Raw genomic sequence first — 72,089 nt, 5'->3', positions numbered from 1 at the left:
TTCTAACACCCCTAAAGCTGAAGAACTACTGCTCCACTTGGTGATCAAAGTGTTGTCCACAGACCAGCAGCATCTAATCACCTAGGAGTTGATTAGAAACATAGAATTTCCGGCCCCATCCCAGACCTACACAATCAGGACCTGAATTTTATCAAAATGATTCTCAAGTACCATAAAGTTCTAGAAGCACTGCACTATTACCAGGATAATCTTATGAAATGTCAATCTGACCATATCACTCTTGCACTTAAAAAGGAATCCTTCAGTGAGTCTCCATCAGTCTGAGGACAAAGCCTGAACTCCTTACCCTGGTACCCTAAGCCTTCAGAGTCTGTACACTGCCTACCTTTCTGGCTTCATCTCCTACTATTATCATGCCCAGTTCCCATACTCCAGCCAGGCCAGGATGCCCAGTGGCCCCAGATGGCTCTGTGATTTCCAACAGACATTTGTGAATACAAACTCTGTGCTGTATCACCCCATCAATTAGAGTCTCGTTAAGTCTGCACTGTATGTACTCTCCCGGAGCAAGCCCATCACTGCAAATACAGGTATTGTCCACACACACCGAGCTCGCTGCGCTCTGGGCCAATCCCCTGTCAGCAGGACTGAGCGCTGACAGAGCAACAGAAATGCTGGCTGTTTCTCTGGAGGTCTCGAGCTTCTAAGATGCAGTCCAGCTGAAAGAGATACTGCCACTGCTCAGGAAAACAAGATACCTAATTAGTGAGTTAATTAAATAAGAAAAGGCTGAATAATTGAAAATCTACTTGGAGCATCTATCTAACCTATACTCCCAAGTTGCAGGATGAAATCTGGTGTGTAGTCACATAGATGAACAACTTTTACCATTTAAAAATATTGGCAAAACCACCAAGAAACATACCTCAGCTAAAGTTGAACACTTTGAGTCATTGCTTGAGATCAGGCTAGGAAAAAAAAAAAAACCAAACAACAATGCTGGCAAAGTCTTTGGAAGATTATGTCACATGGAGAAGGGGGATTCTCCTCTGCCCTCCTGATATATTTTTTTAAACTGCTTCATTTTATTCCAGCTAAAGTTTCTCAAGTGCTTACTCTAAGCCAGGCAGAAAGGTCCACCCTTAACATGAATTACTGCATTTAAGCTTCACACAACCTCTAAGGCAGGAGTTACTATTAGTTCCCATGTGACAAATCAGGATTCAAGGCCAGGTCTTTCTGACTCCAAAGGGTGCACTCCCACCCACCCCCTCATTTAGCCTTATCAGGGCTCTAGTGGCCCAGAGCTCTGCCCACGACAACCTTGGGAAAGTCTGCAAATGCAGTTTGTGATTCCCTCCACCCTCTCTCTCAAAAGCAGGCTTCCCTCTGCAAAGCCTGTAGAACTCACCGCTCTGCAGGCATATGTTCAAGCAGTGATTCCTTTTTACTTATTCTCAAGTAGCATCTTTGATTTCTTTCTCTGCTTCTGAAAGCAGTTTACTTTGCTTTTCCTAAAAATGGAATGTAGTCAGATCATAGACTTCCGTGGGCATTCTACTAGTCAGGGTGTGGTACCTCTTCATCTAGCTCCTCTTATTTAAGGCTCTATTTGTTCTCTTTTGTTCCCTCTTTTGGAAGGGAGGATGAGATTGTCAGGTCCATTGTGAGGTTAAAAACCAGTTTTTGTTTTTTCACTGCTTCTTTAAAATGAAATCATGCATGCTTTGCATATATTTTACATATACTTACAGAGTAAGTTACATGTTGTGCTGCGCTGTGCTAAATCACTTCAGTTCTGTCTGCTTCTCTGCGATCCTATACCTTTCCAGGCTCCTCTGTCCTTGGGATTCTCCAGGCAAGAATACTGGAGTGGGTGGCCATGCTATCTGTGTAATATGTAATGATACATGACTTATACAAAGTGAACATCACCCTTTCAGGCAGATAATTCTGTGAGTTTTAACATATTAGTGTGGCTCCTACCCTTTCCAGAAGCCATGATATTAATCTAGTGAGGAGAAAAAGCACTGGACTTGTAATCAAAATCCTTTATTTGAATGCTGACAGTACATTATTCAACAGAAGCTCCGTGAGAGCCAGGAGCTTCTCTTATTACTAGAACAGTATCTGGTACTAGTAGCCTCTTGATAGATATTAGCTATATATTTGTTCATATAGCTTTATTCTACAGTTGTCTAACCTCTATGAACCTCAGTTTCCACATCTGTAAAATGGGAATAAAGCATTAGGTCTACCATGCAGAGTTTATGTAAATTTCAAATATTATAACATGTGTAAAAACACATGTAAAATGTAAAGTATCATATGAATATGGACAGAACTGAAGAAATATGAAACTGATGTCTTACAGCAAAAATAAGATATGCTTCAGGGGAAGTGTCACTCTACATACATCATTTGAATGTCACCTTCACAATTCTGGTCTTACCTGGCCATTTGTACTATTATTTACTTAGTATTTTCCTTTAAGGTATCTTGCTTAGTTTTATTTTTAAAATTTATCTTTGTTTGTGAATCAGCTATGACCTGAAATTCTCATCCTCCTTTCCAAAAGAGGGACCAAAATGAACAAATAGAGGAGCTGGGTGCAGAGGTGTCAGAACCTGACTAGTAGAATGCCCATGGAAGCCTATGTTCTGGCTATGCTCCATTTTTAGGAGAAAAAAATGGGTTATGGGTTTGATAGTGGTGACATTTTGACAGTGATAACATTTTTCTAGCATATTATAAAATACATAACCATCAAAAATTTTTAATATTTTGTATGATCCTTGTACTACCTAAATCATTCCCTATTTTTCCCCACTGGCCTCTGTTTCTTTCCTCTCTCAAGATTAACTTTTTAAAATAATTATTTATTTGGCTTCACTGGGTCTTAGTTGTGGCACATGGAATCTTTAGTTGCAGCATGTGGGATCTAGTTTCCTGACCAGGAATCAAACCCAGGCCCCCTGCACTGGGAGCGCAGAGTTTCATCAACTGGACCACCAGGGAAGTCCTGTCTCTCTCCAAATTCATTTTGAAGTATCAGTAGGATACACTTTCCTCTACTCTGCTCACCCAAAATCTATTTAGGTTTTAAACATTGTATTTTTCTTTTTTTTCAAGTCCAGCAGCCATAAAGAATCCAACAGGGATTTATCAAAGTGTAATAAGTATAAGACATCCAGCTCAGAAGTTCTCAAACTTTAATGCTTTGTATACAAAACTTTGTGTACAGTGCTTTGCTAGTGACTTAAGGGATTTTCAAGGATAATACTGAACACGTGACTTTTGCCTCACATGCTAATGGAAACATCATAACACCAAGAGTGTAGGGTGACTCAAGCTATTGTTAATGTTATGTTAGATTCCACCATTAGATTCCACAAGTCTCTTCTTGTTTCTAATTCCCTGCCTCTTGTCCACAGAAAATCCTTATTCTCAGTCTGAGTGATGTTTCTAATATTCTAGGCTCATTTGTAGAGCAGAGATGATTGACAGCTCCAGGCCTCAATGAATGAAGCCTTTCCCAGGTCTCAATATTCCCAGGTTATCAATATTTCCCACCTTCCAAGATTCTCTGATGGCTCACTTGTTCATTCCTTTATTTACTCATTCAACAAATATTTACTGAACTGGGTAGATCTGGTACTTACAATAGCACAGACAATGAACAAAAGAAAGTCCAATGAGAATATAACTAGAGACCTAGTAATCTGAGGAGTTGGACACTTTCTATGAGAAAGTGGCATTTAAGCTGAGATGGAAGTAGCTGAATGATGGGAGCAGGTGAGCACATGAGTGTGATGTCCAAGTGCTGGGACATCCAAAACTGTGATCAGTAACAGCATGTACAAAGGCCCTTGAGTGGGAAGGAGCCTGCCAGATTCTAGATACCAGTTACAGAAGAGAGATTCAGATGGAGAGTGACTGGAGATGGCTCTGGAGGCATAGTGAGAGAACAGGGCAGGCAGGGTCTTATAAATCATGTCAAATAAAGACTTTGAACTCTATCTTAAGATTCAATGGGAAGCCACTGAAAGGGCAGGTTAGTGAACTAACAGGTTTATATTTTCAATATTACTCTACTTGAACTGTGGTGAATGGGTGGGAGAGGAATGCAAAAGGATGTGGGGAGACAGGTTAGAAGTACACAGCAGTAGTGCAAGAGAGAGGTGGTATCCGGACCAGGAGAGAAGGGTGACAATGAGGAGGGAGAGAAAGAGCAAGATACAAGATATGCAGGCACCAGTTAGAGGAGAGATTCAGATAGAGAGTGACTGGAGATGGCTCTGGAGGCATGGTGAACAACTGGTGGTGAATTATACGCAGGGCATGGAGACAGTGAGGTGGCCAGGAGGTGCTGGGGCAAAGGTAGGACCATGTGCTAGGCTAGGGTAACAAGGAGAAGAGGCAGGTTTAAAACAGAAAAAGAAGATGGAGCTGACGTATCGCCAGGAGACAAAGAGGAAGAGTTCACTTTTATTAAAAAAAAAATGTATCATATTTCAGGAGACAGATTAGGGCTGGAGGCATAAATTAACTATAGTTTTCTGTCACTGCTATGTATATAAACAATGCTTGCAAGAATAACATTCAAGGGAAAAACAAGGTAGCCCCTCATTGAGACTGAAAGGAAACTCGTGAATCACAAGGCATGAATCCTCACATTGAAATGTTTGATTATCCTTTGTAAAAATATGCAATTTCAGACATTAAGGGCTTAAATAAAATATGCCATAAGATTTGATAAACAATGATCATTCAGAAAATATCCAGAAAGTTGTGGCTGATACTGCCATAGGGGAAAATCTGGACTTTGACCTAGGATGGTTTTCCAAACTTGAAAATGGTCACTAAGATTTTTTTTCTTAAAATCCACTTTCTCTGAATAAGGCTGTGTGTGATGCTCTGAAGTGCATTCTAAAAGGGTATTGGGTACTACTTAAATAAAAAGCAGAAGTAAAGACATATGTGTAAAATCCAACACCAAAAAAATAAATCTATTCCCCAAAAAATAGATGGTAAAATAAATGCCTGACCCTTTGAGCTCTCTAGTTCTGTAGGTCTGGGATGCAACCCAGGCTACTGTGTTTCTGAAAGTTTCCATAGTTAAGTCTGATATGAAGGCAGAGCTGATTGAGGGTTAGGAAAATGGAATGGTGTGTGCCTAGGACATAGTAGATGTTCAATAAGTAGCTCCAGGCAACACCATCTGTGCAATACTCTTGCCAAAACAATTTAACCTTAAGTTAATCACAAGGGAACAATCAGAGAAAGCCTAAATTTACAGTCATCCTACCAAATAATTGACCTTGTGTTCTTTCAAATGTCAGTGTTAGGAAAAAGGAAGGTAATGAAGAGGAGGAGGAAGAAAACATCCAGGAAGAGGAGGGGAAAAATCAGTAAGAGAGTGGGGAGGGGGGAGCAAGAGAGAAGGAGGAGAAAAAGGAGGAGGGGAAGAGATGGGGGGAGAAGAAAGGAGTGAGGAAAGGAAGGAAGGAGAGGAGAAGAAAGAAAAGGATGAGAGAATGTTCTTGAATTAAAGGAGACTAAGCGATAAGAAAATGCAACACTTAGTCCTAGATTTGATCCTGTACTTAAAAAATAAAATGCAAACAGTCAAACAAAAAATAGTTACAAAGAGCATTACTGGGATAAGCATGGATATTTGAATACAGACCATACATTAGAAAACAGCATTGTATCAATGTCATATATTCTATGCGTAATAATTGTATTGTGGTTATACAGGAAAATTGCCCATCTTCTTAGGGGATTTGTGGTGCTATATTTTGGGAGGAAGTGACTCTGCAACTAATTCTCAAGTGGCTCAGCTCAAGACAAGTTTGTGTGTGTATGTATACGCATATACATATTGTGACACAATGTTGATGAGCTGGAGTATACAAAAGTGTATTGTACATCTTGTGATTTTCAGAAGATTAAAAAGTTTTATAAATAGCAAGAAAAACATTGTTAATGCTTACAGAAACACCAGGTGAAATCCTTTATGTATATATGTGTGTGTGGGTGTGTGTAAAAACCTAAGCTTAAACAAATACATCATTGTCCAGGGTAAAAATAAATTAAACGGACTTTCAATTCTTTGTAGGAAATACACAGAATGCAGAATCTCTGGAACATCAAGCAAGGAATGACCACTGTCACAGGAAAATTGGCAAAATGGAAACATGGCTCCGTGAACAGGAGGCCCGGGGAGAGCTTCTCTGGGACAGCTCCAGCTCTGACTCAGATGAGTCGGGGAAAGTAGAGAAAAAAAAAAGAGCACTGGTGAGGACCAGGACAGAGAGAATCCAACATTTTGATGAGTTTTTTGATTAAGAATAATAATATTTAATACTATTCACCAATCCAGTTACTGAATGTATTGGAAGCTTTCTTTCCTTTAAAAATTCCTCAAGGTAGTATATGAATTATTCTGAGAACACCAATTCACTTTCTTTTCATTTGAAATCCTAAGGTTAAAGGTGTGAGATATATTAATATATTAGTACCATATAACCCATTGCCTCAAAACTAGGGACTTAACTAGCAGCCACTTACTGTCCCACTTTTCTGTGGGTTGCTGGGCTCGGTTGGGTGGTTCTTCTGTTGGTCTCTTTTGAAGCCTTTCATGCAATGGATGGCCGGTAGGACTGAGTCATCTGGAAACTCAATAAGGACACTGACACAGCTGAGGTTTGCCCCCACTCCGTATCATTCCAGAGCCTCCTTACATGGATTTCCCAAGTGCTCTCTCCTGAGGGTAGTGAATTTGCTTTTACATCAGCCCAGGGCTCCCAAAAGCAGACGTTCCCAGAGGAGGGAGAGAAAGCTGCCAATCTTAACTCTAATCCGATCACAGACGCCACACTCTGTTAGCTACTGCAAGTCATAGGCCAGGTCACAGGCAATGAAAAAGGGGCTATGCAGGGCAGTGATTCCAAAGTGTGGTCTATTGGGGTACACCTTTGAGACATGGCACCCCACCATATCTTTAAAAGCAAACCATATCTTCTAAAACAAACAGATGAGAGAGTAGATTTGATAGAAATAAAAATGACTTTCTAAAGAAAATCACAAGATGCTGCATTAGACACTAAGCTCACTTAAGTCACTTTCTTGTGAGTTATCAACTTTTTAATCTCATAACAAAGAGGCTATAAGAAAAATGTTATGAAATTAGATGCTTGCTCCTTGGACAGAAAAGCTATGACAAACTGAGACAGCATATTAAAAAGCAGAGACATCACTTTGCTGACAAAGGTCCATATAGTCAAAGCTATGGTTTTTTCCAGTAGTTATGTATGGATGTGAGAGCGGTACCATAAAAAAGGCTGTGTGCCAAAGAATTGATGCTTTCAAACTGTGGTGCTGGAGAAGACTCTTGAGAGTCCCTTGGACTGCAAGGAGATCAAACCAGTCAATCCTAAAGGAAGTCAACCCTGAATATTCAATGGAAGGACTGATGCTGAAACTCCAATACTTTGGCCACCTGATGCGAAGAGCTGACTCACTGGAAAAGGCCCTGATGCTGGGAAAGATTGAAGGCAAAAGGAGAAGGGAGTGGCAGAGGATGAGATGGTTGGATGGCATCATGGACTCAATGGACATGAATCTGAGCAAACTCCGGAGGTAGTGGAGGAAAGAGGAGCTTGGCATGCTGCAGTCCATGGGGTAGCAAAGAATTGGACACAACTTAGCAACTGAACAACAATAAAAAAAATGTTAAGTGTGGAAGGTCATTGTGAATTAAAGCTCAAAATTAAATGAAGATCTCTTAGATTATGATATAGACCATAGAACTTTACAAAAGGACACTTAGAAGTGTTCCATCCAAAAGTTATATTCTCAAAAATTAGATTTTTTTAACCTTTTAAACAATCTGCTCTATTCAGATTTTACCAGTTAATGCACTCATGTGTGTGTGTGTGTGTGTGTGTGTGTGTGTGTGTTTATTTCTGTGCAGTTTTATCACATGTATGGATTCATGTGAGCAACAGTATGATCAGACAAAGAGCAGTTCCATCACTAGAATCCCCTGTGCTATCTAAAGGCCCCCCCCAAAGTAGATTTTTAGGCAACTTCAAGAACTTCTTTTGTATAAAACTAGACTCTACTTTTAGCAAAACCTAAAAATATTTTAAGCATCCAGAAGCCTCTAAGAATTCAGTGAACTTTAAAACAAAGTAAAAGAAAAATTCTCTTTTAAGCTTTCTCTAGGAAACTTCCAAAACAAAAATAATAGAAACACCCCCTAACTTTGACATTCAGTACATTCAGATCAGTCACTAAGAAGATGAAAACTTCTGTGTCAGGGGACAAACACTCATGTTTCTTCCAGGGACAGAAGTCAATTAATTAGGTCATCTCTGGGCATTTTTACTCCCAGTTCTTTGCAAGTAGTATACTTTTTCTTTGGTAGGTAGAAAACATATTTTCTACAAAGGAATGCATAGATTGTTTGACCACTCAGCCTTTTTGGAAAAGTAAGATCCTTTTTTTTTTTTTAAATTGAAATACAGTTTAGTTAGTTTCAGGTGTAGAGTTTTTTTTTTTTTTTTTCCTAGATCTTAGAATTTATACAACTAAATGAATAGCATAAATTAGACATTGTCTTGAGATACGGGAACTAGACACAAATGTGTACTGGTGAGGATGCCATAGCTCAAAGTATTTCTTGAACTTCAGAGAATGTTAGCAGCAAAAGAAATAAATCATGATGCTTTCTCTGTTTATTTGCCTGCTCTGTGTGGAATTCTCACCACACAGAATCTTAAATTCAAGAATTTTAAATTACAATAACACAGTGATATTAATCATTGCTAAAGTGCACTGACTGTTTACAGTGGGTCAAGAACTCTCCAGATGCTTTCCATATATAATCCTCACAACAATTTTGTGGGTTACCCCTGTTTTATAGATGAGGAAACTGAGGCAATGAGAGGTTAACTAACCTGCCAGAGTCACCCAGCAGAACGGCGTATTTTTGAGCAGAATGTTGCTCACCAGAAGGGGCCTGATGTGAGTCAGGAGCACTTCCCTCCTCTCCCTAATTTTACCTCAGCTCACCAGTGACTTTCTGTAGCATTCCACATTTCTTTTCAGTTACATATTTTTTGGTGCTAGAGCAGAATACTACTGCACTAGAAAGGGTATGAGCTTTCTTTTAACAAGAATTGCCTCAGAGCCCAAGTGCTTAACTGTGGGCAGGATAAGAGCACTGAGAAATAAGTCAGGAGGGGAAGTTTGGAGTGAAGGGCACAGAGAGGCAGATGAGAGAGTAAAGGCAAACTTAACTGTCTTTACAACTTGGCCTGGGAGCAGGATCAGTGAGCGACCCCACCGGATGTCCCATCCAGGATGGAACTCAGGGGTGCACTGTGGCCTGGGCCAGAGAGAGGTGCTTCTCAGAGCCAGTGCTGGAATCACCTGGCGAGTGACCAAACACGTAGCAACAAGTAAGGATCCTTGGGCCCACCAGAGTTCTAGCATTAGGCCGGTGTTTCCCTTTTAAGCCCCTCCCCGTGAATCTAACATGCAGCTAAAGCCGAAAACCACAGCTTCACTGGTATAAACATGCTACTGCAGCAGATACACCAACTTCTATCTTTAAAAGCAGCAGCTTCTGAGGTAATTTTTAAAGGTAAGGACATGAGGCCTGGAGCTTCACGCTCAGTAAGAGGTTGTTCGTTTTGTTAGTAATTGTCTGAAAACAGAAATCCTTTACTTAATCTTGAATTTGTTCAGGGGCAGTTCACGGCCATCAGTAAACACAGCTGCCACTGCTGGTAAAAAGCTATAAAATTAAGCCTCAAGGCAAAGTTGTCAATTTTCTCCAACAGAAAATCTCCTCAGCTTTGAGGGGAGCTGGGGAAGCCTTGTCTATGGCCAAATACATGCTTTCTCTTAGGAAAATAACATTCTTTCTTGCTCTGAATTTTTCATGAGAAAGAGAAGTCTTTTGGGGATACTTTTGAAAATGTGTTTTTACTCAATTTTTTTTTTTTTTTTTTTGAGCAGAGGGTCATTCTTGTTCATCTATTTTGATAATTCTGAGTTACTGTACAGGGAGTTAATTGAAGATGACTGTTTGTGGAGTCACCTATGAAATAGTTTTGTAAACAAAAAAGATAATCTTTTCTGTTCACACATAGCCTTTAGAGACAGAAAAACACCAGTTCTTCATGCCTTCATAAAGATACCAGCTCTTTATTCCCTTCTTACCAGGAAAGCCTGCTGATCATCAAATCATAATTAAAGTCAACTGTTTCTTCCCTCAAATGAACAACAAGAGCCTATTTCCACATATTACTACAGAATCTCACTAATTTAGAATACTTTAGGGAGGGCTTGGGAGAAAATAGGCTAAGGGGTAGATTAGGGAAGGTGAGACCATTAAAAATGTGAATTACATCTCATTTTTAAAGGAATACTCTATGTACAAAATAAAAATATATTTGAAAACAAAGTCAAGAGTTAAGGTTTATTTTTAAATGTGTTCTTCCTAATAAGTCTGCAACTCATTTACTTCATCGAGCATTCAGCTAGTAGGTTTTAAGTGTCTACCAGATGCCAAGCACGGTTCCAGAGGCTGAAAATATAGCGATAAACAAGACGAAAATCCCTGAACCCATGGGTTACATTCCAATGGGGGAGACCTTGAGCAGAGAGTCAAATAACATGATACAATTTCAGGTTACATCAAGCATTATGAAGAAAGTAAAGCAGATCTGAGGATAGGCAATGGAACGGACTGTTTCAGCAGGATGCTCGGGGAGGGACTTGTTAGGGAAGCAGGTTTGTCCAAGTCAAGAACCTGAGACGACAAGGTCTGCAGCAAAGACAGGGTTTGTTCTCAAGGCAGCCGGAGGGGTGAGCAGGTTTAAATCTGCCTCCCTGAAGGCAAGGGGCTCTGGAATTTATGAGATAAAGATTAAAGTAGTGGGGTGGTCTGAGGAATGGGGAGCATGGGGAAGGTGACTAGAAAAAGTCGCTGTAATTGTTCAGTACAGGTGTGACTAAGCCGCAGGCCTTGGTACATTCAAGTATGCAAGCACTTGGCAGGATCTGAGAACGGAGTTTTCAGCCCTCCAATGGCTAAAGGACACTGGCACATGCCCATTTGGAGGATCACCGGTCCCATTTAGTTTTAACTGACTCGGCTTGATCTAGGCACAGCTGACCATAAGTTCTTGGAAAATGACTCAGGCTATGAGGAAAATAGGCAAGTCTTTTGTAGCAAAAGTGAGGATGACCTTGATTAGTAAAGACCGGTGAAATGGATTTGACCCACAGTTTTAGAATCTCTGAGGAAGAGACTTGAAAGAAGTGAGGGTAGATGCCATGGGAAAACCTACAAGGGCAAGTAAAAAAGCTCTGAGGTGAGATAAGCTTGTCATTTTCAAGGACAAACAAGAAGGCTGGAATGGCAAAGTCAGCAAAGTTGCCTGACAGGGAAAAATCTCAGAAAGCTTGTCAAGACACAGTTGGTGAGGAGCCCAGAAGATCATGGTGTGATGATGAGTATTAAGTGTAACAGAATTTAGAGACAGAAGGGGCTGGTCCCAGTCTAGACTGACATCTCTGATGTGATCATGCACAGAGGCAGACTGTGGCCAACACAAATGCCATGCAGCCACAGCTGACTTTCTGGGGCTCCCCCTTGGCCCAGCTGAGCCAGTCAGAGAGGGTCTCAGTTTCTGCTGATGCCAAGAACCTGAGTATATTCAGGAATGATGGATAGTAGTGTTCTGCTCTGTGGGCCAGAGATTCAGGAACACAGGTGCTGCAGTAGACAGAATCAGAGACAAGGGATCCACTGAGACCCAACAGCACATCCGTCCCTCATTCCCAGCCCTCCCCTAAGGCCCTGTTGCCTCTTGTCCTTCCTTCTGAGACTGTATCCTTAGAGTAAATTCACCTTCAGCTTGGGCCAGTTCCACCTGATTTCTGTTCCTTAAGACCAAAGAATCTTAGCCAAAAGAAACCTTCACAGCAGTCTCCCCCTTGCCTTATGATGCATTATGGAGGCTGTGGAGGGCTGGAGTTGCTGAGTGTGGTCAGTTCTGGTTCCCAGCAGGTATTATAAGGATCTCTTCTCAAACCCATATTCAGTGATACCACATCAACCTTGATAAGGAGTGGTTACACCACAAAAACTGGCAAATGTTATGAAACAGGACTTTTCTTTTCCAGAGAGCTAGTTGCTAAACATTTCCCAGCACACATTTCTAGAGGTAAAGGCCAATAAGTTTCTAGAGTCTCCTGCCACCTCCCACCTTAGGTAAGTTATTTAACCTCTCTGGCTACAGCCTTCTCATTGTAAAATGAAGCTTATGATAGTGCCTGCCTCACAGTGTTGCTGTGACAGAAATAAGATCATAACATGTAAAGTGCTTGGAACAGCACCTAATACCTTCTCTGTACATGTTATATAACTAGCAGTTTTATCCCTATTGAAATTAGGAATAAAATAAGAAAAAAAATCTGTGGTTCTGGAAGTCTGGTCTGTACAAGACATGAAACAAAAGCCAGAAGTACATAACTATGGAATTATGAAAAGATTTACCATGATTCACAAATGATGCGATTATATGCCTAGACTACCCAAAGGAATCAGCTTTTAGAGTGAATAATGGAATTAAAAATAGGTGTCTAAATAAAAGATATATCTAAAAATCAGCAGGTTTTGCAAACCATTTCTCAGAAGTTAGCCAACAGAAAAATATCAGTGTGCAAAGTCAAAAGTTCGAGGATGAATTGTGGGTTCACTAATCGTAAGGGAATGTCTCAGGATATACTGTTTCAGAATGATTTCTTTCTCTGTAACTCTAGCTCTCAAGCTCCCAGTCCCACCACTGTCCTCTCAGCAGTTCAAAGGACTTTAACCACTTGTGTCTTAAAATTCTGCATTCGCTTAAGGTTTTCCTCCACTCCCCTTTCTCTCCCCCCAGCCAGGCTCCATGTTTGGGGGAAGAGGTACAGGACTGCTTATGGCCCCACCCTTGAGGGGTCTACTGTCCTCCATCCTCTCCAGCCTAGACTGAAAGATATGCATCTTGATGATCATGGGCATAGACATCCCTCTCCTTAGCATGTACCCCAATCCCAAACCTCCATCCATGTTACTTCCTGCCATACTCTTTGGCACTGGCCTTGTATTCTTGCCTGGAGAATCCCATGGACAGAGGAGCCTGGTGAGCTATAGTCCATGGGGGTCGCAAAGAGTCAGATACGACTGAGCGACTTCACTCACTTTGTACAGTGACTGCTTACAAGGAAGCCCTGTGGTGGTATCCTGCTGTTGAGCCCCACCTCAGTTTGAAGGGTGCTACTCATCTACCAAGAATCAACGACATTTTCTACACAGTCCCTGGGGTGGGCTGTCTATTCCACATACTGTGCAAAGGAGTCCCCAAGGCTCTCAGTTCTCAGCTCCCTCCCAAGAAGGCTCTCGGCCTTCTTTGGAGGCCTTGGGAATTTTTCACCTATTCCTTACAATTGCTGTGGGAGTCAAGACTTGGTGTCAGGTTCATAATTTTTACTTTCCATAAAAAGCATGCCCCCAAAATATGTATTTCTCTCCACTCCACAGAGATATAGCTTTCCACTTTTAAATCAACAAATCTTCCTGAAGGCAGCAATGATAGTCAAAATATTTAATTCTGAACAGAGCATGGAAAGCAGTTAGACTGTCTCTGGTAAGGTCCTCTGAATGAAAATCTGCCTGGAGTCTCTACATGGTCCCATCTCCCAGCTTTCACACCAAAGGAGAGGCCAGGAAGAAGGCCCCACACCAGCTTCTCAGCTAAGCTTCCTTCTCTCAGTTTCTTCTAAGACACTTGCCTCTAAGCCAAGAAGTGGGGCTTCTCAGGTGGCTCAGTGCTAATGAATCCGACTGCCAATGCAGGAGACATGGGTTGAAAAATTATAGTACAGAACCTCAATAAAATCAATTTAACATTTAATATAGAGAATGGATTGTCTTAGACATCCATGATATATTACTAGATGAAAAAAACTAAGGTGAATTACAGAATAATATGTATAATTTATAGCTTTATTTTCATGTTTATATGTGTTGTAGAAGAGAAAAAAATATATGATAAGAGACTCCAAATTAACATTATTTATAGCAGAGTGGGATTGGAGCATATCTTAGGTCAGGTTCCCAGAAACAAACTCTGAGATGATTTGAGTGCAAGTTATTTTTTAAGAAGAGATCCCAGAAAAAGTGAATAAGGGAGTGGGGAATCAGGACATGGAATGGGGAGAACCCAAATAAAGGTGCCATTTCAGGCAAAGTTCTGAGGAAGGTAACTTATCTCACAGGAGACCTGAAGTACACTTGAGATCTCAGAGTTGTTGAGACCAATTTCAGGAAGCTCTTCATAACCCTGTAACCTCCAGTCATTGGCTAGGGATGCCCTGGTGTAGAGCAATTGCCTGGCACCCCCGGCCCTCTGCCCATGGGGGCAATGAGCTCCACTGGCCCAAAGGAGACTGAAGGTAAGTCTCAGGTGAGGGTCATTGAAAGTGAAAGCAATTTGCCCCAAAGGGAGGGCACACCGAATGGCAAGATGTATTTAAGGGGCTCTGGAAGAACAACAGTCTATACCATGGAGTAGAAGGGGGAGATGATCGGTACAGTTTGAATCATTGCAAGGTGTAGCAAAACAGACATTCCTGTCATAGGCCATATATATTATATGCACTCAGTTACTGTTATTTTGAAGTAATGGATAGATGGCTGATCATGGCAATGATTTTACTTTTCCAGGAAGCAAACTAATAATAGAAGCTTCCAAGAAAGTCTTTAAAGTTATTTATTCTCTCTGACCCAGTGTTCTATTTATAGGATAAATTCTTAAGGATATGAACATGTAAACATTTGAATACAAAGACATTCAATGCAGCATTACAAACACAAAGAACTTTAAAATAAAAATACTTATTAATTTTACAGAGATAAAATAGGCTGACAAAAGCAAGTGTTTATAAATACAAACAGGTGAAAAAGACAATACAAAATCTTGAAAATGTAAAATACAATTTTAAAAAATAGTTGCTTAATAAATGAGCTGAACTGCATAACTGACATCGAAGACTAATTGAGCTAAAAAATTGGTCCAAGGAAATCTCCAAGAGTGTTGAATAAAAGAGTAAACCATGAAAGATGGACCTAATAATTTCCCTTCCTTAGAAAAAAGACAGGACATGCAGAGGAACAATGATAGCAGTAGACTTTTTGTCTACTATACAAGCCAGAAAACAATAACATCTTTAAAGTATTAAAAGGAAAAAAACCTGTCAACCTAGAATTTTATACCCAGAGAAAGTATATTTCATAAGTGAAGGCAAAGTGAAGACTATTTTAGACATTCAAAGCTCAAAGAATTCATCATCAGCTGACCAGCACTGAGAAAAATGTCAAAGTTCTTTAGGCAGAAGGAAAACGCTATCAGAAGGAATTAATGGATCTACCCAAAGGGATGATGAGCACTAGAAATGGTAAATATAAAATACTTAAAAAAAATTTTTAGAACTTCTATAAAAGTTAATTGACTAAAGAAAAAAACAATGTGTTATGAGGTTTATTTTATATGTTAAATGTTACATTTTACTTACATATATTTTTACATATATACATAAAATGTGTGTCTTGACATGTACTGACAACAAAATAAAGGCCAGGAAAGATGATATGGAAGCATACTTCCATTGTAACAGCTTTTCCACTGTACATGAGTGACTTAATATTACTAAAAGGTAGATTGTGATATATAAGTATATTACAAGCATACTATGACAACCATTACAAAAAGAGGAATGGCTAATACACCAATGAGAGCAGATACAATCAAATCATTAAAAATAATCCAAAAAAGACCAAAAAAGAAGAAAAGATGGACAAAAGAGAAGATAAAGTGGATCCAAAAGCCAAGGTGCCCTATTTAAACCCAACTACATCAATAATCAAATGTAAATGATCAAAAGAACTATTTAAATGCAAAGATGGTCAGATCTAATAAAAGAGCAAGAACCAATTCTACGCTATCATCAAGAAACAAACTTTAAAGTCACTGGTAAGTGAAAAGGAAAAGGATGGAACAAGGTAAAACATGCTAACATGAACCGATGTGGAGTTACCACAAAGTAACTTTCAGAGAATAGAATAAGCATCAGCAGCCATAGTTATATATCAACACAGTTTAGCAAGGGCAGAAATAAAAGATCTTATTGAACCCCCCTACCTTTCCCACCTGTATTAAACTCAAATCCCCCAAAGGAATGAAAGCCACACTGAATCACACCCCCACTCTTTGGGAAAGCAGGTCCAGATGATTGAGAGCCTCACAGAGTCACATGAAATTGAGATGAGCAGCTTACCAAAAATAGATTCAAAGATGCTGAATACAAGCAGCAGACATGTATTACAGATAAATGCTGTGGAACTGGCCACCTTCCTAACACATCACACAGGTGAAAAGCACAGCAATGCTATGATCCCATCCAAGAGCAACTTGACAGTGGTAGAAGACAATGAGAGGAGCTTTTAGGTGCTTATTAGTTCTGAAAACAATGCACAGTAGTCTCTCCTTATCCACGGGGGATAGTCCCAAGACCCCCAGTCTTTCGGGATGCCTGAAACTGTGAATAATGCCAAATCATACACACACACACACACACATATTTCTCCCTATACATACTTATTTGAAGTATGACAGCAAAACTAGCACAAATTTCTTTTTTCATCTTCACAACTTCATGGATAGAAAATTTGCTTTTACCACTGATCTCAGCAATCTTAGTATATGATTTTTTTTCTTATTAAGTTGAAAACTTTACCTTTTTGCATAAAGGAAGCACTTTACAGCTTCACTTAAGTGTAACCGAATTGCCAGCATCACTACCATTGTGCTTTGGAGCTATTACCAAGTAAAATAAGGTTTCCTTGAACACAAGCACTGTGATACCTTAACAGTCAATCAAGACAGCTATAAATGACTAACAGGTGGAGCATACTGGACAAATGAATGAGTCACATCCCGAGCAAGAAGGAGCTGGACTGGTGTGAGATTTTATCACACTACTAATAATGGCACACAATTTAAAACTTATAAATTGTTTATTTCTGCAATTTTCCACTTAAAATTTTCAAACCACCGTTGATTACAGGTAAGTGAAACCATGGGCTTCCCTGATGGCTCAATCGGTAAAGAATCTGCCTGCAATGCAGGAGACGAGTTCAATCCCTGGGAAGATCTCCTGGAGAAGGAAATGGAAACCTACGCCAGTATTCTTGCCTGGGAAATTCCATGGACAGAGGAGCCTGGCGGGCTACAGTCCATGGGATCACAAGAGTTGGACACGACTTTGCAACTATACCACCACCACCACAGGTGAAACCACGCAAAGCAAAAGCCTTGGATAAGAAGGGACTACTGTATTGCCTTTTAACTAGAAAATGACTCTCCAAGAGAATAAATGAAGAAATAATTTTCCCCCAGAATTTATCAGCATAAACTTAAAATTTGAGAATCTGAGAAATGAAAAAAAGTTAACACTGAATCCAAGTTTTCAGTAAAGAAACAAAAGGTGACAGTACAACCTTCTATGTTTTGTACGCCAACGGACTTACTCAAATGTTCCTGTTTTTCTCCAACATTTGCTCTCAAAATTTTCTTCCAAAAATCTAATCGAAATCTTATCATACCAAGTATAATTAGGAACTCTATACATCTGCTTCCAGATCATAAGGCATCAAGAGTAGGTAAGACTCAGGTCAAGGGGGAGCAGCTCCAACCACAGACTACCAGAACTGAAGGGGAATTTAGGAGCCTTCTATTCCACCCTCTCTCCCACAGGGACAGAGATAACCACAGCACTCAAAAATGACCTTCAGGACTGATTGGTTGACCAACTGATTTTGATACAAACTGATTTAGCTTAACAGGCAAATGCTTTCACAATTATTTGAAAAGAAACTTATTTTTCATTGAGTGCATTTTACAATGTAACACATACAATACACAACTGACACCACCCATCCCTCCAAGAGAAACACAAACCCCCAATATTTCTCTAGAACAGGAGCTACCCATTGCAGGCCTTCTGTCTAAGGGTTGTAGAAGTTTGCCACCTGCTGACCTTTCGCTGAAGCACCTTGTCCTCCATGAAATGGAGATTGCTAACAGCGATGCCACTGACAAACACTGAGGCTGTAGAATTTTGCAACTATTTCCCAATAAAATGTGAGGTTCTTTTTTTCACTTTCTTAAAAAAAAATAATCCAGCAGTGAGGAGAATCAAAGCTCAAAGATTTCACTTGAATAGTAAAGTATTCGTGTTTGTCTAAAGGCCCTCTGCTGGCCATTCTCATTATATGAGTTCCCAAAACTCCTTAACATTTTTTGGTTTTGTTTTTAAGTGAAATTAATCGCAAAAGTTGGGAGACAGTGAAGATATTTTTCTAGCATTTCTGCTTCCAGTCCTCTCACCCGACTCCAGCATTTCTTTTTACTGCTCATGTTCCTCACTGGGGTTTGAGTCAGCTGCCAGAAATTCCTTATTCCCCATCTCTGGGAAACAGATCAAAAGATCAGGCCCTGACCTTTAATCTTGTTCTGAGCTGGCTTCAGATTTTCCATTATTCTTTGCAAAGTTCCTGCTATCTAGCTTTTGGCTTCTTTCCTGACTTAGCATTTCAGAGGTGGTCCTAAAAACAGCATACCAATGCTTTAAAATACTATCTAATCACTAATAGACTGGGAACTCATAAAGGTAGACACATGACACCATCCTCAGTACTGCACAGTGATCCCCAGCAGACTAGGCTCTGAACGTGTCAGGGAAAGATGCATATTGTGGGTATCACTCACCAAATTCTAATACCAGAGTCCGTCCCACTCTTCAGTCTCCCTTCCCTACTCCCATTTTTAATTTCTCCCCAGCCCTATTTCCTCTTAAGAATTTACTGGGCTTCTCTGCTATCTCTTTCCTTTACCCTGCATGTGAGGATCATCCTTGTCAATACTGGGAAATCAAATGTGTATTTACTTGTTAGGATGACCAGACTGTTGCCTGGAAAATCCCATGGACGGAGGAGCCTGGTGGGCTACCGTCCATGGGGTCGCTAAGAGTCAGACATGACTGAGCGACTTCACTTTCACGCATTGGAGAAGGAAATGGCAACCCACTCCAGTGTTCTTGCCTGGAGAATCCCAGGGACGGCGGAGTCTGGTGGGCTGCCGTCTATGGGATCGCACAGAGTCGGACATGACTGAAGCGACTTAGCAGCAGTAGCAGCAGCAGCAGGATGACCAGAGGATTTTTTAAATCTCTTATGGACATCTGATTCTATGGTGATAAATCAATCCACCGCAGAGCTGATTTAAAACATTAACAGATATAAATGAGCTGAAAGTTTTTTAGGTAAATGAAAAGTAGCTAGTAAGAATTCACCTTTAAGAACTATGACTTATGCCGGCAGAGAAAGAGACATACTGTATGACATCCCTTATATGTGGAATCTAAAAAGAAATAATACAAGTGAACTTACAAAACAGAGACTCATAGAAGAAACTTATGGTTGCCTGTATGCACTGCTATATTTAAAATGGATAACCAAAAGGTCCTACTGTATAGCATGGAGAACTCTGCTCAATGTTCTATGGCAACCTGGATGGGAGGGGAGTTTGGAAGAGAATGGATATATGTATATATATAGCTGAGTCCCTTCACTGTCCACCTGAAACTACCACAACATTGTTAAATGGATGCACCCCAATACAAAATAAAAAGTTTAAAAAATAAAAGAACTATGACTTATGAAGAGGTATGCTTCTAACGATAATAAAAATGACCATTAGCAAAAGAGAATGGAAATTAAAAAACTAGGAATAGGGAGACTGTAGTAGATACAGGCTATAAAAAGTATTACCAGGGTCACAAATCTTTAAATTTGGGGTGACAGTCACTATCTCAGTTTCTCAATCTAAATGTGAAGCCATTAAAAGAAATCCTTGATAAGACATAGCTACATCAAACTGAGCAGAAACTGTTTCTGGTCAGAGATTTAAGTTTAAGCTTGTAAATACTTTTTTCCAGACTCGAACTACCTCTCAATGAGTACCTGTTATGTTGCTTCTCTATTGCTGCACATCAAACCACTACAGAATTTAATGGTTTCAAATAATTATTTATTTGCTCCAGTTTGGCAGTTTGGGTGGGGCTTGGTAAAACCAAGCATCTCTGAGCCAAATGACATCAGTTTGGGGTGCTTCTATTGGTCCTGGAGGATCCATTACAAGGTGATTCACTCACATGGTTGGCAAATTGTCTTTCACTGTCAGCTGAGAACTGTCAGCCCAGGACTTCATTTCTCATCAATATGAATCACTCCACATGTCTGCTTGGGCTTCGCAATGGCATGGCATGGCATCTGATTCCAAGAAGGAAATGGAAACTCCTAACTTCTTAAGAACTGGGTTTCAAACTGGCACAGTGTCACTTTTGCCACATTCAGTTGGTCAAAACAGTCAGAGGTCTAGCCCAGATTCAAGAGGATAGGCTGCTATGTCTATGAACTCCTCGTTACTCTCTCTGTGGAGAGATCAGAGTGTTTCCCCATCCCTTTGAATCTTTATATAATATTTACAAATGACATACACATCATGTGTCTTCAAAACACTATGAAATGGTAATCAGTTTTTCCACTTTTAAAAATTTCCCCTAATTTTCATATGTATAAACTCAGCCCCAGAAATATTAATTATCTTGACTAACATAATGGAGAGAAATAAGAAAGAACCAAAGAAGTTTTCCTTTTCCTTAACCACCCCAGACCACTCATAACTTGTGCTTTACACAGATCCCTTGGAGAAGAGAAGCCTTTGCTTTTCTTTGGGTCCAGGAAGAGAAGGCACAGAAAAGAACAGCAAAGATTGTCAAGAGGGTTGTTTCTCTGAACATGGTGCTAAAATGCAAGCTCCATGAGGGTAAAGATTTGTTCAACACTACAGACCCAGCACTGGCTCAGCACAACTGTTTCACAAATATCTATTGAGTGAATGAGTGAATATTTGGGATGAAAAGACCACTTCAAGTTTTGATACAGCTTAACGTATTAGGTAGCAGATTTGGAATTACATAATTATGTTTTATAATTTAAAATAAAATTTAAAAATTACAATCTCTAAATATTGAAAACAAAGGAATATAAAGTTATTGGCAGGACCATACAGAGAATAATCATTTCAAGTTACTGTTAAATGCAGCATTTTGACTCCACATTTTGAGTGGGATATAAAGAGAAAGCCTTTTTTTTAATCCTTTGGGATAAAAGAATCATGAAGAAAACAATTGTATCAATTATCTTACTGACAGTGGTAGTGTTTGACACTATCATATGTATGTTTAAAGTAAAACAAATAGATAATTATGAACCAAGATTTCCAGCATAAAAGACAGATGAATGTAAAATCAAAGTTCAGTAAAACTCTATACTCCAAAATTTGAATTGGAAATTTCAATATAACACATTTTTTCTTATATATCAGTGTATATATATATTTTTTTTCTAGCCATTAAACAAGCCTAGAAACAAAAACAATACCACTACCACCAGCCAAATTATGTTCTCTGAAGACCATTTCCTTCTAAAAAGAATCAAGGCTGCTTGGAGAAATAACTGATTCCAGTAAACAGCAGGAAAGTGCAAGATGCTCCTGGACAATTTCATCGTGCGTGAGAGAAAGAAAATTATCAAATACTATTGATATTATGTTTAAAGGGTACAATAGCCACGTGAAGAGGTTCCACCTGGCCAATTTGAAGATGAAGACTGCAATGAATTAAAATATGAAATATATAAAAGTAATTAGTTCATAATAATACTCAGAAGATGAATACACTGAAGATTTCTAGCACACTAACTCAGTCTTAAAATTGGTAAATAACAGGAAAGGACTAGCAATTAATCCTGCCTTTCTTATACAAATTGGATTTCAGCATAATCAAATAGTTGATGAAAGAAAATTCTTTATAGAAACATTTCCACTAATATATATACAAACAGAATGTTAGAATGACACCATATTGCAACCTCTAATAAAATAATGGATTGAAGCAATAAACACCAATGGCTACTAAACCTAGCTGAAAAGCTGATAGATATTTCTTCATCACGTCAAACTGACACCACCTGAACCTACTGGTGAATCTATTATTTTTCAAAGTATGTATCAAGAGCTGTGAAGGGTCAAGATTTTATTCTATTTGCAAGCCAACAAAGTAACCTGCCACAATTTCATGGAAGCTAATGGTTCATTTGTTCTGTCAACTTGACTGGGGCAGGAGGTGCCCAGATACGTGGTTACACATTATTTCTGGGTGTGTCTGTGAGGGTGTTCCTGGATGGAGTTAACATTTGAATTAGTAGACTAAGTAAAGCAGACTCGCCTCCTCAGTGTTGCGGGGCCCCATCTTATCTGTCAATGGCCTGAATAAAATAAAAGGATTCTGTCTTTGAGCTGGGACATTGGTCTTCTCCTACCTTCATATTTAGATGGAAAATTCTAACACTATGTGCATTCCTGCTTCTCAGGCCTTTGGACCAGGACTGGAACTTACACATTCTGTTCTTCTGGATCTCTGGGTTGCTGACTGTGGATCTTGGCAGATCTGGAGAACCCACACTAATACAGAAACCAGGAACAGTCTATTAGAGCAATAGCGGTAGTCAGAGTACCGCCACTTTCACACTGGTTCCCCGAGCCTTGTTTCTAGCGGTGACACAAAAGACCTATACATGTAGTGGATTGCATTAGGAAAGGGACTCCAAGCCTAAAGAATTCTAATATTTTGTCCCATACAATCAGCTTGCCTGTCCTCTGCTCTAGTGGAAGGTATTAGTTCTTTCTTCCAAGACTGTTCACCATACAAACATCCTTGAAAACATGGTGCAAAGAGCTGCCATCTAGCCTTGCCACCCTGACCCATCGCACACACATACATTCACCACCCCCACCACGGTTCTAAGGAAAGAACCTTATCTTGTGAAATTATCCAAATGGTCTGTATTGTACAAATGTAGAGAAAAGAACCTCCATGAAATATTTCCATTTCAGAAGAGGGTCTTTGCTTTAAATTTGCATGACCGCAACCTGGCAGCATTACAGGTAAACCTTTGATGATATTTAACATTACATTTGATAGATTACAAAAGAAGAGTAAAACCATGAAACAAAATATGTATCTCATATAAATGACGAATAAAACCAGTTAACTGGCAGCAGCAAGCTCCTACACCCAGAATACAGGGAAAATACCTACTCTGGTCACCACTTACAGTCTCTTTCTAAAAGACTACCTGCTTGTGAAAGATTCCTACCCTCAGGTGAAACAAACCAGTCAAATCACTCTCATTTTCTCCCCACAACAAGTTAAGCACAGATGTTAATTATCTTAAAAACTGTCTTCACATTCATCACTAACCCTTATTTCTGTATTCAGCTTTAAGAAGTCCACTAGTATGGAAGCTCCCAACAAAAATGAAACCTATTTTTAAGCTTAAATTCATCTAGGATAGTGTCTCTATTTTCCTGAAGATCATCCCATGGGAAGGGAAAACAAGTCAAAATATAAGAAGTTGGTCCATATAGTATTTACAACATGAAGCACTGGCTTTAAGGACAAAGCACAAGGGTCAAAACTCTTCACGGCCACTCACTGGCTGTGTGATCATGTGCACACTTCAGATAATGCCTCTCCCTCTCTTCATCCATGGAAATGTGACCATAAATCACCCACCCATCAGGTGATTTAGGAAGACTGACTGCAGCATTCTATGTGAAAGCATAAATTATTAAATAAGTGCTGACAGTTTGCTTTCTTTCTGAGGAAGAGCATAATTTTTCCAACGCTCTCTTCTTGTTCCATAAGAAAAACTGGAGAAAGGAGACAAACTTGAACCAAGTGAAGCATGTGGACCCAGTCTGTCTCTAGTCCCTTAACAGCCTTAATTAATCAGAACGCCAATCAGCCAAACGCAAAGGCCTGGGCCGTCCAGGTGGCATCCTGGAGCTCATTGCAGCTCTGCCAGGCAGGCCAGGGCTCTGGCTTTGATGCCACCCCTTTCAGACAGAGTCGGACACGACTTAGCAGCTAAACGATCAACAACCAACGACTTTCAGACACACTACCATGGCCTTGACAGGTAAGTTGATGAACAAACTGACGCATTTGTCCTGTAATTGCAGGTGTTGGTAGCTAAGTTTCAACACACTGATTTGCTTGTCAATTATGAAATCTTTGATAGGTCTCAATGACCAGTTCAACCTTACATATGACCAGGAATGCTTGACCACAACTTCTAAGGTAGGACTTTACTAGACTAGAGTAAAAAGCATGGTAATTCAGTGTTCCTCAAAGTGTGGTTTCCTGGGCCTCCAGCTCCATAACCTGCTGGGAATTTCATGAAAATACAGACTTCCCCCAGAGTTACTGAATCAGAATCTCTGAGTATGGACCCGGAATCAGCACCAGCACCACAGGATATCAGGCACCACCATGCTTATTAAAGTTTTGTCACCAGCAAAGCCCAGAAACAGTTCCCAGGGAATAAAAATACAATTTGGGTAATAAAATAAAGTCTAACCTTTTTCTTTATGTTTCATCCAGTTTCACTTGCTCGTGGGCTGCCATGTGTGAAGCCTTGCATCTGGCACTTCAGACCAGAGTTCCTAGTGCGAAAAGGCAGCGCGACAGGTCAGCTGGGGAACCGCGTGCAGACCCAGTGCCCCTCACCAGGAGCTGGAGCCTGAGCCCCAGGGCAGCGGCGGCCCAGGGAAAACCCCACCCCTCCCCATGACGTGGCCGGTAAGGCAGCCCCGCCCCCAGCCCGCAGGCAGAGCACGTGCCCTAGAGCTGGCGCTCTCACCTCTACATCCTTTAATCAAAGAACAGAGCTTTCTTGTGGTTCCCATCTGGTACTACTGGTGCCAGTAACATCGGGCAGGAGAATCCTTGTTGGGGCCCCACTCTGGAAGAGTAGTAACAGTTTGAGGACTGGTTAAGCAAACTGAAAATTACCATTCAAACTACTAAGGCTTCAAGGGCTATATGTAACAGATAATACTTCAAACCAGAACAATGTTAAAATATGTTAAAATGCTGAATTCCAAAATATTTGGTAATGATTTTTTTTTTTTTAAACGAGTGCAATGTGAGAAGCACATACTAATGGAAAATCAGATTTGAGGAATTTCACCTACATGAATCAAGCACTCAAACTGGTTGCCCTCAAATGGGTAAATCTGTCTACTGTGCAATAAAATGATTGATTTTAATGGGTTCGGTTGGCTGATACATCAGTCTCTGCCAGGCTCCTCTGTCCATGAGATTCTCCAGGCAAGAACACTGGAGTAGGTTGCCATGCCCTCCTCCAGGGGATCGTCTCAACCAGGGATCGACCTGAGTCTCTTCCATCTAACCTGAACTGGTAGGCAGGTTCTTTACCACTAGCACCACCTGGGAAGCCCAATGATAAGAGTGGCAAGGTAGATAATTACTTGGCAAGTCTATTACCAGCTATGACAGCTGAATTCACTTTGGGTTTTTACACAACGATTTTGAACTTAGAATTGGATTTAAGTAGGAAAAATACTTTACATTACACTGAGTAGTAGAAATTCTACTCCAGGCTTTATCTGTAAATGTGGCTGGGGCCAAAGAGGCAGCTTGGTGGTTAGGATACAGGTTACACTCAGGAGAACTGACCAACGAAGTAAATATATTGAGGCTAATGAGGGCCAGGTGTTTCAGTGCTGAAGGGAGTTACAAATAGGTAAAAGAAGTAATAAAACCTGTGATGTTGGATTACAGTCAGAGGGGTCAATGTGAATTCATGGTTTTTTAACATAGGTAGATAGATAAGATAGGAAACTGATAGATGATAAATACAAGTGGATGTATATATACATGTATACACATATGTATACACATGTATGCATATGGATGTGTGTGTGTACATACATCCCAGCCTGCTCAGAAGAACTAAAAGCGATGACAACCAATACCAGTGAGAGCCAAGATCATGGTTTCTAAATTACATTCTCTCCTAAAGGAACCAGGACTCTAAAAAAATGAGTCCAGGGCTGTAGCAGAGGGCTGGCAGATGAGCCTAGAATATTGTTTTGTGCCAGAAAGTAAGGAAGTGCTCAGAAAATGATAGGGACATGACAAAAGGACATAGGAGCCAGTTTTAGGAGTATAGTAAATAATAATAGTAACAGGTAAGAACACTGAGTAAAATAAAAGCCTGCAAGTTCATAAATACATAAGTGAGCATATAAATTAATGAGGGGAAGTGAAAAGCTCTACCTTATAATAAAATGTCAAATAAAAAAACATAAAGGAAACAGTGGAATTAGAATATCACCATGTGACAACTGTCACAATTGATTTAATCATAAATCAATGGATGATAAAACTAATAGGTGAAAATTTAATAAGAAGTATGATATTTACATGAGTCTCAAAGCATCTGTCCATGAAATATTTGTTGAACGCTTATTAATAAGTACATAGTAGTTACTAACTTTATAAAAGAATAACAAGACAGATACCATCTTAACCCAGTGATAAAAGTGAACATCAACAGTAACAGGACAAATAAATACAATGTGCCTCCTTATATTATATGACTGAAAAGATCATATCACTTCTGTAGTATTCTTGCCAGAAATGTGTAACCTGAATCTAATCATGAGGAAACACCAGACAAAACTGAACGAAGGGACATTTTACAGAGTAAATTTTAAAAACTGTCAGTGTTATAAAAGGAAGGACTGGAAAACTCTTCTAGACTAAGGAAAACTAAAATAAAGGACAACAAACTGTAACACAAAATGTGATCCTAGATTAGATCCTAGGCTTACAAAGGATATTTTGGGGTCATTATTAGGATAATTTGCAATTTTTAGTTAAGTCTGTGGATTAGATGATAGCATTGTTCAACATTAATTTCCTGCTACTTTGTAAGAGAGACTATTTTCAGGAAATACACGTTTGAATGTTAAGGCATAATGGAGTATCATGTCTATAGCCTTCAAATGGTTTAGAAAAAATAATAAAAATGTAAAGAGAAGGAATAATAAAGAAAAAGTGGTAAAATGTTAATGAAGGGGAGAAAAATATCATCCTCTATTCACATATGTCCTGTCCCTGAGGTCTGCAAATTAAACTTACCAAAAACCAGCTTAATAGGAGAAAGAGGTTTATTCATGTACACAGGGGAGCCAGCAGAAGAAATAGCTGGCTTATTAAATGTTTTAAGTTAAAGACTTATATACCTAAGTCAGGAGAAAGGAGAGGGGAGGAAAGGCTTTTCTGGGTAAAATAAATAGGTTTCTTTAGGAAAGACAAATGGATTTTTAGGAGACCAAACCGAGATAAGAAAGTTAGAGATAATGTTTGTCTGTACAGATATAAATAGTCTTTCTATCTCCTTCAGGGCCATAAAACTCCTCTGGAGAAGAAATTTGGGGTAGATGTTATTCACATTCTTCCTTCTGGGAGTAAATCCATCCCAAAGAAGGAATTTATGGCAGCCTTATTTTCCAGACACTGCTTCTTTTAGTATGATATGGAAAGCTCCAAGAAGACTTCTCTCTGCATCTGTTGATGCTCAAATGTCTTGAGCTTAAAATAATCTTTATAATAACTCTGGGGTTCTGAGTGAGTCCCAGTATTAACAAGTGGGAAATCTTGATGAAAGATGTATAGGTGTTTCTTGTACTTATTTTGGTCAATTTTCTATAAATTTGAAATTATTTCAAAAACAAAAACTTTTAAAGATATGTTCACCCCATCCTAACAAATTGGAATTTAATTTTAGAAATATTGCCAGCTCATTTGTTTCTTAAAGAAGTGGCAACTATAAAGAATGGATTGAATGTAAAGGGAAAGATTTAATTTCCATAAATAAGTGAGTAGTAAGCATCTATCCTTGAGGAAGAGGGCCCTGTAAGGAACATTAGTAACTTAATCCAGGTAGAACAGGGTATTATTCAGGAACCTCAGCACTCTGAAGTAGGAAATGCAGCCCTTACTGTCAGACAACAAATCTCAGGCTGAGTGTAGGATAATCATTCAGCAAGAAGGCTCTGCGGATGGCTTTCCGGACTATAACCCATTGCAAAGATGACCTTGTGTCTATAGTTTGATTTTCTTGCCTAAATTCTTATCTTAAGAAAATAATATAAAGTTCAGATCTTCAAAGTTAAAAGGTCCTTCACAAAATGAACTTATCTACGAAACAAACAGACTCGCGGACATAGAGAACAGACTGGTGGCTACCAAGAGGAAGTGGGTAGGGGAGAGATGGATTTAGGAGTCTGGGATTAGTAGATACAAACTATTACATACAGAATGGATGGAGAAGGAGGTCCTACTGTATAGGACAGGGAATTATATTCGGCGTCATGGGATAAACCATAATGGAAAAGAATAGAAAAAAGAATGTACATATATGTGTAACTGAATCACTTTGCTCTACAGCAAAAATTAATACAACATTGTACAGCAGGTATATTTAAAAAAAAAAAATCCTGAGGTGTCAAAAAGGAAACCAATTTAAGGTAACCATCTCAATATAAACCCAAGAAAGAGGGGAGCCGCTTTACAAATAAGAGCTACCCTAGATTATAGTTGACTCACTGCTGTGGCAAACTGTTAAGGGTTCAGCTGTCTTTAGTTGCTTTGGTTAAAGGTCAGGAGGAAGAGGTTATTTGGAAAAGATAATGAGAAATACTCATCTCTAATTGTAATGAATTTTTCTTCCTTTACTTATTTAATTAATTTCTCTTTTCAAGGAACTCTTGACTCAGCATTCATTCTTCCCACAGTTGAATGTTAAATATGTCAAATAGTTGCTCCTACACAGTAGCTATTAAAATAAAATGGGAGCATCAAAGAGCTAGGGTCAAACTAGAATATCCTCATCCCCAACTCTTAATTCAGTTCTAGGGATGCTCAAATTTTTTTCTGCTTCAATACACAAGGGATGAGAGTCAAAGTGTAACATGCTCCCTAGTACAGTTCCCACAGGATCAGCTGAAACCTTGCTCATTTCTCATTCAAGGTAAGTTATCAGAATTAAGTGAGCTCAAGTGACATTATTATTGGGAAGCCATTGATTCTAATTATGAAAAGGGATACCTTTTGTAAATTTAAGTGCCAACAATTATTGGTAATAAGTCACAAATAGCTATGGATATGATACATATTATTTGTATACATTCTAGGTTAAATTTTATTGTTGCTTCTTTTTAGCGTTATTGCATTTTCTCCTTTTCCAATTGTTTTTACCGAGATCCCTACCATAGCATATCTGAGAGAAGGGTGACAGAAGCACAGAAGTCTGTTAGAAATTGCTCCAGCCCATGAATTGATACTGATTAAGTCAGGACCTCTCTATCATCAGCTGGGGGACAGAGGTGGTTGAGAACTGGGATGTGGAGAGCAGGGCATGCAATCTCTCTCCCCTGCCCACCCTTCTCTAACAGCTTTACTGAGGTATATTTGACAAATAAAAGCATATATATTTAAGTTGTACAAGTTGTTTTGATATACATACATTGTGAAATGAACACTGCAATCAAAATACTTACCACCTCCATCACCTTGTATAGTTATTTTTTTCTTTTCATTCTTTGTGTGTGTGTGTGTGTGTGTGTGTGTGGTAAGAGGACTTAAGATCTACCTTCTTAGCAAACTTCAGGTCTATAATACAGTATTGTTAATCACAGTCACTTTGCTGTATATTATTTCTCCAGAACTCATCCATCTTGCATAGCGGAAACTGTTTACCCCTTGACCGATATCTACTAATTCCCCTCCCCCAGTTCCAGCTTCTAGCAACCACCATTCTGCTTTTATGAGAGTTTGACTATTTTTTGGTTTCCACTCATAAGTGAGATCATGCAGTATTCATCTCACTATGTCATTCCCATGGACAGGACTCCTCTGGCTGTAGAATGTTATCAGCCAGGCCCTGGTGGCCTGACCTTGGTAGGCACATTTGACTCAAAGGTGACAGGAGAGCAGTTAAGATCCAAAAGGACCAGAGAATGGGTTCCTCAGTCCAGGTGGCAGCCACTGTGGTGTATTCTTATATTTGGGTTCTACCTGTGGTCCCAGAACCCAGAGAGCTGGACAGGTTGATGCCACACGTACCACCTCCTAGCTCTGCCCTTGGTGCCCTTGTGTGAAATAGGCTCTGAATACTTTGGCATTAAATAATAGAAGCAGCATTAGTAGTAATGAAGTACATCATGTCACAGCAAGTGCTATTTTTAAAAATTATTTATTTTTGCTAGCGGCTGGGTCTTTGTTGCTGTGTGCACGCTTTCTCTAGTTGCGGAGAGCGGGAGGCTACTCTATAGCTGTGGTGCACCGGCTTCTCCTTGCGGTGCCTTCTCTCGTTGCAGAGCACAGGCTCTAAAGAGCAGGCTCAGCAGTCGTGGCTCGCAGGCTTAGTTGCTCTGCAGCACTGGGATCTTCCCAGACCAGAGATTGAACCTGTGTCCCCTGCATTGGCAGACAGATTCTTATCCACTGTACCACCAGGGAAGTTCAGCAAGTACTATTTTATAATCACAAATATATGAAGTCACTTTTATTATGTCTATTCTCCAGATGAGAAAATTGAGGGGGGGTTCGCTCAATCCCCAGGGGGAATTCTGGCCCTGGGGGGACCTTCAGAATTGGGGCAAGGCTGCTGGGCCTTTACATGCCACAACTAGGCTTTGAATACAGGCTGTTTGGGAAAGAGGTAGAAGTCTGAGCAAAGCAGCTCTTTTGGGTTGAGGTACTGTTTGAAGGGGACTGACAGCTGAGGACAGGATGGATTGGCAGCAGCACTCCCAGCATTAGGGGAGATTGAGGTCTTCATTCCTGCCGGGGATAAGATTAACCCCTTCAGCATCTTTGTTTTTGCTACCTTCCCCAACACATACACACACACACAATCCAATCCATGGCACTACCCAGTGCCTTTTAGATTTTTTAAGAGAAGGAAGAGAGTTGCTACAAAAGACTGATTATGGCCTGGAAAGAGAGAATTAGACTGCTGAAAACATATTTGTTACTTGGATTGCCCAGTTTTTTTTGTTTTTTGTCTGATTTTGGCCATGCAACGCAGCTTGCAGAATCTCAGTTCCTGGACCAGTAATAAAAGCCTGGGATTCTAACCATTAGGAAACCAGGGAACTCCTGTATTGCTCGGTTTTACACTGCTTACAAGGAAGAGGACTTTTCCCTTGCTGCTTAATTAATCTTTCAAAATTTGCCTTCCATAACTCTGACTCACCATACATCTGAATGCTTGTTTCCAAGCTTCCCATTAGAATTTGGGGACTGCTCTCTGCTCCGAGAATATAGATAACTCCAGAGACCAGCAGGCTTTCAATCAGTACTTTCTCTTCCCTTCCCTAGACTGCTGCTGTCTTGGACCTCACAGGCTATGTGATGCTAAAGGAGTGGAGGATTTCTTCCACTAGGTACTAGGTGCAGTGTCTGGCACATATGTAGGTGTTCAATAAAGATTAGTCAGAAAACTAAATGGTGCATTTTAGTTGAAAACTTAAAACATTTCTTCTGATGCTAGCAACCTTTCACCATTCCCTCAGTGTTTGTGCCGCAGGGTTTCCCACTGGCTACCCAAGGCACACGTGGCGCTAGTGGTAAAGAACCCACCTGCCAATGCAGGAGACACAAGAGACGTGGGTTCAATCCCTGGGTCAGGAAGATCCCCTGGAGGAGGGCATGACAACCCACCCCAGTATTCTTGCCTGGAGAATCCCATGGACAGAGGAGCCTGGTGGGCTACAGTCCATAGGGTTGCAAAGAGTCGGACATGACTCAAGTGACTTAGCACACGCTCAAGGCACAGATCCATTTTCCAGGAACTATGCTCAGACTTGGGACCAAAAGGATTAAAATTACTTCCTAGGCAGCCCTCTACCCAGGTATTCAAACACATAGGCTAGCACTTACTTTAGTTAAACACCTAAGATTTGAAACAAAAAAAGGGAGGTTCACATATAGTTATCATTCAAAAGAGAATCCAGTAACTTGCAATTAAGTAAAAAATATGGTTGACTCACATATACACAAAAGTCAACCACTTTTCCTTGGTAAAGGTAAACTAAATTTAGCCAAAAAAGCAATCTGTTTTTCAAAGTAGATGTAAAGGTTCTTGCTGATATTGCACTTGGAAAAAATTTTATCCTTACTATATTTTTAAAAAATTTTTGTAAAAATAAAATTATTCTGGCTTACAACTCATAAGCTTCTATTTCAATCCACAAAATCTCTCTGATATTCGTCCCCCTTCTTCTGTCTGTTTAAATAAGCAGACTCTTGGCCTTGGCTGGATCCCCTTTGCCTCCGTCTGTTTTTCTGTGTATAAAAATGACCCTGTTTTCTGGCATTGATTCTTCATGCTGTCAGCAGGCTGCTTTTACTGAAAAGGTGTGTTCGTGTTCTTGGCTTCACCAATAAATTGACTTTATAACTGAATTGGCAAGGTTCTGTGGGTGGGGAAGACAGAAGTGGCATATCAGGTTGGCCAAGGAATGTGAAAATTTATGTTACAGATTAGAAAAACTTTAAAATGTACACTGCACATTGTAAAAGCACTGCTGGTTGTAAAGCACTGAAGTTATTCCTCATATCTGAGAGTATGTATAAATAACATTAAAATAAAATGTGTTCAACTGCATTAGGTTTATACAAAATTGTTTCATTTGGATAAAACACATAAATTAGAGATCTCAATTTTTATAAAATTTCTCATTCAAATTCCTAGGTCTAGGGGGTTCCCTGGTAGCTCAGTGGTAAAGAATCTGCCTGCCAATGCAGGGGACATGGGTTTGATCCCTGATCTGGAAAGATCCCACATGCCACGGAGCAACTAAACCCAAGTCACAACTGTTGAGCCTGTGCTCTAGAGCCCACATGCCACAGCTCCTGAAGTCTGCACGCCCTGGAGCCTGTGCTCTGCAACAAGAGACGCCACCACAATGAGAAGCCTGACCACCGCCACTCGAGAGTAGCACTCACTCACCACAACTGGAGAAAAGCCCTCACAGCAATAGAGACCCAGCAGAGCCAAAAATAAATACATAAAATTTTTAAAAAATTTTCTAACTCTAATTTACAATTTGGGGATAATCGTATTTGGACTTATGTGTCTGATGAATTAAACGCTTGATGCGATTTTAAAAATCTCCTTTATATTCACAACAAATACACTAGGTCTTGATTTCTTTTTGGAAAATGCATGCAAATAATACAGAAGGAAGAATATTTAGGACCTTTCTGATTCTCCAGAGTTTTTGCCTTGCTAACATTTCTGGCACCATAAAAAGTAAGGTAGCTACCAACTCTGTAAATCAGAGCTTCAGGAAGGCCTGTGAGCCCCACGGGAGCCATTCGTCTGACTTTGTCTTTTCAGGCCTTGCACAATGCCTGGCTCAGAGCAGGTTCTCAGTAATTGCTTAATGCATAACTGAATAGAGCTATTACTGCCTTATGGCAAAGAAATAAACTTCATATGACCTGATGATGTAAAGGTAAAGAACATTAGCAGAGGATGTACACTTTCATGAAAAATGGAGGGGTGGAGAGAGAAAGGGAGGCAGGGAAACAGAGAGATTGCATGCCATTAACACCATTGATAATGCTGATGATTTTAAGCTTCAAAACTTTCTGCTGTGCACCTTAAAAAGTATTTTGCATCATTTAAGCATTTATGTAATAAGCACCCATTTTTTGCCTCATGTGTTCCAGGCACTATTCTAGGCAGTGAATAAATACAGCCATGAACAAATTCCCTATTGTTACAGAATTACACTCCAGTGGCACCCACATCACCATCCTAAAAGACAAGTATTTATAACTCCATTTTTATGAGTAAAATAGTGTGACTGACCTTCCTGAACTGTCCAGTGGTTTCAATGGCATGGATTTTGCATATTAGCATCCTACTATATTTGAAGGCAGCTTTATAGACCAACCTAAATATTTAACATTGTATTACCAGTAGCTGATACTCTAATTAAAGCAAGTTTTTACCACCAGGGAAAGGGTCTGATATATACACATACATACATATACACACACAAATAATTTCCTGGTGTTTGCATTTTTACAGGCTTTGCACTTTAAAGAGACTACGAATATGACCTGATTTTGCAGTGGTTTTAAGTATTTCTACATATTTTAGTTAGACTTCGAATTTGATTCACAATCAAGGTAGTTTTTTTTTTCCTATGAGCTTCTTTTCCTTAGAAAAAGTATTTCTATTGGCTTATTTGAAACTTGACAAAGTTTACTGGACCTATGGCAAGAGTTACCTGTAAGAGCGTAATATTTAGAAAATTTCAAACATAAGTGAACTATATAAATGAGGATTCAGTTCAGCTTGCAAAGGATAATACATTTTAAAAGTTTGTTTTTAAAGAAGAAATCAATTGTAGTTCCCTTGAAAGATGCATGCTAAGTCATTTCAGTCGTGTCCAACCTTGCAACTCCATGGTACAGAGCCTGCCAGGCTCCTGCATCCACGGGATTCTCCAGGCAAGAATACTGGAGTGGGTTACCATGCCCTCCTCCAGGGGATCTTCCTGACCCAGGGATCGAACCCATGTCTCTCAGGTTTCCTGCACTGGCTGTTGGGGTTTTTTACCACTAGCACCACCTGGGAAGCCCAATCGACCTTATTATTACAAACAAATGTTGAGAAAACCACTTAATCCTAAATCCTTTGATGAGTTTTACAAATTAGACTTCTTAAACATTTTTAAAGTGTTTAAATTTTACACTGAATCAAACAACTGAATTAAAATAATTTAGTAGGATTCATTAAAGTTTTAATTTTATCAAACAGAATTAATGTATTGGACTCTTATCCTCTTTAGGTTTCATCAAGTACAGAGTGTGATGGTAAGAAAACTAGGTCTAGGAGACTCAGGCCTGGGTTCAGGCCTCATCACTGCTTTGTGACCTTAGAGGTGTCAGTTAAGCACTTTTGAGTAGTAATCTTTCCATCTCAAAAGATCTTTCTAAAGATTGAGTAAAAATAAGTGAAACTGCTTTGGAAACTGTAAAAAGACCATCTCACTGCATGCTAGTATCATTCCCCTTCTGCCTTCCCGGCAAGAGCTTCCCTGGTGGCTCAGATGGTAAAGAATCTGCCTGCAAGCTGGGAGACCCAGGTTCAATGCCTGGGTTGGGAAGATCCCCTGGAGAAGCGTGTGGCAACCCACTCTAATATTCTTGCCTGGAGAATCCCACAGATAGAGGAACCTGATGGGTTACAGTCCACAGGATCGCAGAGTTAGACACGATTGAGCAACTAATACTTTTTCTTTCACTTCCTGGCAGTGAAGAAAGAACATTCATCATAGATCTCTCCACCCCAAGCTGGGGGATCACATCCCAATAGTGGTAAGCATTCCACAATCAGGACAGAATAGTGAGCACAAAGATGTGCGAGTGTTCTTCTCTATCTGTAGTCAGGTGCAAAACTGGACTCCTAGCATGAGAACCACAGGTCTGTAGCTCATACTCACCATCTCCTGATTTTATGCATTAATGGCAACTCTAGTTAGCCATGTGGTTTAAGGTTTCTTTGTAAGTTCAGATAAAGACTGTGATGGATTTATCTGGAATTATTTCTCTATTAATTCCTTTTGGAACACAACATTGGGGTGCTAGAATATAGCATTGTTCTTATCCTTCCCTATCTTGTTTTCTTCTGATAGAGAAAAAAGGAAAATGGTCTTCACCTACTCAACAATCTCTATTCAAACTGCGCCTGTTACCATCCACTTTTTCTTTCCTGCTTGCCCAGTGATCTTTCCTCCTATGCTTTGCTGACTATATTTCAAAAACCCAACCCTTTCTAAAAGTCATCGCTTTATTGCCACTGCCAATTACACAGTTATTTATCTACTCCATTTTTCCCACAATAAACATTTGTGTCTTATTATGCCCATAGAAAAACACTACATATTTGGGATATGCAAGACACAGCCACCTATTTTCAACCTTACCTCTACTTTTCACTTATTACCTTTCCTTTAATCATTTTTCTATACCACCAAACTTGTCTCCTAAGGTGTCAACTGTTCCTGTAACAGAAATCTTTGCTCTTTGAAAGAGTAACCTCTTCTGTAGTCATTATATTTATTTCTCATGTATTTCATACTACTACTAAAAACAATTTCCTAGAAATTGGAGCATTAATACTGGTTATACAGTTGACAATCTGTGTCTGCATATGTGTAATGATATTATGGTTTTGTTTTTAAAAAGAAGACCTTACTATTTGAGATAAGTACTGAAATATTTATAGATAAGATATAATCTCTAGGATTTGTTAAAAAAAAAAAAAAAAAAAGAACAACTATGAGAAGGGGAAAGGGGAATGGATGGAACCAGATTGGCAATGGGCATTGGGCACAGCTGATAAGTACATGGAGAGATAATTACACTCTTCAGTCTATTTCAATATTCTCCACAATAAAGAAGTTTTTCTCTTCAATTGTTATGGTTTGGGCTACTGTCATTAGACCTAATATATTTAGATGACCTTTACCACTTAAAAGGTGCTACAAAATCCAATACCAAAACACAAAATTACTATACACTACAGTATATATATTAATAGCAGCTATCACATTTTATTTACCCTGCATTAGGCTACTAGTGGGCTTCCCTGGTAGCTTGGCCAGTAAAGAATCTGCTGGCAATGCAGGAGACCCCGATTTGATTTCTGGGTCAGGAAAATTCCCTGGAGAAGGGATAGGCTACCCACTCCAGTACTGGCCTCCTCTGGTGCCTCAGAAAATAAAGAATCCACCTGCAGTGTGTGAGACCTGGGTTTGACCCCAAGGTCAGGAAGATCCCCTGTAAGAAGGGCAACCCACTCCAGTATTCCTTCTTGCCTGAAGAATCCCCATGGACAAGGGAGCCTGGTGGGCTCCAGTCCATGGGGCTGGAAAGAGTCAGACATGACTGAGACTAAGCATAGCACAGCAGGCTACTAGCGCCATTACAGTGAATTTACGTAAGTCATCTCATTTATTCTTCAGGCAAAGCTTATCAAGCAGTTACCACTAAAGGTTCAGAGAGATTAAGAAATTTGCTCAGTATCATCAGGATGGAAATAGACACCTTGAATGCTCATTATCAGTTCTAAATATTAAGAAAATAATTATTCTCACAATAACTCAAACACAATGCTCACATCCATACTGGTGTACTTCATTTCATATTATCATAAGCTATCAAGTAGACTTGGCCAAAGACACAGTTGAAATCAATTTACATTTTCCTAGTTAAGTCAATACTTGGTGGACTTACAAATTTTATTAGCATTCACAATAAAATCAAGTATAAGGCTAGCTGACTCTTCAGTCACTGTTTACAGCCACGATTGGAGGGAGGTAGCAAAGTTTAAGGCAGCAGGTTTAGCTTTAAGGCAGCAGCTTCAGCTCATTTAAAAAAGTTTAAGGCAGCAGGTTTAGCTTTAAGGCAGCAGCTTCAGCTCCTTTAAAATGATCAATAAACATGTACAATCACAGGTTATCTGGCATTACAGATGTTAGTGATCTATCCCCTGTATGTTAGGGTGTTGAACCCTGAACAGTTCACAAATGTATGTGAAATTTAGCAATCACTTTATGTATCAGTTTTGAAAAGTTTCAAACAAAAGTGGATTTTTAAAGCAGCACAGTTCCTTAAAATTGCCAATATTATTTCCTATGGAACTAGTGAATTACTAAAAACACATTTTTACAAATTTTTACTAATGACTTTAACTAAAAAATTGAATATATTTTCCTTTGGAAAATATTTAAGTCTCAGGAAGTAAAACTTAATGCCTACTTAAGGGGCAAAAATTTTTTTTCAGTTAGTGCAACCTGCTGACTTTTTAAAAGAGTGAATTTCTTTCGCATGAAGGGAAAACACAGGAGACATACAAATCTTTGCAGAACAAATGAGGATACACGCTTTCTGGAACACAAATCTCACCAATAATATGTTTACTGAAAAAACAAAAACAAAAGCAAAATCAAAAAAGAAAACCTCAATCAAGGGGGGGCGGGGCAGAAAAGGCTGTTTTAAAGAAATTTCAAATCAATTTACTATGCAACAAATCCAGTAACAAATGTCTTCATACAATTTAAGTCAGGTCCTTTCCTCTAGCATATGGTAAATTATTTACAAAAACGTACATACAGAGTCTCAGAAAACTGAAGTATTAAAAAATTGAGATATATTCATACAGCAAAGAGGTAGTCATGAAAATTAATCATCAACTAAAAATAGGCTTATTTCTTAGCATTATAAAAACCTTACATTTTAACCCCTGTAATTGTTTACATTTTTAAAGTAGTAAAAGGTCGATTTTGGCACTTTGGTGATCTTTATTATTCCTAAATTTTTTTCACATGAAGATTAATAACTGATTACTATCATTAGAACATGTGCCTTGAGCTTTCTCCAGCAGTGTTAACATGTCATACCAAGCCTGGCACTCCCTTGGGCCAGGTATTTCCCATCTCCACTCCTATTCTCTTGATGAATTACACTTACTAGATGTCCAGCTAGAGTCAAGGGTGACATGCCGTGAACAGAGAACACAGCAAAATGAATCTGGTTCTCTCAGAAACAAAAACAGTTGCCCTTGTATCAACATACCTAATTTAGAATTCAAAAAATGGATTAAAAATTATATACCTCCATGTTTCAGTTTGACCATTCATAAAACAAGCAATGACTAATCGCATGTAGAGGTGAAATTATCTCAAATTCACCTAAAATGAGACGTTATTAAACTTAATGTTGTAAAATGTTTTAAAGCTAAAAAGATATGACACTCTTATCAGAAACCAATTCTTGGCACTTAAATCTGTGCACCTTTGCAACCCAACTACCAAATGGTAAAAAACTGAAAGGGCTGCTTTTCTCAGAAGGGCTAATTCATAGCAAGAGCACTATGGAAAGGCGCTATGACAGACACTATTTTAAGGAAATAATGTCAAGATAAATACTGTAGCTTTACTCTTTTGTATAGCGTACATTGCTCAGAGGCAATTTTTAATCATGATCCTTCTATTTCATTCTTCAATAAGCCAGTCAAAAAATCCTTTTCAAAAACTGCTTTCCCCAGTTATTACTATCTAAATATTACCTAAAGCTATGCTATCTAATGCAGGAGCCACTAATCACATGTGGCTATGTAAATTCCAATTAATTAAAAATTCAGTTCTTCAATATACTAGCCTTTCTTCAGGGGCTCAGTAGCTTCGTGACTAGTGGCTACCATATTGGAGAGCACAAATAACACGTCTATCATAAAAAGTGCCATGGGGACAGCTCTGATCTGAAAAAAGTGCATTGTGCAAAACTCATGAAATTTTTCAAACTCATTTTTAAAAAGCTGTTTAAAAGTATCATATCTTTAGGCTACAGGTTATTACTGATCTCTGTTTATATGTGTGAAAGAATGATATCAACTTTCTTGTCCTTACTTAGACAACTTATGAAGTACTTAAGAGTTCCATATAGGGCCAAGTAAAATATGAACTCACATTCTATTTTCACTACATGACTATAAAAGAACAAAGTGAAAATTTGACATGCATGATGAAAATAATTTAGCCATGTTTGTAATAGATCTCCCAGTAATATCCATAAAATTTGAAATACAAAAGAATATGTAACTGCCATTCAAAGTTTCTCACAAGAATGAGACCAAAAGCCCTTTAGATATTGCTCTATTTTACTTTGGTCTTGAGGGTGAGGGCACATTATGTAGGTTATCAACAAAAAATAATTAAAATAAAAACTGTCTTACAAATAAATTTCTACAGAATAAGGACAGAAAAGTAAGTTTTGGCTTAATGCATGCAAAAATGCTCTCATTTGTACTGATAGCTGGTATACGAGCTAACTTTGAATACTGTTAGGAAAATCAAGTTCATGTTGTTATTTTCACATTTACTTTGTCAGAACGCAAAGTGAGAGAGAGAACAATTGTATGTAACTTCTTCCAATAACTCTTAGATGCAAGGCAGGAAGTGGGGAACAGAATAATTTGCCTTTTTTTTTTTTTTTAACTTCTTAGTAGGTAGAACAACTCAAACATAAAATGCACACAGCTGTATCTAAAAGAAAAATGCAAACACAACTTAACCATACTTTATTTGACTGCATCTTATTGAGACAGCTTGCACATTTCAAATCCCATTAAATCTCTCTCTCCAAAAGGATATGGGACAATAGAAGAAAATTATGCAGCAATATCCAGTCATCAAACAGCAGTCCAATATTTTGAGATACACGTGATACTTTATAGATACTCAACTCATATCTGACGTCCATATAATTTATGGTTATGTTTTTACAAACCTGAAAGCCCTGTAACAATATAGCACTCATTCTAGTGATGTCACGGTGCACTGAAAAGTAACTGATGCACTACCAATTTGCTTTTATCTATGCTCCTGGAAAGTGATGAACTTCATGATTTTTAGACACCATAATAAATATACACATCCAGTCTTATACATGTCAGCCAATACCATAACACAGGGCAAGGTAAAGTTAAAACATGTGACAAACAAACTTTACACAGATTTGTCAAGCAAATGGGGAGGGTACTTTGGGGAAGAGGCAGAAAATACTAAAACCAATATTTTAATAGTAACTTTTTTTTTTTTAATTTTGCTGGCTTCAGATTCGAAACTACTATCTGGTTTATGATCTGTGGACTTCTCTAGAGCAGTTTCATCCTCATGTAAGGGAAATTATAATCAGCCCACACATCAAAAATGGTAGTATACCCGTTAGCTTCTTTAATACTAACATATATAGCTTCACGGTAGCATGTATAAAAATGTTCAGCAGTACCAACTGCCAAACCAGTGTCAGTGGATAGTACAGTCAGTCTTAAAGAGGCAGCACCCCATTAAAAGAAAGTTGCACCAATTTTGCTCAGTTTTAGCCAAGTGAACTCACTCTATCAATTTCAAATGGAACCGTTTTACGATTATATAAGAAAGATGAACACCCAATATAAAAAATTCATTTGATGATACTTCGAGACTTAATTTTGGTGCTGGGTTATCAGCTACAGAAAATTTCAGTACACTTAAGTAAACAATTTTTGCACAGCCAATTAAAGATACAAGGTAGACAATGATATTCAACATATACCAGCTAAACAATACAACCACCATTTGACTTTTCAGTCACATGGCTAAGTTCATGTTTAAAATACCCAATTAAAACACCCAGTCAATTCAGCAAAATTGGCCAATTCTGGGTGAAAAGGTCAGTAGTGATGGTTTCACTGACAACCTGCCAAAAAATTAATGGCTGAGCTAAAAACCAAGCATGTATTTACTTTAGAACTGTCTTTATTAGTGAGTCAAGCAAATGTATGTTCATCAACAATCATTACCCATGAACCAGCAAATGGTTCATTACCCATGAACCAGCAAATCAAACGTAAGGTGGTAAGATAAAATTTGACAGTGAAAGTACTAACTATATACTTCGTTCAATTCCCTTCATATCAAGAATGACAGAAGCATCATTATAATTGATATTCCTCTAAGTGCTCGAGTCCAAATGAAGTTTGAGCAAAAACATACTCAAAACGGTCACCCTGAAAGCTGAGTATCGTGTGGTCTTCATATTTTTAATGTAACCAAGTATTCTGCCCATTAAACTTTCAAGAGCAATACAAAATGGAAAGAAAAAGTTTTTTGTTAAAAATAAGGAACTATTAATATAAATGATCCCATCAACAGGAAGATTTTATTTTCACCAAATTTATGAATCTTTATTTTAAAAGTACTTGTTACCATGTTCACTTTCAAGACACTACACTGAGCAAGGAGCAGCTTTCCTTTTAAAAAAAAGGCAACAAACTTTCCTGAAAGGGGGCTTTTACCAACTGTCAATGGAGGTAGGGTTTTTAAAAAATACAGTAATTATAGCCATAAAATAAAATTCAAACCAAATTCTAGAGCAGAAGAAAAGCATATGCAAATTAATGAAAAAACAATAGATTCCTACAAAACATTTTTCACAGAGAATGAATCTTTTTTTTTAAATGGGTACCTAGGTTTTCCAGTCAAATAAATTATCCATCACAGGTCTCTTAACTCAACTGAAAGCAATCAACTTTAAAATTTATTACACTGCACAGATTGGCTGAAACAAAATATAACTAATGAACATGGTGATGGCTATTAAGAAAACCCACAGAACTCATTCCAAAAAAAAATTTCCATGTCTCCCTTTTGTTTTCTGGGAACTAAGCAAAGTTCCCCCAAGAATTTGCACAAATAAATGAAAAGAAAATAAAATCAGTTTAAAACAGATACAGTGCACCTCGAAATTTATTTTCAACACCAAGAACCAAAAGCAAAGCATTTAAAGTGGAAGCAATGTGAATCCAAACCAAGTGGGAAAAAAGTTCCAACTACTTTGTAAAAGCTGTTCCTCACAGCTGAGCAATAATTTTGATTAAATAAAATCATACCAATTTACATTAATTTTTCTATTCTTTTCCAAAAATTCCCTCAAGCTCAAAAAAAGTGCATCTAAAACCCAGCAATTCCCGGCTTCATCAACTTTTCTCATCCCTTTTGAGTCATTTCTTAAAGATACTCCAAGTAGATTTAACTTGTAAGATAAGAAGGGACTTCTACAGTAAACCACTCTGTCACTCACCTGGAAAAAGTATCCAAATTATAAAAATCTGAAATAATTTATTATCAAATTTAGAATTTAAATAAAAACAAGTTTGCTTGCAAAGGCCTTAAAGAAAAGGAAAAGACAGCATGCATTCAAAAACTATAGAGATGAAGACAAATATACTTATCTACACAGGCACTGGCAGACGCAATTTGTTATCTTTACTCATTGTAAGACACACCCAACCCTACGTAACAATTTTTTAATTCACTAATCACTGAGGTACCAATATTCAAGAATGGAAAATTTAATATTGAAAAAATAAAACCTAAAATTGAAGTTTTTCCCCCACCCCCTCAGAAAAACTATGGCAGGTTTCATGTGAAATGTTAGTATATTCAGAGATTTTTACAATCTACATTGGCTTTTTTTAAGGAACAAAAATCATGTTCCACATCCTGGTTCTGCAATAAAATTATCACTGTGTAAATAATGTCAGCAGACTTTTCAAATGAACAAACAAATCTTGGCTATCAACTGGCACATCTTGTTGGTACCAAAAGAACTCTTTAAGTTTAAAACAATCTCTTTTAATTCAGAAGAAATGCGCCATGCCAAAGTGCAACAAATATTGTGCGACACTCAAATGAGACACTGACAGATAAGAGCTGCATGGAAATCACTAAATCCACCTGCAAAGCAATTCTGTACAAATTGCATTGCATGCAAAGGTCGAGTCTGCATGGTTGGAAAGGTGTTCCTTGATGTCAGTTTCTCAACGCAGCCACAATTTAAGTCGCAGTGCATCAACTCCATTTAAATAGTATCTGAACAGCCTCTTATCTCGAACAAAACCAAGATTTTCATAAAGTTTCAAAGCAGACTTATTCGTTATTTCTGTTTCCAAAACAACCTTCAAAATAAAAAGAGAAAACTAAGTTACAATTTTATATATTTGAAACTAATTTATAATTTCCTAATTTGACAAATCACTTATAAACAATATGATCACATATTTAAGAAAAACAAACTACATTTAATTGTTTTAAAACTGATGGTGAAAGCCATAAACACTAATGATGTACAGGAAGAATCCAGAAAAAGTGTCAGAACTGTAAAAGTTAATTATCGCTCAGGGCAAGGGAAGTGGGAGAACTGGGAACATCATCTTTTCTATTGATTTTTGTAAAATGTCCATGTACAGAGAAGCCTCGTGGACTACAGTTCATGGGATCAGAGAGTCAGACATGACTGAACGACTAACAAGTTCACTTCGGAATTCTTAGCAATGAGAAATATGTTTTATATTAAAATGATGATGAATTAGTTTCTTGTAAAGAAAAGTAGTGTGACAAAAAGATGAAGAAAAAAATCAACAATCAAAGGTTTAAGAAAATAAACCAGTACTTGAAACTATTCAAACTGACCTCCAACTCCTACATTCTCATTAATATGTCATTCTTTATCCTGGTGACAATTACCGCATTTATCTAGAGTCAAGACCAAAGTCTGCAAAGACCTTTTCAGGCCAAATGTGCCTACTGCCTGTTTCTGTAAAGTTTTATTGAAACACAGCCATGTCCACCAATCTACACAATGTTTTTGGCTGCTTTCTCAATATAACTGCAGATATCAGCAGTTGCACCAGAGACTTGTGGTCTGCAAAGCCTAAAATATTTACTATCAGGCCCTTTGCAGAGAAAGTTTGCCAAAACTAGATCAAAGATACCAACACTTAGCGTACCTGGAGTATTTGTTAAAACAGACTGCATCTCAACTCAAGTTTCTGAGTAGGTTTCGAGTGGTGCCCAAGGATCTGCATTTTTTAAAAAATTGCCAGGTGATGTTGATGCTGCTGGTAAGAGGACTACATTCTGAGAACCACTGTCCATACATTATGGATATCAATATAATATTAACAGAGGAATACAAGTATTAACTTCTATCTGCTGCTGCTATTAACTTCTATCTAGGTCTTCTTAAATACTACTGAACCAATGGCCCTGACAATGAAGACCTGACACTTTTGAATATTATGTGATGTTCTTCTACTTTACTTCTATATTCCTCTACCAAAGTATCCTCTAACCCATCCTCCCTATGTATCTTTTACATACATAGCTCTATTTGCCTTTCTATTGATTCTCAACCTATCTCACTGAGAATCAACACAGTGAGCCACAGTTACTGTTGGGATGTCATAACCCACTGGTGTTTAGAGTGGAAAAAAAGGGCAAAGTATAATTAAACAAAGGCCCAAGCAAAGCCCATGAATTTCTGTTCTATCACAAGCTATTAAAAAAAAACTGACAAGAATTCAAGCAACAGATATGAGAAAAAACTCATCATATTCAAAAAACTCATGACCAACTTCTCCACAGTTCTGCACATCAGTAACAAGATGTCCATCCATGAATGCCTCAAACCTAAAGCCTAGGAGTCATCTCTGTACCTCATTCCTCTCCACTCCCTTGCATATAATACTCCAAGCACTGTTTCAGTTTTATCTCTTAAATCTCTCTCAAATTGATCCTCTTCTTTCTGCCCCTGTTGATAACATTTTAGTCTAAGCTGCCATCAACTATTACCTCCTAGCTTTAAGGTCTCAAATTCTGAGTGATGCTCTTGTTAATCCCCTGCTTAAACCATTTATTGACTCCCTTTTGTCCTCAAGAAAGGGTACACAATCTAACAGTAATCTAAAGAGACCTGAAAGATCCATCAAGATATGGCCTCCACCTATCCTGCTATTAATAACTGGGCTTCCCAGGTGGTGCTAGCGGTAAAGAATCCTCCTGCCAATGCATGAGACACAAGAGAGGCAGGTGTGATCCCTGGGTTGGAAAGATCCTCTAGAAGAGGGAATGGCAACCCACTCCAGTATTCTTGCCTGGAAAATTCCAGGGACAGAGGAGCCTGGCAGGCTACAGTCCATGGGGCCGCAAAGAGTCGGACACAACTGAGCACACACACACAAGTGTGCTCTAGGTCCCCACCCCTTCCTCACCATGATCAACACTAAATTTGCAGTTTTTAGAACTCACCATTCATTTTTCCACCCTAGACCTTTCACATAAGCAGTTTTCTCTGTCTGGAAGAATGTTCTTCCCATTCTCCTATTCTTGCTTTTGGCTTTAGCATGTCACTTCCATACTGGGTAGAATGTCTCTTTCCCTTCAGACTTCCCACAGCACTCTGCACTGCTCCTCATTCACCTGCACGCTTGTCCTGTTTGATGAGCTATGACATCTTTCCCAGCTGGTGAGCTTAACAAAGACAGGGATCATGGGTACCTCGTTCACAGCCATCTCGTCTGCACCTAACATACTGCCTGACACACGGAAGGCTCCTAAACATTTGTTAATTATACACGTCCTTAGCACTTTTCATTGTATTACATATATTACACAAATACAAAACAAACAAATGTGCTGTCAAGCTTTTATTACTTTTTTTTTTGCTGTCAAGCTTTTAAATGACCAGAGTACTTTAAGAAAAAGTATTATCTTGAGGCAATTACCTATGCAAAAAAACTCATGAAGGCAAATCACACACTAAATCCAAATTCTAAAAAGATCTAAAAACAAGCAATTCACAGTTCAGGATCAAGGGAAGATGTTCCTAAGAAGGCCTTAAATAAAAGTTATATAGCAAGCAAACTGGTTTAAGGTGAGAATAAGAAGTCAACAACTACTCTTTGCTCTTAAAATACTATAATTTAACAGTGATGTATGCCAGTGATATATGCCATCAGTGATGTATGCCATCCTCCGTTTGGAACACTCCTGTTTGGATAATGCAATTTACCAATTTTGAACTATTCTCTTGAGTAATCCCTATAATTCTGTTTCAGGCCAGCACCTAATTACAGCTAAAATGTTAAATCAAAACAATTAATATGAGAAGCAATAAAACTGCAACAACTCAGAACTGATTTCACAGAAATGAAAAGGAGAGTGACAGTTTAAAAAAAATACTATTTATTGAAGGCTAAGTGCTACACGAAGCATTTCACATGCATTATGTCATATCACATGCATCTGACATAACGTGATTGTCTTCAAGAACCCTATGAAATAGATGTATCTCTAACTTATAAGGGAATGAAACTCAAGGTCACCAGTAGAACAAAAATAGACCCGAGACTGAAAATGTGAACTAGAACTTAATAGTATCCACTTTTCTGTAACTCTGATTGTTTCCAAAAGTAAAACAAAGCAGCAAATGGGAGGTCTACATAATAAAGGGAATCCAAGTTCATATTCATTAATACTTAGCAATCTAAAATATTCAAAACAGCTGAGGCTAACTACATAAATACACATTTGAGGTGTAACTTAAGAGCTGAATTCAGGTTTGTTAGCATTCTAACAGATTAATAAAATAAAGCCCAATTTATAACAAAACATTAAAGAGAGGACTAACACCCTAATTAAAATGAAAAGATTCTCTCAGCACCCTCACATTCTATGAACAAAGAAATCATGTATTATTTGACACAACAGAAAATTCCACAAAAAAGTAACTACTTTGTAACACTTAATTAGCGAGTTTTATAAATACACAAAAACAGAATTTGGGCTTATATTGCAAAATTTCCTATAAAATTATCTAGTCTGCATCATGGGAATACTTAATAGGAAGCCAAAGGTTATTTTAATGTTAAAGAAACTTGACCAAGTTGAATTCTAGTGAACAGAAAAAAAGGGTTACAGTGAAGTTCTACAGATTCTCTCAGGAACAAACCACCGTCAGGATGAGCCAAACCACTACAGTTTAGAAAGACTTTTTTAAAACTACTGGCTAGGAGTCCTGGAGGCAGGGCTGAATAAACAATTCTATTCTCTTCATAACATCCCTTTTAGATCACATCCCTTTACCATCACACTGCAGAGACAAAGAGACAGATTATGAAAAGTTAAATGACCTTCCTACAATCACACAACTATACTGATAGAAGATGTATCTAGAACTCAGGATTCTCATATCCAGTTCTTTAACTAGGCCAAACTACTCAACCAAAAATCCTTCTAGTTTAAATAATTCCATTTTACTCTGCTTTTCACCTGGCAGCCTCTGCCTCATAGATAAACTATGTTTCCAGTGAAAAAACTAAAAATGTTGAACATATAATTATTGAACACAAAAAACTTAAGTCATCTTGTACATTACCATAAAATGTATGTTATTTTGTTAACATGTAACAGGTTTATTATTGGTTACTTAAGTAATTCAGCCACTGTTGGTGGGAATGTAAACTGCTACAGTCATTATAGAAAAGAGTGTGCCGGTTCCTCAAAAAATTTAAAAAAGAACTATCACACAATTCAGCAATCACCCTTCTGGGTATATTACCAAAGGAAGTAAAATCAGGACCTCAAAAAGGTTCCCATGTTCATGATGGCATTATCACAATTTCTAAAATAAGGAAACAACTTAAACATCCAACAAATGGGTAAAGAAAAAGTTGGCTGTATCTTACACACAGACTACTTTTTTGGCCTTAAAAACAGAAATCCTGCCAGTGGGTCAACCATGGGTGAACCTGGAAGGCATACAGGAATATATCTTACACACACACACGGGTGAAGCTGGAGGGCATATATCTTACACACACACACACACACACACACACGGGCGAAGCTGGAGGGCATATATCTTACACACACACACACGGGCGAAGCTGGAGGGCATATATCTTACACACACACACACACAGGTGAAGCTGGATGGCATATATCTTATACACACACACGGGTGAAGCTGGAGGGCATATATCTTACACACCCACACACACACACACACGGGTGAAGCTGGAGGGCATATATCTTACACACACACACACACACGGTGAAGCTGGAGGGCATATATCTTACACACACACACACACACACACACGAGTGAAGCTGGAGGGCATATATCTTACACACACACACAGGTGAAGCTGGAGGGCATATATCTTTGAAAGGGCCTTACACACACACACACGGAGTGAAGCTGGAGGGCATATATCTTACAAACACACACACACGAGTGAAGCTGGAGGGCATATATCTTATACACACACACACACGGGTGAAGCTAGAGGGCATATATCTTACACACACACACACACACACATGCGTGAACCTGGAGGGCATGTATCTTACACACACACGGGTGAAGCTGGAGGGCATATATCTTACACACACACACACATGAGTGAAGCTGGAGGGCATATACCTTATACACACACACACACGGGTGAAGCTGGAGGGCATATATCTTACACACACACACAGGCGTGAAGCTGGAGGGCATATATCTTACACACACACACACAAGTGAACCTGGAGGGCATATATCTTACACACGCACACAGAATACATTTTGGCCTTAAAAACTGAAACCGTGCCAGTGGGACACCCATGGGTGAACCTAGAAGCCACTGCCCTAAGTGAATTGTCAAAACAGAAAGGTGAATACTTCATGAGCTTGCTTATATGTATAAACTAATGCAATCAAACTTAATAGAAGAGAGTGTGGACAGTGGCTGCCAGGGGCTGGGGAAAGGAGGAAATAAGATGTTGGTCAACTAACACACTGCACTCCTAAACTCCATTAAGAAATTTTGATTCCAATATATTTTCATCATTTATGAGTTAGTTCTGAATATTAATATGATGGTAACCATACCATAAATCTAAAAAATTTAAAAGTGCATAAAAGTAAATGGCCACATGTGGGTTCATTATTTTAGGTACACAAAAAAATTCATATATATGATCTGTATATACTCTTATTATTTCCCCTAATGTAAAACCAAACCAAAGAAGCTTGTCCTAGTAGCTACTAAACATTTGGCAGCCAGAGCACATAAGGAAGTAACCAAATTCAAGCCAGATTAGCAACATACATAATGCAATTCTTGTTTGTGAAGTAATGAATCTACCTGTTTCTTTTTTTTTGATGCTATAACTTTTTAGTCAGCTCCAAATATACAGAAAATGAAAAAAATCTTTCCTTAGACTGTTTAAACATGTCTAATTCTGATATAAACAGTTAGGAAAGTCATAGAATGGCAAAATGGAAAGATCTATCAGACCAGAAGGGTAATATTGTAATTTGGGCAAAAGCATGATTTACATTTCTACTGTGAAATGTACAGATCTACATTTCAACTAACCTCAGTTTAATTTATTCTGAATTTATCTTAAAACGACAAGTGGCAGCCAAAAGCAACATGACTCAAGGTCATAAATTCTGCAAACAGAAGGAAAGTAAAAATTGACTGGATGTGTACAATAAAGCTTCATAGAGATTTCCAAATGTATTTCTCTTAAAAGGCTCATAGATTAAAAAATCTCTAAGAATAAAAAAATAGCAGCACAACCTATGTAGTAGAAAATGTAATTTAAAACCCTTCCCAAATGTCTTTCTGGTAATTTGTCAAAGTTTCTTAACACTTAAGTTTCTTAACTTTAAGAGAAATGAAGGCTGGCCTAACCTAATGAAAGTAAAATCACAAGTTGGTTATTTTATAGTCTTGTATCCTTGGAAAATTATAGTTTCAAAGTTTTCCTCTGAACAATGAATTATATACAAGACTATTTTTATATAAAATTGCTTTTACCAAAAGGTATTTTAATAACTGGTTAACCCTGCAGATATATTTTTATGTGCAAAAAAAATAAGAAAAAGCTAGAAAGCTTAGACAGAAAGACAAGTTAAAAACTAATTACACAAATCAAAATTCAAAAGTTCCCCCCTCCCCCAAAAGAGGTATAGATAAGATGGTGAAGCACAGGACTAATCATTCAACCAATATTTATGAACCATGTACTCTATCACAAATGCTGTATACTAAGCATTAAAAATACAGCAGTAAATAAGAAATGGTATCTCTGCTCTGTGTCTAAGACAGACTCTGAACAAGTAAACGTAAGCACAGTAAGTATTACAGAAAGGGAGGTCATAAAAACCATGGAAGGTGCCAACTGATTCTGTCCAAATGGATCAAGGAAAACTTAAAAGAAGTTGTTGATGTTTGAGTTGGGTTTTAAAAGACTGAGACGTTTTTTAATAAGCAGGGGAAGACGAAGAAACTACTGGGTCTAGCAAATATAAAGTAGTTACACTGGAGTGGAGGGGAAAAAAACCAAACCAAACAGGATGAAATGGTAATATAAGGAAGTAGAACCAACAAACACACTACCATCAAAAGTTAGAATGGAAAAAGTGATAGAAGAGTTTGCTGCTTATGTGGTTTAAAACTCAATGAAAGGGGAAGGGAAAGCCTAATAAAGAGTAAACAAGAGTTCTGTCCCTTTCTACAGCAAATTCTTTATCTGGACAATATGGGACACAGATAACCAATCTTTTTAAGCCATAGAAGAGTACCCTAAACCAGAAGCAGAGCTATTTAAAATGCAAAAATCATACAACAGAAGTAAGTTCATGGAACTATTCCCATTTCATTCTAAGACTGAGTAAAACCCATTGCTTCAAGAGTAAGAAAAATAAATCAGAGTTAGAACCCTAGGCTCACAGTGAATAGTTCTACCATAAAATGTATCACTAATTCAGGACTTAACCTTGAAACTACAACAGTATAACCAAAATCTCATCATTCCTCAGAACTTTCAAAGAAAAACTAATACTATTTAAACATCTGATAAGTTAAGATAAAGCATACTACCTATCTCACAGGTAGAACTAGGATAAATCAGAAACAGCTATTCATAAGGAACATAATACTCCCTCCTTATAACATCTCTGTTCACTGGGAACCACATTACTCAGTAAAGGAGCAAAACATGGTCTTTTCATCCCAAAGATTTATACAAACTGTTGAACAGCTTTTGTGAAGCCCAACTTCTCTTCTTGATGAACCATCTAAGCCAACATAGCTATAGTCCATATTAGACCTACATTCATGAAAAAATTTATACTTAATTTTATACTCACATTTTAGTTACCAGTGATGTAAATAATCAGGGTTATGGCACCTATTACTTTTTGTGATTAAAAGCTGTGAATATGAGATCCTTCATCATGTGTGAATTTTCTTATTTGGGGTAAAATAATTAAATATCTGTAAATCCCAGGATGACTTCCCTGTGCTGTCCAATGTTTGTAGGCCTTCTGATACAACCACCATCTAATGGGATCTGTCAGGCTACAAACTACAGAAGTGGACAAGCAGTGTGAGAATAGTAACTCTGCAGTCCATCTGTACTGACACGGAATCCTGTTCGTGAGATACTGTTAAGTGGAAAAAGTAGTTATTACAGAGTAATAACTTGTGACTTCATTTGCATAAAAAAAAGTGTGAATATTTCAAGTGTGCTTAGAAAACGGGAAGATGCAAATTGCAAGATGAATAGTAGCTCCAAGTAGAACGATGAAGAGTTGAAGAGATGGGGGGGAAAGGGGACTTTGCATCCCAAACACACACACATATATAAAGGTTAATGCTTTGTGTATAAATTCTGTACCAAAAAAACCCACTTGAAAAAAAAAGTAACCAAAATAAGTTACTTAATGGCATCAGTCTGAGAAAAAAAATTACCTAACTTCAAGTACTTTGAGAACTCTCCAAGGCACATTTGCCCTCCAATAAAAAAGACAAGTGTTAGAAGTACTACTCACAAAATTACTAGCACAATACAACTCTGGTACTTCTTAGTCACCACTATTATATTAAAGATAACCATACATCCCTAGTTTATACTTATTTCCTTCCACATTATGTAATAGTAAATCTTAATATTCCCAACCATTGCCATTATTTATTGAGAACCTACCATATGTAAAGCGCAGTGCTGCAGCATACAAAGAAACTACCTGACATAAGGCTTTACAGACAAGTTGAAGAGAAAAGATGCTTTTATGTTAATATACAGGTAGTTCTGCATTTAAAAAGTGGTTGTCTTCCCCCCTCCAGCCTTATTATTTAATGCTGAAAGCTTTTTCAAATGTGAAATGTTTTTCATATTGGCTGATCGCTGACCCACAGGGGAAAAAAAAAATTATTATTTAGAGAGAAACCAAGGCCAATATGCAAGTACATTACAGTAAGGTTTATAATAAGAACTACCTTAAATGATTTGACTGATAACAAATTGGAGTTCTGAATACCAATTATTTATTGAAAATATCTAAAATTTTACCTTTATATTTTGACTTTAAATTTTAGCTCCTATTATCATCTTAAAATTTGTTATAGATCAAAGTTCATGTGTTTTTTAAATGGAATATAATTTTCAGCACAAGTTATATTTATATAATAATAGTCTGCAATGAAATTACAGTATGATTTACTTGGGATAGTTATATAAATACCCAGTAGAATATAGCCCAGGACAAAAGGTCTTAAACATTTAGGAAGACTTACCTCATCACAGTCTCCTTCAACCATAGCATATATAGCTTTCTTAACCAAGTTAGTACCTAGAATACAGAGCTGAGTATTAATGAAGTAAAAATGTAATTAGTTTCTTACAGATACCTAAATTATTTATGATTTACATTATATATTATAATATTTATAATTCTGAGAGGCCCAACAGAAACTATGCATAGCAATAAGTTTCCTTTTGAAAGACCTATCTCCTGATATATATCCTTTTCTCAGAGGTAAATGCTATTTTATTCCAAGAAAAAGGCAAGATACGGCCAGAACAACCCAGGAACTCCTTCAGCTGGCAAGAACTCACTGCGTGACCTCTAAACCAATCTTGCCAAAGACCATACAAGAACTGCTGTGACCCAAAGTGGGCCCAAGATACTGGGTTAGTTCCTACAAACCTTATAGTTTGGGCACTATAGTATGCCTGGGCACACCAGATGGTTTCAGTGCTGTGTCTATATTCTAGTTTAGAGCAGATATACTTAGTACATTAAAAGGAAAACAAATGCCAGATCTAATTTTAAGAGAAGGAATCCAAATTTTATAGGAACTCCCTTAAATTTTCAAATCATGTACACAAGCAAGCACCCATTACATGGGCCATACAAAACATGTTCAAGGGCCAAGATGCAATCCTCAAGGCACTGGTTTCTGCCCTCTGAAGTAGCCAGACAATTTGCCTATCATTTGCCATGAATCCTTATCAGCTCTTGTTAATACATCAAAGATGCAAACTTGGCTTATACAATAAGTCCAATTCATTAAAAATCTTAGTGGCAAACTGTAACACTGTAAGAAAAGTTGGTTAAACCTATTATGTATTAAGTAAACCTAATCATAATGACATCTCAGACTGTGCAAACCAGTCTTAAATTGAACAGAGCCACTCATATAGTGGCTCAGAGGTTAAAGTGTCTGCCTGCAATGTGGGAGACCTGGGTTCAATCCCTGGGTAGGGAAGATCCCTGGAGAAGGAAAAGGCAACCCACTCCAGTATCCTTGCCTGGAGAATCCCATGGACGGAGGAGCCTGGTGGGCTACAATCCACAGGGTCGCAAAGAGTCAGACACGACTGAGCGACTTCACTTTCACTCACAAGTAGCTTAAAAAAACAAAACTGTCAGTGAAAAAGGTACTAGTAATTACATACTGGTGGTTCAGTGGTAAAGAATCTGCCTGCAATGCAGGAGATCTGGGTTCAATTCCTGGGTGGGGAAGATCTCATGGATAAGGGAATGGCAACCCACTCCAGTATTCTTGTCTGGAGAATGCCATGGACAGAGGAGCCTGGCAGGCTACAGTCCATGGGGTTGCAAAGAGTTGAAATTACTGAGGCAACTTAGCATGCACGCACAGGCATCAAATCTTATTTCATGAATGCTTACTTAGCTTCAGAACATTTCAGAATTTGCCATGTTAAGACAAGAGCTTGTCTACCTGCTCCTACATTTTTGAACAAAGTCAGTAGGTCCGAGACTCTAGGACAGTGGTTCTTAAGTGGCTGACAACATAGACATCTGGGGAAATTTCAGCCCTACTTCTAACAGGACAAACAAGATTCTTAAGGGGAGGGGCCTAAGCATTTGTTTGTAAACCACCCAGATGATTCTAATGACCATTATAAACCATGAGTATAAGATTAACTGAAAATACCAGGAAAGGTAGCCCAGGAAGTTTGGGAATATCAGTAACAAACAATTCTGCTTTCTTCTGGACCTCCCCGAATTGCTAATATAATGTTTGGTGATTAGTACGAAATAATGGTAATTTCTCCATAATGTTGCCTTGATTGAAGACCGTTGAACCCATAACCCAAGTACAGACTTGAGCACTGTTATCAAGCACCCTAATAATGCTATTAATAACTGTAGAACTCAATACAATACAGTTTGAATGTGACCAAAAAAATGTTTGGAGGTGAAAACTGATCACCTAGTAATTGTTAGAAAGATAATCTCTCAAATAATTAAACAGTAATAAAGGAAACAATTCATTTTAAAAACATTTTGAAAATATTTTGAAACAAAAGCAATCAATAGTCTTCTCTCAGCTTCATGCTCATTTCTACATACTATTTACATTTAAGTCGTCTGCTTCTTAAAAAAATGAAAATAATTTAGGCATTCTTTTTTTGACATAATATTTTTCTTACCAATGCCATTTCTCCTGTATTTGGAATCCACGGCTAACATGGCTATATAACCTCTGCGGAACATCTTTTTGTGCATATCCAACTTGCAAACGATGGCACCTACACACTCCTCCCCTACCATGGCCTTAAAAATAAACAAACAGTTACAAAGAATACATTGCCATTAAGTACTGCACAATTACCCAGGAAAAGAGCAACCAACCACTGGTCAGTGTTTTTGGAGGAGGAAGAAATAATGAGAATTTTAGCGACAGCAACCACATAAATTTCAGAAATCTAAATCCCAGTCTACGGCCATACCACCCTGAACGCGCCCGATCTCGTCTGATCTCGGAAGCTAAGCAGGGTCGGGCCTGGTTAGTACTTGGATGGGAGAAATCTAAATCCCAGAACTCCTTCAAATGTTCTAGTTTCAAAATCTTTCTACATTCTTTACAACATGAATTTCTTACACTCATTATTAAAGCCTATCATTATATAGGGTGAATATAAATTTCCACATGATAAACATTCAAGTACTTTATAAGAGGCACTTATAATCAGTTGCAATAAAGACCTATATGTTTAAGATTTGAGAAAGAGGAGACCTGAAAATAATTTTTTTAAGAAAAAGTCTTTTCATTAGATATTATAGTGTGAAACTTATCAACAAATTTATACAACAAATTTATATTTAATCATGATGAAGTTTTAGCAAAGGACAGATAGAAGACATTCATACCTGAATAGAAGAGTTAGATTTTGATTAGGAAAATAAAAAACCTAAAAGATTTTCAGAAAAAGGATTCTTTTTAAGGTATTCCCTAGATCCTACTCAGCAGTTTTGTTATTGAGGGACTATAAAAACTAGATATATGATGGTCTCATTTTTAGGATCTCCTGACAGTGTGAGTCATTACCGTAAAGCTCATAGAATATCTGAAACTCAAAAGTTTCATATTAAAGTAAAAGCTTAATTTTTACAGAGCTTCCTATTTCAATAAAAATGTACAGTCTTCCAGACAGAGATTATATATTAAATAAAAGCTAATCAGCCTCCATTCTCACTAAAAGTGCCAGTATCACCAATGAAAATATGCTTTTCCAGCATTCCATCCCTGACAAGAAGTTCCAGTTAAATACTATATTTTGGTAAATGTAAAAGGGCAACAGATCCAATTGTTTAATATGTCAGATAGAAATACCGTGCTTATATAAAGAGCCCTCGTTTTAATAAAAAATGAAAGTTTCAAATCATCTCTAAATAAAATTAATTTTTCAGAAATGATTTCAACAACAAAAACCAGGAATGGGTTAAAAAAAAATCAATAAGCAAAGCCCAACATATACTTAATACTTCTTTTATCTTGAATTTGTTATGACTTGTTTTTAGTTCATCATTCTGTAAATTGATTAAAAAGCCTTTTTTCCAACTGCGGAGAAATCTTTAGGCAAGATAATTCTAATCCATTTCACGCAAGCCTAAACTAGGTCAGAAAAATTCTTTTGAAGGGATATCAATTTTATTTATTTAATTGAAGTAGTTGATTTATTTTAATTGCAGCTGATTTACTTTGAAAGAATATTAAATTCAACAATTCACATTAATTCATTTCTGTTTTATCAACACAATGCAAAATTACTTGGGGCCAGTAAACCTCTAAAATTGTTATTGCTATTTTTATTCATGATAAATCAATTTGGCTCTTTCAAAATTCTTTTGGAAAATAAAATTTTTTTCTGTACTAAATACTGAAATATATACAAAAGTTGCCTGTTTGAACAGCATTTTCTGACTTGGATAAAACTTACTTCAAATATATGTGTGTGTGGTGTCTGTCTGTATATGTCAGAGATGAGATGGTACATTAAAGAAAATTTGGCCTGACCTCATAAGCTAGGGGAAATGGAAATCTACACAAATCTATGATACAAAATTGTAGGACACTTAGATTTCACAGTTAATAAACCATTCAAAAGAGGAAAAATTAAAACCACTAGCACACAACTAGACAATACTTTCAAACTGGATAGCCATTTCAAACAAATCTTCTTTGTCCTCTGACCAAGAAAGTAATTAGCAAAGTATCATATGAGTTCACTCTTGGGCTAGGTTGATTTCTTAAGAATCAAGAATCTGAAGGAAAAAAAAATCAAACTGTAAACATCATTTAAAAATAAAAGTCCAATATATGATACATAGTTACTAATAAGATGTTGGTACTGAGGAAGGTTAATGCTGTATTTTCTCCTGACAAACTGTTGATGAATATACACACAAAAATCAATAAACTGCATGTCAATTTTTCCAGGAAAAAAGCTTTGTATCTACATTTGGAACTCTTGCTATTAAAATGTGTTCATTTTTTTCAAGGATGAGAACTGAAAAATTCCAGGCAAGATTAAAATTTAACTCTAAAACGTCAAATGCTTATCAATCTATGGAACTTGAAAAACATAAGTTGTGTGAAATAGATTCCCAAATTCCAGAATACCACAAACAGCAAAATAGAAGAAGCTGGAAACTTAAATTTAGAACAAATAACAGAAGTACTACAGAATACCGCTGGTAAGAAGTTCAAAAAGGCACCAACAACTGAAAATACCATGAACTCAAAAGAGAGGTAAATTAGCTAAGAAAAGAGAAAATGATAGTGCCTCCTATTTGTACAGTACCATACTTTCACATTATAATTATTAGGAAACTCATTAAAAACCATCATTTTTGTTAGTCAAATATGGTCAAGGATTGGTGATTTTCTAAGGAACAACCTTACATACTCCATTTGATCCACTGCAGGTTACTTAAGGAAACCAGGAATATTCTGGAGACTTCTAGTCTCTTGAACTTGATGTTCGCAAGGACAACTATTCCTTGGCGAAGCATAACTTGGGACACAGGATCTTGGCTGAATTAGTCAAAAGAGTATGTCATTTCTCAAGTTCTTAGCTGTTTTCATTATGAGAGGCCAGGAGACCTGGGTTCCAGCTTTATATCTCTGGACACAAAATATCTGGAGACTTGAACATTTCAAGTCTCTCTGGTCTTTCATTTTTTTCATTAAAAAAAAAAAAAAAAGAGGCTGAACTTAGATTATATCTGGGATCCTTTATAGTTTTTAAATGGTATGACTTGAAATAAACATACATTTATACTTGTTTTAAGTTAGTTCTCATGAGAAATTAAAAATTTTTTAATTCCAATATAAAGGCCCCAGTTCCAAATGGTCTGACTGTTTAATCATTGTTTTATGTTCAATACTCCAGTTTCACACTTGCATTAGTAAATCTTACAGGTCAACTACTGTGTATATCACTATTTCTACATAGTCAGAATTTAATGTTAAACAAATTAGCTATTAAGGGTTAAAGTTCAATTAGCTGGTGAACTGGGAGGAGTGTATGTATAATCAAACTAAAGTTTACTAACATTCAGTTTATCAGTCTAAAATGGCAGACAAGTTGAGGTAATACCAGAACTCAAAAGTTGACTATCACACATACACAACTATCTTCTGGAATTAACAAAAATACACACACACACCATTTCAATTTAAAGTGTAACTAAACTGTATGCTTTTGTGAGTTACTTACAATCAATCTACAATCTTTAGCACTTATAATGGGATTTGATAATGACATTTATAATGTTATGAAAACCATTTTCCCATATTCATTGACACAGACATGCCTTAGAACTTCTACTTTGATGCAACAGTTAGAATCCTGTACAAGTAGCTTTGTAGAATATAAAATAGCTCCCAGCTTAAACAAACATACTACACTGAAGTTTAGCGAAGTGAATGCAGAAAACAGCACAACTACCATTACAACAATTACAGAGGTTACATTTTCAGATTACCACCAAGCTACGGAATCAAAAAGACAGATTTCTAAAGTATGGTCAGAGCATTTTACAAGCAATTAACAAGTGAAAGTAAGTCAATTCTAAACAATAAATAATGGTAGTGGCTTTTCCCTTCACATATCATAAAACACTCATTAAAAGCATGTTGCCTTTCTTCAATAAAATTCAATGGAAACAACATGCTGTGAGCACATGATACAAAGCACATACCTGTAGTCGATATTTAGGTGAAAGATTTCATACAGACTGAAACTGGTCAATATTATTGGGAAACTATCGGTACTACCAGTACTATGTAAGTTAAAATATATATACATATTCAGCTTGTTTGGTAAGCCAATTCTTTATTACTCAGATGTAAGTAAAAAATTTGTCAATTATATTTCACACAAGCCAGCATTAGTACTAGCATTTAGACATACCTGTGACCAACTTCTTAAAAAAAAATTATAGATTAGTAACAATTTCACACTTAGTTTCCTACACTCCCAAAAAGGGTATTTTGCTCAAGTTTCGGGAGTCTTTTTCAACCACCAGAAGTGTTAGTATCGCCTTCTGCAACTCTGCACCAGAAAGCAGGCTGGCTACAACTGCTAATTGTCCTGTTGAAGTAAAAGGAAACAATCTCCGTAATTACGGAATATGCTTGTAAGATTTAATTCTCCAATGTGGCCACAGCAAGTTTACCGACAATCATGTTCACCAAAACATGTTTATGCATACACTCTTCCCTGATTATGGCTGTAATTGAGAGATTAATAATGCCTGTATCTGAACAGAACCATGCGCAAATTAAATGATTGCAAAGTGCTTTGAGGATGAGGGAGGATAATTAAAGACAGTTAAACATGATGATAAGCTAGTGTAAACAGGATACGAGACCCCCAACATGCATTATACTAGCTTACTGCATTTACATCAGTATCAAGTTGACCCGGATCACGAAGTCTTACCTTTCATACTGTTTCATTAAATACGTAGGAGTGTATACACGCACTTTACATCATGTATAATACTATGAAATGCAGAATACATACATTGACATTCCAGCCCTCACACTCCCTGCCCCGCACGGCCTGGATCTCTGCCGGGTTCACCCGTTTTTCATTCCATCCACTTACCAAGAAGCACAGCTGTGGCCAGTTGTGGATAAAATATCTATAGGTATATATGGAGTAGGGTTCAGACAGATCTTTGGTGATCAGTCTCATGATATCGGGCATTTGTAGCTCGGATTCATATCGGACGTAACGTATCGTCCGATCCTCCCCCGGCTCAACCTCCCGGCCTGAGGGGCTCCTTAAACTGCAGCCTGCGGTCAGGGATGAAGCCAGCAGCCGCACCTGCTCGTCTTCCTCCTCCTCCTCCTGCTCCGTGCCCTCCGCCAGTCCATTGCGGGCCGCCGCGGGATCGCTCGCCGCCGCTGCCTCTGCCGGGCTGGGGAGCGCAGTTCTTGCATTACTGGGGAGGCAGTGAGGGGGGCTCTCGCCCGAGTGTACCCCGGCTCCTTTTGTTGCAGTCGCTCTGGGGCCCCCGTCGGGGGTGGCCGCGATCGTGGCCGCCTCGGCCGAGCTCAAAACCTTGCTCTTGAGGGAGGCGGCCGCCCGGAGGTGCCGCAGTTCGGGGTTGATCAATCCGTTGAGCTGCAGCTGCTCCTGCGGCGGCTGAGGGCAGCGGAGGCACGGATGCCCCTTGGCCGCCGCCTCGCCGCCCGCCGGGCTCCCGCCGCAGCAGCCGCCTTCGTGCTCCTCGTCGTCCTCCTCGTCCTCGCTGCAGCAGGCGAGGGCGGCCCCCGCCGAGAAAGGACAGCGGGGCTCGGCCGCCGCCGAGGCCGGAGGTGCTGGTGGTGGGAGGAGGCTGCTAGGCCCAGGCGGTACCTCCGCCATCCTAGAGGCGACACAGACCGAGAGGGGAGGCCATGAGACCCGGCGGACGAGCGCGGAGCAGAGGAAGCCGAGGGCAGGGGGCGGCGGGAGTAGGGGGGGAAACAAAGGCAGAAACCGTCCCTAACAGAGCTGGCCCCCCAATTCCGCGCCACCCCCCGCCCCGTCTCTTCAGCGCCGCCCAGCTGCTCAGCCGGCCACCGTCCCCGTCCGCCCGCGCCCATCCGCCAGCCCTGTCACCCGCGGCCCCTCCCCGTCCCCTCCGCGCGGCTCACCCCGCACAGGTCCCCGCCGCCACTGCCGCCACTCCTCTTCCTCCTCAGCCGCCGCCGCCTCCCTCGCCGCCGCGGCTGCCTCCGCCGCCGCCAAGACTCACACTCAGCCGCCGTCGCCGTAAAGCGCCTCGGCTGTTACCCCGGGTAAAGTTTCCTGGGCCTGGCTTTACGACACTTCCCTGCCTGCCGGCTGCCGGGCCGAGGGAAAGGGGCGTGGAGGGAGGTGACCTGTGAAGGGGAGGGGCGAAGGTGTCTCCCGCGGCCCCGTGGCGGCTGCGTGCTGGTGGGTGGGGCTGTAGGGCAGGGAAGTTGCAGAGGGCTTGGGAGTCACCAGCCCTTAACCCACTATCTTCGGCCTTGCGGGCTGCTCGGCCCTCCGACCTTGCAGCTCGGAGCCCGAGAAGGATGGGCCAGACAGGCGCTCCCACGAAGCTGCCGCAAAGCCCGCCCACTCTGGGCCTGCTCCCCCGGCCTTGGACCAGTCTCCTAAAAATGCTTTTCCTCAGCTGTACTACGTTTAACCTTTGCTCTGACCGGGGGTAGGGGGAGGGTTACCCGTGTCCCTTAAAAATGGAGCAATCAGGAGAGGAAAAATCCCCGAAAAGGAGAGAAAGTTTAAACTGTGAAAAATATGGGATGACTGATGAAACCTGGTTCGTTCGCAACGTGAATTTAGTCTTTGCCTCTTCGAGACAAGAGAAAGTTGACAGGTAGAACTTTTCCTCTCTCCTCCTTGCTTTATCCCTTTCACCCAGCCCTGGAAGATTGGAAGTAAATGGGATTAACAGGTGTTCGGCAGCTGTAAACACACCTGGGGAAGAATTAGAGATGTTGAAAGAGAATGACAATGGCTAAGAAGCACATTCCTAAACTTGTAAACCGAATGGTGATAGGTGAGAAGCACCGGCCAAGAGGTGTCCTGAACCTGCCTCCGCTCCGCTCTGCCCCCTCTGCCAAGTGATCTGCCAGTGCGGACGCAGAGGGAAAAGAACTGCCCCCAGCGCCAGAGCGCTAGGCTCTGCTCTCTGGGCTCTGGTCCACAGCCGCGATGTTCAGTCCTAAGTTCAGTTCTAAGAGGAGCGCAGGTAGTGTGACGCACCAGCACACGGAGCAAGTTAAGTTTTTTAAGCTGAAAGTAGTGCTGGGCACATGTGCAATAGATGAATATTTTCAGAGATATAATTCTCTGACTGTAATTTTTGCCATAATCTAAACTAAAAAAATAGGATACGGTGTGGCATAGCTGTTGGATAAAATTGTTAGGTTCCCTGTCACTAAAGATGTTAAAGAAAAACTCTCACCTATCTAGAAGGACAAGGGCTTCCCAGGTGGCTCAGTGGTAAAGAACCCACCTGTCAATGTAGGACAGGTGGGCTCAATCCCAGGACTGGGAAGATCCACTGGAGAAGGAAATGGCAACCCTCTGCAGTATTCTGGCCTGAGAAATCCCATGGACAGAGGGGCCTGGTGGACTAGTCTGGTAGGAGTCACAAAAAAGAAACGACTCAGAGACTAAACAACAACAATCTAGGTCAACCTATAGTGATAATAATAACAATAACATAATGTGTTACTTGGGCTAGGCACTGTCCTAAATATATTATGTGTATTTATTAACTCTTTTATTGGTTTGTATAGGAATACATTTATAGGGTTTCCCTGGTGATGCAGTGATTAAGAATCCACCTTCCAACACAGGGGATCTTGGTTCCATTCTTGGTCAGGGAAATAGGATCCCACGTGCTAAGGGGCAACTAAGCCCTCCTGCCTCAACTAGAGAGAAGCCCAGGCACCATGATGAAGGTCTGGTGTGCCACAACTAAGACCCAACACAGCAAAATAATAAACATGTCTTTTTTGAAAAGAAATATATATGTGGACAAATAGACACGCAGAAACTTATTTATTTTAGCCTTGTCTATAGTAGGAATGGTGGTGGTGATGGTTTAGTCACTAAGTTGTGTCCGACTTTTGTGACCCCATGGACTGTAGCCCGCCAGGCTCCTCTGGCCATGGGATTTTCCAGGCAGAAATACTGGAGTGGGTTGCCATTTCCTTCTCCAGGGGATCTTCCCGAGCTCGGGATTGAATCCAGGTATCCTGCACTGCAGGCAGATTCTTTACTGGCTGAGTTACCAGGGAATAAATAATTCCAAATCATCTGAGTATGTCAGTACAATTCATTCTGTATCATTTGAAATAGACTTATATTGGTACTCTTCACATTACTGTGGCTGCATAGCAAATTACCCCCACAATGTGGTATGAAACAATCATTTATATAGCTCACAGATTCTGTGGGTCAAAAATTCATACAGAGCACAACAGAGATGACTTTTTCTGCTCTATTATGCACAGAGCCCCACTCAGAAGAGCCAAAGGCTGAGGGCTGGAATCATCTGAAAACTTTTCACTCTCCTATTAATGTTTGATGCTGACTGGAGGCTGCAGGCTGGAGGCCTCAGTTTGATTTAATGTAGACCGTGTTGTCTCTTAGTATGGACTGGTTTGGGGCTTCCTTACAACCTGATGGCTGAGTTTCGAGGGCAAGTATGCCGAGAGAGAGAGAGAAAGACCAAGACTGAGACCGAGCCAGGTAAAAAACATGTTACTTTTTATGACTGAGCCTTAAAAGTTATACAGTGTCGGTTCTACTGCATGCTATCTGTCCAAGTTCCAGAGGAGGGGAAATAGACCCTAGCTCTTGATTGAGGAGAGGCAACGTTCCTAAAGAGCATGTGGGCATTTTGGGAAATTGCAGGTCGCCACAAGTGCTTATGTGGAAAGACCTCCTAAGTTCCTTAAGGGTAAATAAATGAGATGAATAATAAGTACACTGTGATCCCATTTATGGGTTTTAAAAAATGCAATACAAAACCATATTTCCAAATGTAAACACACAATGTTTAAAGATACGAATTTTTCAAACCACATAGTTTCTAAGTATAACCTGGGTGTTCAGCCAAAGAAACAATGATCGATTCAAATCATGCAGGAAAAACTGGCCAAAATGTTCTCACCATTTCCCCAAGACAGGTTGAAGTGTCATTTTTGCTGAGAAAACTCTCTCACTCATTAACTGTGGAATATAAGCTTGTCCTTAAAAAGATGTGATTCCATTGTACTGAATGAGTTTGAACAAGTGTTCAAATTCTTTCTACCTTGTAAGTTGTCATTGAGTTTTCGCACATTGGAGGGCTGATTTGATGTTGTTTCTTTCTGAAAGATATTTTCAGAAAGATGAGATTTGTAAAGAACTCCTAGAGGTCAGGAACTGAGTCATTCGTTTTGTATTCACTTATCTAGCACATAAAAAGGGGTCTTGTTAAGTTTTTTGACTAAATTATGCCATTCTTTCATTCATTAGTTTAGGATATTTATAATTACAAAGTAAATTCCGGCCTCCTTGCTAATTAATAAGCTAATAAGATTTCTGCTATCTAAGCTCCAGTTTCTGTGCTTTATAGCCCAGTGTTTAAATATCAATGATGAGCTTCTAAATCAGATGACTTCTCTAGGAAATTTGTCCTTCTTAAGAAATCTTTTCCTTTTTACTCATGTTGTTGTTCAGTCACTAAGTCATGTGTGACTATTTCGCAACCCCATGGACTACAGCATGCCAGACTTCCTTCCCAGTCCTTCACTAACTCCGGGAGTTTACTCAAACTCAAGTTCATTGAGTCGGTGATGCCATCCAACCATCTCATCCTCTGTAGCCCTCTTCTCCTCCTGCCCTCAATCTTGCCCAGCATAAGGGTCTTTCCCAGTGACCTGGCTCTTCGCGTCGAGTAGCCAAAGTATTGGAGCTTCAGCTTTAGCATCAGTTCTTCCAATGAATATTCAGGTTTTTTTACTCATGTTTTTGAGTAATATCCATATGCTGATATGATAATAGCATTATTTTAGGCAAAGAAATAGAATTAGTTCTATTTACCCAATTCTTTAGGCATATCTGCCTATTTTGACACTCTGAAAAGACAGCTATCACTATGAGCAATGACTGCATAGGAAGGAATGGTCTTAGTGCAGGGGAAGTCTAGAGTGATACTTCTCTATCTGAATAATTGGTATTTTCATTGCTTGGTAATATACTGTGTTGCAATAGTCACTTTTTTCCCCTTACTCTTGTCTTTGCTCTTTTTTGAACAATGAAGGGACACACCTTAGTTTTTCAAAGCCAAAAACTCGTAATAAATTAAAATAACCAACAGCATTTTCCAAATAGCATCCTAAAGCAGCTTCCTGAAATTAGCTTAGAAGGAGATAAGTTCCTTTCTAATTCTAACAGTAAGACATTTTCCTCTTATTGCTAAGGTTTATAGGGGAGACCTAGCTGTGTTCCTACCTGAAACATAGCTGTGGGAATGAAGATATGAATAATGGAGAGATGCTTTAAGTTCCCTTAACTCAACAGTATATGCCATAGGCACACATACTGAATAATTGAAGTATTTGTGTAGTTTTATTTTATGTGCCATGTGGTTCTTAATCCTACTAATCCTATCTATTATATATAAAGCCATAAATATGAGTGTCCTTAGCTTTGTTTTATCCTAGATGAAAGAAAAGGCATACATCAAATTTGAGGGCTATAGAATTTAATCAAAGGATGGATATTAGTATATTGTTTTACCACATGTAATCCTGGATCACTGTGAGATTCACAGGTAAAATGCTTTAGTTAACAATTTGATTCTTCTCTTTGAACTTGTGGGAGGCAGGAGAGGGGGCCGAATGTTGATAGTCTATCCTTTCCATTTGATAAGAGTGATTGGCAATCCCAATTATAAGCACAGATTTTGTTGTAGATAGAACTGAGGCCCCAGAAAAACATGAGGGACCAGAGAGTGAAATGGTCAAATGGTCCCCATTTCCATTATTTTCAACCTCACTCTAACTTTCATAACCTGCCCAAAGACATGGACAGGCTGATTCATATATTCCTGTTTGAACTGAGGAGAATTATGTATTTGTACCTACATATTAAAGCCATTGAAAACTCTCGGTTTTCAACTTAGCTATACTCTCAGCACAGCCCTCGAGAATTATTTTACCTATCTTCCAGGCTTGCTTCATCCAAAAGCGACTATCCTTGACCACTACAGTGCTCAAAGTTTATAAATGTGCTCCATCTGGAGACCTGCCCTTTACATCACAGTGAAACTGCTAATCTGCAATAAATAGGTAGCCACTGTCTCCAGTCAGGTGCAAGTTTGCTCTTCAACTGGTTGACTTCCACCTCAACCCTTCCATTAATCCCTTTCTGGCAAAAGTAACCCATTATGTCCCAAAGGCTAAACCCAATGAACTTTTCTTTTCAACTCTCATTTCACACCATTCCTCCATGTTGTTTGATTCTGATGTGCTGTACCGAGAGCTCTTCCCTTGGCTTCAGCCATACCACTCTTCTTTGCTCTCCTCTGAACATTACTTCTGTTTTTCTTGATGATCGTGATCTATAATAATAACAGGAGTAGCTAGCATTTATTTTGGGCCTACCCCATATCATTTGTGTTATGAGCAGTAGCCGTTCAGTTTTCTCAATAACCCTCTGCAGTATAAATAGACCAGAATTGGGTTGTCAGTCTACATCTGTGTCAATCACTGGGAAGGGACTAGGTTTACTTTGATATCAATTATGTCTGTTTGAGGCTGAGAGTGAGATGAGCTTCTCCTGATATATATGGCTTGGAGGGCGGGAGGGAGGCACAAAGAAATGTCTATAATTAAAGTGTGTTCAAATCCTGACTCTGCCACTTCCTAGCTGTGTAGTCTTGGACAGCTTCATGTCTCTGGACTTCTGATTCCTCTCATTGAACATGGATAATATACATGCCTCATAGAATGTGGGAAGGATTAAATGAATTAATTGGAAGGACTGATGCTGAAGCTGAAACTCCAATACTTTGGCCACCTCACACAAAGAGTTGACTCATTGGAAAAGACCCTGATGCTGGGAGGGATTGGGGGCAGGAGGAGAAGGGGGCGACAGAGGATGAGATGGCTGGTTGGCATCACCGACTCGATGGACATGAGTTTGAGTAAACTCTGGGAGTTGGTGATGGACAGGGAGGCCTGGTGTGCTGTGATTCAAGGGGTCGCAAAGCTTTGGACACGACTGAGCGACTGAAATGAACTGAACTGAACTGAATTAATATATACAAAGTGTTAGATGAGTATAATACAGAGCACGTAATAAGCCCTCTGTAACGTTTAGCCAATCTTCCATCCCACCTCTCCCTCCTCAGCGCTTCTGCCACTGCTGTCCTGGTAATGCAAACTGATTATGTCAGTCTCCTGCTTAAACCTCTTCAGTGACTCTCCACTGCCTAATAGTCGAATCCAAATTTTGGTTGGGTGCTTTGGCCACAAATAACAGAAAAACAAGCTCAATCTGTCTTTTAAATAAGTAAGTGAATTTTATCATGTAAAAGAAATCAGAGGTAGGGTGAAGTTCAGGATTAGTTGGTTCAGTGATATTATTGAAAATTACAGGTTTTTCCCTCTCTCCTGCCATTCAGAGAGTCAGCTCCATCCTAAAGCTAGTTAGAAGAGGCACTTAGGTCATCTCAGGGACTGAGTCTGTGAAACTAGTCCAGGAAAGGTAACTTATTTTGTAGACTTTGTTTCAATATTGCATTAAAACACAAACTATGTGAAATAATGTGCTTGTTTTGTTACTTTTTTTCCCCAAATGAGGAAGTATAGAAATGATCAAGGCATTGAAAAGCTAGACTTAGAAAGCACTAAAGCATAATGCTAAGAAGAGTGTCTCGGTGCTCACTGGGGTGAGTAGATCTCTAGTCTCAATATATTTTGGCTTATTACTCATCTTAATGTGTGTACAAGACTGTGAAACCTAAAATGCAGTCATTGTAAGGATATAAAAAGAATGTAGTGACCAAGACATTTGTAATGTTATTGATGTATTTATACACTGTAATGGAAGTCTCTGAGTAATCTTACGGCTGCTTCTCGGAGTTCCCAGAGGAGAAACCTTTGAAGTTCAGGGAGTGGCTAATGGGTTCTTTGATCTTCTTAGTCTTTTTGCACTTCAGGGAGCTTTGGAGGAGGGCAGTTTTGCTTATCACTGGACCTATTGTTAAAGCAAAGGAAAAAGGAACTTCCTAGATCTATTGAGATAGGTAGTGCAGGTGAGGGATTTTCCCAGACGGGGCGGTCTGAACTGCTGCTTATGCCTGACTATTTTCAAGAGGTAATTCTGTGCAAGTTAGCCTCTTGCCTAATCCACTTCAAGTAACTATACACTTGGTTGATTGCGTCTAGCCTATCCTTTAATCTTGCTTTAAAATGTCATTTTATTTGTGCTTAACCTAATAACATGTGCATTAATTTACTTTCTAAATAAAAATTCTGTAATAAAATTGCTTTCCCTTGAGAAATATGGAAAATTTTGAACATAAAGATATTTGAGAAGTCAAATTTAAGATTATAATTTTGTAGTATCTTTTCATAGCATCTGCATTAAAGGTCATTGCCTTATCAAACCTATCCAGTATAAAATATTTTAAGCATATCTGTGATACATGAAAAATATTCATGCTGACCCTTTAGTCTTAAAACCAATTTTGAAATAACAGCCTACACATAAATAAATTCATTTTATTATAGAGATTTCTGATAACCCTTAGTGTTTTGATGGAAGTAATACATACTTATTCTGAGAGAAATCCTGAAAAGTATAAGGAAGAAAAGTGTTTTACATGTGATGACCCTCAGAAATCATCACAATTTAGATTTCAATATATTTCCTTTTGAATTTTTATTATGTAAATACAGTATATACTATGTAAATTTCTTTTTATGTGAGAGAGATTAGCTTATTCTGTACATATAGTTTGTGTAGTTTGTAAAGAAACTTAATATTATTATCTTCCCCATGTCTTTAAAGACTATGTATAACTATTTTACAAATCATAATTTGCTCCTCTATAGTTGAATGAAGAGATCTCTTTTTCTTAATAATTAGAACCAATTGGCCAGTGTGTCAGAGTGTGTGTTTGTCCATGAAGTGGAATGAAAATCGCTCAGTCATGTTCGACTCCTTGTGACCCCATGGCCTATACAGTCCATGGAGTTTTGTAGGCCTGAATACTGGAGTGGGTAGCCTTTCCCGTCTCCAGGGGATCTTCCCAACCCAGGAATCGAACCCAGGTCTCCATCATTGCAGGCGGATTCGTTACCAGCTGAGCCACAGAGGCTTGAAAATTTAATTTGAAAAATCTCTTAAAGCTTATGTGCACATACACATGTATCTGTTAAGTGAGGACAAGATGCAGCACTGAAGTGCTGAGTGAAGATCTCCCAGCATCCTCAGGGCCACAACCATTACCTGCGTCCTCTTTAGTTTGATATGCACGTGCATCAGTTAGAGTACCTCTTTAAAGAAAGTTTGGACAAGTTGAATGTAATTAGGCTATTTCACTTATTCATCCACTTATTCATTCATTCAGTAAATATTTATCGTTCCTTGCTTGGGCATTATAGTATCAAAGTGAACAGGGCCGACTCAGCCCTGGCCCTCACAGAGCCTGCAGTCCAGATAAGAAGAACAATTCAACCAGAGAATTTAATAATATATGGAAAGGACTTTGACAGAGAAAGCAGTGATTACAGTGGGAGCACATAGTGGGGACAACCAAGTTTTCCCAATGAAAGCAACATTTAACCAGAGACTTGAAAAGTAAGCAGGAGTTAGCTATGTAATGGAGACCGGCTGGGTCCAACCTGAGAGAAAGCTTAGTGAAGGTCAGAATGCCTGGAACATGGAGAGGAAGCTGAAGAAGAGGTGAGAGATGTAAGCCCAAGACAGATGATAAAGGGCCTTGTCAGCCACCATAACAAGTTCAGAGTTTATCCTTAGGGGCACTGGGAATCTGTTGAAGCTTTGCTCTTTGAAAAGATCAGTCTCTCTGCAGTCTGGAAAACTGTTGCAGGACTGCAGGTGGGAAGACCAGGTCTTTAGCTTCAGTCTAGCTGAGAAGGTCCTACATGAAGCCTGGAGGTAAAGTTCTGTAGCTATCCTTCTTTTCATTCATCCATTCATCACATTTAGCCTCTGACATTTCAACCAGGGTCAACCACTAGCCAGGCAGTGCTAGTGGTAAAGAGACTGCCTGCCAATGCAGGAGACATAAGAGAAGCAGGTTCAATCCTTGGGTCAGGAAGATCCCTTGGAGGAGAGCATGGCAACCCACTCCAGTATTTGTGCCTAGAGAATCTCATGGACAGAGGAACCACAATCCATAGGGTCACAAAGAGTCAGACATGACTGAAGCAACTTAGCCCACAGCACATATTTAGCACTTAATTTTGTTTGCTCTTCCATGTGTTTGGAGAAGGAATTCCTCACCAGGCTCTATTTCTCTTTTCTTTCAAAGGATGAAGTGTTAGGAGAGAAAGTATCCATCCTAAGAACTTTTCCCACTCTTTCAGTGATCTAGGGACCCCTCCACTTTTCTTCAGTGGCTCAACAGGCTACATCCTGTGCTAGTGGCTGAAGTCTTGGTTTTCTTTAGAAAAGCTTTCTGAGCTTATACAGAACGCTCTGAAAATTCCTGATCTATATAAAGAAGGCAGTACCTCATTCTGCTGATATTTGGAACATAGGGACTTTCCCCATTATAACAGTAATACAGTATTCAATGTAATAACATGGTAAAATACAGAAAAGTAAAAAAATATAGAAAAAGTTACTATAGTGCTACCCCCAAATGACAACAACCATTATTAATAATATTTTAAGGAATTTCATTTTAGTCTTTCTTTAGTTTTGGGAGAACCGCTTTTAGATCATTGTGATGCACATACACACACACACACACACACATTTATATCCTGAATTTTTAAAACTTAACATTTTAACAAAAAGTTCTTTTAAATATTACATTAAATTTTAATTGTTGCAAAAACTTCCTCTGTGTCATTATATTCCACTCTAATTCAACACACAGCCATGTTTGTGTGTGCTTAGGCACTCAGTTGTGTCCAACTTTTTGTGACCCTATGGACTGTATCCTGCCAGGCTCCTCTGTCCATGGGGATTCTCCAGGCACAAATTCTGGAGTGGGTTGCATGCCCTCTTCCAGGGGATCTTCCAAACCCTGGAATCGAACCCACATCTCCCTCATTGCAGGTGGATTCTTTACCATCTGAGCCACCATGGAGGCCCAAGAATACTGGAGTGGGTAGCCTATCCCTTCTCCAGGGGATCTTCCCAAGCCAGGAATTGAACTGGGATGTCCTGCATTGGAGGCAGATTCTTTACCAGCTGAGCCACCGGGGTGGCCATGTGTTAGCCCTTCAAATAATGCTGTGATAAGTGTTACAGGCATTAAACTTGGGGGGCACTTAAGTTTGTGCTTTTGAGACCAATTCCTAGGAGCAAACCTGATAAACATTTTTTAACTTATGCCACCAATTTGACTTAACAAACAAGGAGTGTACCAAATTTACATTTCAACATACAACAGTATCTGTTAATTAAGCAACTTTTAAAAGAAAATTGCTAACATACAAGGAAAAAAATGTCAAAATAATTAAAAATTATAATAGTGCTTTTATGTACCCATAATAGCTAAGTATTTAAAAGGAGAAACTGACTGCAAGGATATTGTGCCAGACCTATACTAATTGGTTGCATTTTCCATAACTTGGTGAAGTGGGTAGTTAATATGAGAGTTTTAGAATTTCTTGACATAATTCTAAATTTTTCTTTATGTAATTAATTCTGCTTAACTCTACTTTTTCTTAACTTTAGGCC

At 38.8% G+C, this 72,089-nt stretch overlaps 2 protein-coding genes across 5 annotated transcripts in view; one reads left to right on the top strand and one right to left on the bottom strand.

Annotated features, from left to right (window-relative positions):
- The window catches only part of CCDC198 (coiled-coil domain containing 198), a 25,051-nt gene extending 17,771 nt beyond the window's left edge, over nt 1-7,280 (top strand). For all 4 annotated transcript variants that reach the window (XM_043472182.1, XM_043472181.1, XM_043472184.1 and 1 more), the window contains one exon: nt 6,083-7,280. In XM_043472182.1, the coding sequence (XP_043328117.1) occupies nt 6,083-6,312 (230 nt within the window). In that variant the 3' untranslated portion in view covers nt 6,313-7,280. The remainder of the gene's footprint in view (nt 1-6,082) is intronic.
- A 32,949-nt stretch (nt 7,281-40,229) lies between these two features.
- On the bottom strand, nt 40,230-61,468 carry NAA30 (N-alpha-acetyltransferase 30, NatC catalytic subunit). The gene is made up of 5 exons (XM_043472179.1): nt 61,307-61,468; nt 60,270-61,035; nt 55,302-55,425; nt 53,135-53,190; nt 40,230-43,672 (listed from the first exon to the last, which is right to left on the bottom strand). Exons 2-5 carry the CDS (start codon nt 61,032-61,034, stop codon nt 43,535-43,537), a joined length of 1,083 nt encoding a protein of 360 aa, XP_043328114.1. The 5' UTR covers nt 61,035; nt 61,307-61,468; the 3' UTR covers nt 40,230-43,534.
- Nucleotides 61,469-72,089: the final 10,621 nt, after the last annotated feature.

This window comes from Cervus canadensis, chromosome 6 (genome assembly GCF_019320065.1).
Source record: "Cervus canadensis isolate Bull #8, Minnesota chromosome 6, ASM1932006v1, whole genome shotgun sequence".
NCBI classification, from domain to species: Eukaryota; Metazoa; Chordata; class Mammalia; order Artiodactyla; family Cervidae; genus Cervus; species Cervus canadensis.
Note: the sequence above shows the minus strand (reverse complement) of the source record. Positions and strands in the feature narration are given on the sequence as shown.

Bases quoted from the DNA above. Each gene is read 5' to 3' on its own strand.
- NAA30 (XM_043472179.1), bottom strand. From the start codon at position 61,034: ATGGCGGAGGTACCGCCTGGGCCTAGCAGCCTCCTCCCACCACCAGCA. The intron at 53,191-55,301 runs GTAAGAAAAATA...TCTGTATTCTAG, and splicing joins ATACAGGAGAAATGGCATTG to GTACTAACTTGGTTAAGAAA. The intron at 43,673-53,134 runs GTAAGTCTTCCT...TTTATTTTGAAG, and splicing joins TTGAAGGAGACTGTGATGAG to GTTGTTTTGGAAACAGAAAT.